Source organism: Cydia strobilella, chromosome 17 (assembly GCF_947568885.1).
Source record: "Cydia strobilella chromosome 17, ilCydStro3.1, whole genome shotgun sequence".
Taxonomy (NCBI): domain Eukaryota; kingdom Metazoa; phylum Arthropoda; class Insecta; order Lepidoptera; family Tortricidae; genus Cydia; species Cydia strobilella.
The window spans coordinates 6,876,324-6,948,412 of record NC_086057.1 but is presented as its reverse complement, the minus strand read 5'-3'; the positions used below and the strand labels follow the sequence as shown (position 1 = coordinate 6,948,412).

General features: G+C 36.5%; 1 protein-coding gene and 3 non-coding genes across 6 annotated transcripts; 3 read left to right on the top strand and 1 right to left on the bottom strand.

Annotated features, from left to right (window-relative positions):
• Positions 1–4,667: 4,667 nt before the first annotated feature.
• LOC134748702 (bifunctional methylenetetrahydrofolate dehydrogenase/cyclohydrolase 2, mitochondrial) lies at positions 4,668–9,784 on the bottom strand. 3 transcript variants are annotated; one of them, XM_063683470.1, is made up of 6 exons: positions 9,441–9,597; positions 9,005–9,102; positions 8,289–8,744; positions 7,724–7,932; positions 7,141–7,263; positions 4,668–4,810 (listed from the first exon to the last, which is right to left on the bottom strand). In XM_063683470.1, exons 2-6 carry the CDS (start codon positions 9,094–9,096, stop codon positions 4,683–4,685), a joined length of 1,008 nt encoding a protein of 335 aa, XP_063539540.1. In that variant the 5' UTR covers positions 9,097–9,102; positions 9,441–9,597; the 3' UTR covers positions 4,668–4,682. The 3 variants fall into 3 exon arrangements, with proteins under 3 accessions (XP_063539540.1, XP_063539542.1, XP_063539541.1); XM_063683472.1 differs by lacking the exons at positions 9,005–9,102; positions 9,441–9,597 and adding an exon at positions 9,680–9,784; XM_063683471.1 differs by lacking the exon at positions 9,005–9,102 and having other exon boundaries at positions 9,441–9,599.
• A 26,807-nt stretch (positions 9,785–36,591) lies between these two features.
• Positions 36,592–36,663, top strand: Trnat-ggu (transfer RNA threonine (anticodon GGU)). Its single transcript has one exon. It is a non-coding gene; the product is annotated as a tRNA-Thr (tRNA).
• Positions 36,664–45,273: 8,610 nt separating this feature from the next.
• On the top strand, positions 45,274–45,346 carry Trnaf-gaa (transfer RNA phenylalanine (anticodon GAA)). Its single transcript has one exon. It is a non-coding gene; the product is annotated as a tRNA-Phe (tRNA).
• Positions 45,347–54,412: 9,066 nt separating this feature from the next.
• Trnaf-gaa (transfer RNA phenylalanine (anticodon GAA)) lies at positions 54,413–54,485 on the top strand. Its single transcript has one exon. It is a non-coding gene; the product is annotated as a tRNA-Phe (tRNA).
• Positions 54,486–72,089: the final 17,604 nt, after the last annotated feature.

The window sequence follows — 72,089 nt, the reverse complement described above, 5'->3', positions numbered from 1 at the left end:
TGCACACAGAAAATGTGGTGAATCTAATGGAAAATGTATTTCTTACTCCAGATAACCTTAAATTGTAATATGAGGTAGAACAATGCGTATTATTTGACATTCTTGTGAATATAGACAAAGAGCTTACGAACATTATTTATTTTGTGAGATTGATATCGTTATCGCCTTTGCCTAGAAACTGACTCTAACTTAACTAGGTAGGGAATTCTTCTTCCCACCAACAATGGTTGCTAGGGCGCAACCTAGTCGTTCAGTGGTGGTTCAGTGGTGGTGGTAAGTACCAAGTAAGTACTAGGTACCTACATAAATATCGATGTTTAATCTAAGTCTTACTATGTTATTAAGTACTAAAAACGAGATAGATACATCGTAAGTTAGGTTGCGTGATCTGAGAATTGTATATGAAAAACTCGACGATTATACGCGTTTACTCTTTGACTAGATCTTTGAAATAGCGAATTAATTATGTAGTTACGCGTCGATGTACTGTCAACCAATATCTTCGGTGATTAATTATGTAAGTACAATCAAATAAATGAAACACCTGTTCATAAAATGTTAATTAAGATTCTTGGAGATGCGGGAAAATAAAAATAATTAACGGTTTTAGGCATAGGTAGGTATATTATGACGAAGTAAATTCAGTTAAGAGTCCCCACTAGTCCCCAGCAAGCTAAGTTCTCCATACAAACGTAGTTACGCTCTCCTTTTAAAACGACTAGCTAGATTGCTCTGAAACTTAGTACTTACAATAGGATAAGGTATATCTATCGATTCTCGATTAGTTAGAGAGTCCCCACTAGTCCCCAGCAAGCTAGGTTCTCCATACAAACGTAGTTACGCTCTCCTTTTAAAACGACTAGCTAGATTGCTCTGAAACTTATACTTACAATAGGATAAGGTATATCTATCGATTCTCGATTAGTTAGAGAGAGTCCCCACTAGTCCCCAGCAAGCTCTGTTCTCCATACAAACATAGTAACGCTCTCATTTTAAAACGACTAGGTAGATTTCTCTGAAACTTTGTATTTACAATAGAATAAGGTATACCTATCATCATCATCTTCCTCGCGTTGTCCCGGCATTTTGTCACGGCTCCATGGGAGCCTGGGGTCCGCTTGGCAACTAATCCCAAGAATTGGCGTAGGCACTAGTTTTTACGAAAGCGACTGCCATCTGACCGTCCAACCCAGGGGGGAAACTAGGCCTTGTCGGGATTAGTCCGGTGTCCTCACGATGTTTTCCTTCACCGAAAAGCGACTGGTAAATATCAAATGATATTTCGTACATAAGTTCCGAAAAACTCAATGGTACGAGCCGGGGTTTGAACCCGCGACCTCCGGATTGCAAGTCGCACGCTCTTACCGCTAGGCCACCAGCGCTCTGGGTATATAAGGTATACCTATATAGTCCTGTAATATGTAGCTTCAGATACCATAGTTTAAAAAATACAGCGAATATAAGTTCTTCATACAAAACTTGTTTTTGCTCTATTTCGTTTGTTTTATAAACTAAAGCTATATAAACTAATTACAGGACTAGATATACCCAGAGATGGGCAAAATGTAATCGACTAACGATTAAGATTACAAGAATTAATTGCGACTGACGATTGAAAACGACGATTGATCAATCTTAGTTGTATAGAGTGCAACTAATTTAGTTGCAACTAAATTAGTTGCCGATTGATTTCGGACAACTAAATTTTGTAATCGACTAATTAGTTAGACTATTTTCTCGCGACTAATGTTAGAAGCAAATTGAATAGAATACCTCGGTATGACTATGTTGACAGACTGATTAGGACATCTTAACGGATGTTTAAAAATAAAATAGTCATGTATTATGAAATAAAACTCTGAAAACGGATTATATCGCGTATATTGAATTTATACTACATCCCGACGTTTCGAACCCTTTACAGCGTTCGTGGTACCCACATACTAAAATAATGAACAATCATAGACTATAAACTTTAAGGCTGGTTGTACATGCAAAACCAGCCTTAAAGTTTATAGTCTATGATTGTTCATTATTTTAGTATGTGGGTATTTTTGCACTTTGTAATTTTTCCTCAGTCACCCGTTGACCACGAACGCTGTAAAGGGTTCGAAACGTCGGGATGTATTATAAATTCAATATACGCGATATAATCCGTTTTCATAGTTTTATTTCATGAGTAACTATCGCGGTAACCGAAGACAATATTAGTCATGTATTACTTACGATATTTTGACCGTTTCTAAGGAGTGATATCTGTTCTCACTATTATTTTGCTACTAAAGTAAGTAAGTTTAATGACCACACGTTGAAAACAAAATAGACCGCGTAGATAATAAACAACATGCAGATGATTCAATAGAACGTGTTATTTTTAGAAGATGCGTCGGCACTTGCACCAAAATGCAACAAACAACTTCCAGTTCCAGGTAAGTAGGATTATCCCATTGTTTTGTCACCGCGAGACACTAAAAAGAGTTTTACTATTGGCAGAGACAGCAAAATATTGATAGTTTCTATGTCTAATATTTACTCAGTATCGTATAATTCAAAGTATTAATAATTCACCAACCTACTTTATTGTTTGCGATTTGTAAACAATGCAGTTTTTCGCTATTTGTCGTTATTACCAATATATCGTTATAATAATATTATGGCATTATTTGCATTGTCATTCAAGCATTTCAAATTAAACGTGTATACATAATTTTAGCTCAATCGGATGAAGATATCTGCTTCAAAATAAGTCGCAAAATTCTACCCAAACTAACATAGTTACAACATACGAGTACCTCCGTATGTTACATACATACGTACTTGTAGTTACATATTGCAAGATAAAAAATGCAAAAACGGGCGACTACGTAGTTTTAATATAGATTTAATCGTGAAATTTAGTCGATTGAAACTAAAACTAATTTAGTTGTTAGTCGAACATTCTCACAACTAATTTAATCGCAACTAAATTAATCGCGATTAAAAAATGACGATTGATATTTTTAATCGATTGATTAGTTAACTAAAAGATTAATCGATTAATGCCCATCTCTGGATATACCTCATGTCATTGTATGTGCAAAGTTTCATTACAATCCAATACGTAGATATATCGGCAGCGTAGGTTCAACGCAAAGGACCGATTAATCCGTCACAGACCACAGACTAACATAGACCTACGTGCATTCGCATAAAGGTCAATTTTAGTTTTGACACTTCGGTGGCGTGGCGTCCGAGTGGACAGCTTTTGTGTTTGACACGGCGTCGAGTAGGTTAACCTTCGTGCGATGAAGATTACGATGACGCGCCGCACATAATAGACGTTCAAAGGGTTAAAAAGAGCCAAAATTAAGCTATATTTTATGAAAAAGGGAGTTAGTTAGCCAATAAGACAAGAATTTATTATAATAATGTATTTATCATTAACTTGATATATAATTTATAGTCAATAACATTATGTATTAATACCGTGATGGAACAAACGATAAAATTGATTTAACACAGCCATTATGGAATAGGTAAATTAAATATGGAAGTCGTTACGGCATGAGTTATCAGACTTATGGTCAATGACGCACGTAGCGGGTTAAACAAATGATTTAGTAAGCCCTATGAGGCGCAGATGCGTCAATAAATTATTGTATTGGCTTTCTTGAAGGGCTTTAACAAGTACATGGTAAAGGAGTCCACTGACTAACAGTCCGCCGGATATCGGCCTGTCAGTTGTTCGGAACTGTCAAATGTTTCTTCTAACTGACAGGCCGATATCGTCCGGCGGACTGATATAGTAGTAGTAGTAGTAAACACTTTATTGCACAAAACAAGTACATAACACAGAGAGAATACAGTAAATGTGTACAAAGGCGAACTTATCCCCTTAAGGGATAGTCAGTGGGCCCCTTAGCAGTGAGTTTATTGAAGATAACTATTTGAGATATTACAACGGTTCTGCTTAAGATTAACCAATAATATAACAAGGAATGTGTTGATTTTATTTGATTACAAATAAAAAACCAATCAGCTGATTACATCTTAATAACTAAAATAATAAAATAAAGCATTAACCTAATTATATAGCGATACCATCAAGGTATTTAAATTGTAATAATAACCTATATAATACTTTTCAAAATTGCATCATAACTAAGTAAGGCACTGTGGTACGAACAAAGTACGAAATAGAAGAGACGGGCGACATATTCGTTCACTCGAAAAAGCCCTTTAATAAAGAATTAAAAAAAGTAGAAGAGACATCCATTCAATTTAGAGATTCTTATAATAATATATCCAATAAACATAACCTAATTACAAAATATAGGGTACATATTTTGTAATTTAAAGTTAACACTGTTAAAAGTTCTAACAAATTAACATTTTTTTTAGTTTAAAATAGCTCAATCTTGAAATCCTAAAAAAAAATTTTTATACAGTACCTACACGTACCAGCCAATAATAAAATTATCTGTATCTGAAAGATAATTAAAAAGATATGAAGAAACCACTATTAAACTGTAGGATATTGAAAGGTCTAGCTCATCACATGGCTTACAAAAAAAAAATGGGAATTAAAAGTTTCTCAACAATAACGCAAAATACAATATTGGCTGGCCCTGTAACTTACAAATGAAAAATGTCCACACGATGTCTATTAAAATTCACTAGTAAGATAGTATTTTACTTGCAACTTATTGCATCATCTCAGCATCTCGCAGTCTCTGGGCAGCTTGGAAGGTGTTATGCATGAGCATAGCAACGGTCATGGGGCCCACGCCGCCGGGCACGGGCGTTATGGCGCCGGCCACTTTGCTCACCTCTGCGGACAAAATACTACGTTAGTACATGAAGTGAAGGAGTGAGGGTTGACGACCGAGAGCTAGCGAGTTCAGTTCTATGAGAAAGGCAAATTGTAAAAACAACAAAATATATACTTTTGAACAAAAGTAATATTCTTAAAAATCTGACTTGATGAAGAATTACTACTTTTTATGTAAATCACGCTTAAATAAACAACAAAATATACTTTACTGAAGCTCATTAAAAAACCTCTATAATATAAAGTTAGGTCTCGCAATAAAAATGCTAATGTATTTTTTCTAACAAAGTCTGTTGCTAGACTTAACTAATCAAGTAACTGCACTAAGAGTACTCTACATATTTATAATACCGCTACCTATTGTTATAGATTTAAAAGTAAACGATCAATCAATAATTAATATTGTTAAGTGCTATAATTATAAGTGTTCGAGTACGTACAGCAGTAAAAAATTCATAAAAGGTACCTAATGGGACTCTACTTTAATGGTCTTAATTTTTAACAGCCCAACCTACGTCAATGTATTTAATTGATGTAATTGTAAAGCCAGGTTCGATAACCTGAATTGATATTAGAATATTTTAGCCATTTTCACATTTAAAATTCATTAAGCTAGAAAGTTACAATTTTTTCTATTCATTATGTACTTTAGTAACTACTTATATTGCGTTTATTTCACGTTTATTTGCACGCGAGTAACTGGTTATGATATATCAAAGTTGATAATTTCATAAAATGTTAACTGTTAAATAATTAACTCTGTTAAATAATTTTTAGTTCTGCTAAAAATGTATTTAGTACACAAACATTTATTACTCATGTTCTTTGAAACATTTGGCAAGTCGTCAGTTTTTCCAACACTGGTAAACAAAACTTTAAACTAACACGGGACTTGATCGCGTAAAAACTTACGTTTATTTATGGCCTGACGTTTGGAACGTGACGTTACATTCGTGGTCACAGGCAGACTGGTGAGGAATTATATAATATCCAGTAATTAGTAAATGTAAGGGGGAAAAACATCCCATCACATACCATCGGATGTCGTGAGTGTTGTGTGTAGGCAAAGTGACAACCCTAGCGTACAAGTGAATAATCAAGATCAAGTGCGGGTAGTTAGCAATACCCGCGCAGCAAGAAGATGTTGATACAATTCCTCGCCAGTCTGCCTGTGCCTGTGTATATGTAATATGGGCCTTGTTGCCCGAATTAAATTTTAAAATAAAAATCACAGAACTATATCAAGATAGAAGGAAAGAGTTCACCAATTTGTAGAGAGACCGAGCGTGTAACATTTTGCGTAGGAAACAATTTTTTACGACCAGTTGCTTCAATCCATTTCTTTTTAATATTAGGATCATTCGGAAAACTAAAACAAAATTGCAATATAGAAGTAACCATAACCTGTTTGTTAATAATATTTGCTTTGCACTACGTACATTATATAATCATCTTCCTCGCGTTATCCCGGCATTTTGCCACGGCTCATGGGAGCCTGGGGTCCGCTTGACAACTAATCCTAAGAATTGACGTAGGCACTAGTTTTTACGAAAGCGATTGCCATCTGACCTTCCAACCCAGAGGGGGAAACTAGGCCTTGTTAGGATTAGTCCGGTTTCCTCACGATGTTTTCCTTCACCGAAAAGCGACTGGTATAAATATCAAATGATATTTCGTACATAAGTTCCGAAAAACTCATTGGTACGAGCCGGGGGTTTGAACCCGCGACCTCCGGTTTGAAAGTCGCACGCTCTTACCGCTAGGCCACCAGCGCTTCACTACGTACATTATATAACTGCATAATAATATAAGAACGTAATTATCATTTCGTCTGTTTTCAAAATCGATTTTAATAATCGAGTAAGAAAATCGCAGTGTACAGCACTATTCTTACTTTTGACAGAAAAAATGAGAAATCGACCTTGAACGTGACTCCGACAGTGCTCGACAGTTTGAATAGCTTATTTTTACATCGCTGGTTTTGAACGCACGCCACACAATCGCCCGCTACTGTTTTGATGAAAATAATAAAATAAATAGTTTTTTAATCAATAACAGATATTTAAGGACAAATTGTACTTACCAATGAAAGGAAATACCTCCATTAACAGCTCCAACTTTATTGGTAGTGTTTGAACAGTTAATTATTGCGCAAGAAACCATTTTGTTTTTAAAACCTGACGTCGCAAGCAGACATCTATCGGGAGCAGACTGAAGTTCGCGGCGAGCAATTGAGCCACCGAGTCGTAGTTTCGCCACGCGAGGTACGTACACTTTTTTCTTCTATCTTAATATAGTTCTGTGGTAAATAGGAATATTGTAAAACTCACCTTCATAATCGACATCGCCGACAAGTCTGGTCTTCCCTTCATCGTCAGTGACTCTAACGATGCCAACATCAATGACTGTAGCTCCAGGCTTCACCATGTCAGCTTTGATTAATTTTGGGACACCTAAATGAAAATAATTAAAATTAGTCATGTTAATTAACTGTTATATATTTAGGAGTTAAGGGCATAGGTTGCTACTAGGTTGTATATGGAAAAAAACTAAGCTAAAACCCCTTTTGTATTGGGCAGTGAAGTGTTTGATTAATTTGTAAAATCTTGTAAGGTTTGCAGGCTCATTATTTACATTGCTAAGTGCCACTTAAAAAAAAATATATATTTTATTTCCACATACAATTATTTGCTCCATCCCACTAACCCGGGGTAAAGCGGTTAAACCGTTAACCCAGTGTCAAATTGTACTGGTAACCATAACTTCAGGTTTAACCAGATAACTCCGGGTTAGTGAATGGTGCAAGTGGCCCTTAATTACTTTTATCTGTAAAATGAAAAAAGGTTTTGGCAATGAATACAAAATAGCAGGCATGGGGAAGATTAAAACTAATGATTAAAAAAAATTACCTACCTGTTGCTGTAATAATAATGTCAGCATTTCGGCAGTAGAACTCCAGCTTCTCTTTAGGCGTGTACCGGTGGCAGATGGTGACCGTGGCATCCATGCCTAGGCCACTGTCATGACTCATGTCACTGTGCAACATCATGGCAATTGGCATGCCGACATTCTTTGAACGGCCGACTACAACTGCGTTACGGCCAAAGGTGTCGATTTTGAATCTAAAAAAATATTTTAATTTGAAGTTAAATCTCTCTAGTTCAATTACATTTTGCCAAATGAATAATTTCAATTTTGAAACAAGTAAACATAAATTTTGTACAGAAAAGTGGAAGAATGTTAAACAAGCTGTGTCAAGATTAGTACAAGTTCAAAAGTTAACATTTTACTAGTCAAATAAACAATGAAAACGACTTGAAAATCATGAAAAATCAAAAACACTAAATATCAAAGTAATTTCTGCCTTGATACAATTTGAAACCAAGCATCCAAATTGTTTGGTAAGCCAATGCTTGGAAAAATGATCTTGATTATTATTTGGATTACTACATTCACAAGTCTAGGTTTAAAAAAATACCTTTTCAACATTTCCACAACAGCCAAAGCAGTGGCAGGAACAATAGTTGGCATGTCCAGGCACAGCTGCCCCACATTGACAATATGGAAGCCGTCCACATCCTTCTCCGGAGCCACAGCATTGCACACCTTCCTCTCATCAATGCCGCCGGGCAAAGGCAGTTGGACTAAAATGCCGTCAACTTCAGAGCTTGCATTCAATACATCAATAGCCAGGAGAAGGTCCTCCTCGGTCAAATTAGCTTCATATCTTATAGTTTCTGCCTGAATGCCTACATCTGTTGCAGCCTGGATCTTATTTTTGACATAAGTATGGCTGGCCGGGTCATCTCCAACTATTATGCATCTCAAGGTTGGCGCCCGGTGACCTTGTTGCATCCAATTATGGATCTTGATTTTTAATTCATTGCGGATGTCTTTGGCAAGCCCCTTGCCATCAAGGATTCGGGCCATGATGCTAAACAAAAACGAAAAATTTAAAACATAATTTTAAAACTCATAAAACAAACACATTAAGCTATTAACACAATGATAAAATGGCCATAAAGAAGATTTGATATAAAAGGAGGTTGTCTAATTTTGAGACAGAATGTAAATAAAACCCAAGCTATGAAGAATAATAACAAATTAATAAAACCACACAACATAAAAAAATACTATGGTTAAAAATAAACTAATAGCGGAGAAAATGCAGAGGTCATTAATCTAATATATTACCTGGCCGAGCCCAAGGAATCAAAGAACGTATGACTTCTCATTGTGGATTTCAGAACTGTACTGACAACTCGGAGGCAAATGATTTGCCTCATCGCCTACTGTTGACGGTAACAGGTCAGTCAGGTCACATTAACCGAACAATAAAATTATTATTTATCATGTTTACTTCAATTTCTATAATTAGTAATGTTGGTATAGGAACAAATAATTGGCCCGATACAAACACGTGAAACGAGTGTTAACTGGATTTAAATAGTTTAAACAGTACACTATTTGTTTATGGGGTTGAAGAGATCAAAAATAATCGCAGTAACTGGTTCATTATGAACATAAACTGCTTAAAACTGCTTTAAGGACGTCTTACTGTGTTATACCGGATATTTCGAGACCAATGTAACTGAGGTTATCATTACCCATAGGTTATCAAATTATTTACCTCAGTTTTTCGTGTACAACGGCAAGTAAGGAGGCGTGTTGTGTTGCTTATGAATCAACCTGATTGAAGCGAAGTCCAAGACGAAAACAATTTCATCAATTTACACAATACAGTTTGATAACTTCCTGGTGTTAACACCACGTTAACACCAACACGGAAAGGAATTCAGTTTGGTAACAAACATGAGGGGAAAATGCTTGTAAAGACATATTATTTTGCTATAATTCTATGTTACATACCTAAGTTAAACTAGTCACTGACAGAAACTTCTTAACAAATTTTCCACTCCTGATAACGCGTTTTATAAAAATGTTATAATTTATAATGTTATTTTTATTGCACTACGTTTTAATAGAAGCGAGTTACACCTTATAACTAACGTGGATTTTGACAACTGATTCTTTTGACATAAACGAAACAATGGCATATAAGAAGCAACCTTATTTTTATTCACATAAAGCACAATATTTATTATCTGTGTCATTTGGTTTAGGTAGACGCCAGTTTTTCTAATGTCTATTCATAAAAATGAGGCTCAAAACAGTTTTGCCATTGATATAGTTTGCCGAGGGAATGTCTCATTTCAAACATAGACAGAGAGAATCATACTATCTTTGTCTTACACTAGTACTAGCACCCAAAAGAAAAGGATGAGTATAGTTTTTTGTGTTCCACTGTTTACTGACAAGATTTACTTGACCAACATAGAAATAGGGCAAATTAAAAAAAATATGTCGCGAAGGGTCGATCCGGTCGATCTTCCATACAAAATTTGAATTTCAGGCCTTTTTTAACAGACTTCTAACCCAGAAGGAGGTTCTGTATTCGGTTGAGGCTATTTTTAGGGTTCCGTACCTCAAAAGGAAAAAACAGAACCCTCATAGGATGACTCGTGCGTCTGTCTGTCTGTCTGTCTGTCCGTCTGTCAGTCTTTTTTCTCCAAAACTACTGGACCAATTAAGATGAAATTTGCCCGACTCGCACTTGGCCGGTTTTTTTATGTACCTTATGTATGTTCACCAATTACTCCGAGACCCGTGGTCCGATTTGAGTAAATCTTTTTTTGTTCGAAAGGAGGTACCTCCAAGGTGGTCCCATATTAATCTGGTTCTGATATAATGATGGAATCCAGAGAAATTGAGGGAACTACTCAATTTTTAAAGGCGTGTATGGTGATTTGGGTAATTTCTTAAGCAACTCGGGCGTTTTCTCTTGAAAACTACCAATTTGATGAAGTGGACTTGATAATGATGACTCCGTTGATGGCAATGATGATGAGTATTTAAATGTAGTATGTCCGCGACCCATGGTCCGATTTGAGTAATTCTTCTTTTGTTTGGAGGAAGTTTTCTCCAAGGTGTTCTCATAATATTTTTGGTCCTGATCTGAGGATGGAATCCATGAGGAATTGAGGGAACTCCTCAATTTTTAAAGGCACCTGTATGGTGATTTCGGTGGTTTCTAATGTAACCTCAAGCATTTCCTCCCGAAAACCACTAATTTGATGGAGTACAACCTGTAGCCTTACCACAAGTGTGACACTGACATATTCGCTAACACTAATATAATATAATACGGGCCAAATGGATAGAAAGTTAGTTACGACCACGCTAGCAAATATGTTGAACTCGTGGTATGGCTACTGATGATGAAGACCACGGACGATATGTTGAATTTCCTCTTATAATTGGTTGAAATATTTTTTATGTATCTATATAGGTAGTGTTGGAAATGACTGAAGAGACGGAGAGGTGAGTGGTGTTTGGGGGGTCTGAGGTTGGGGGTTGAGGGGTTGGAGTTTGACAAGTCAGGGTTTGAGAGGTTAGGGGGCAAAGGGGGCGGTGAGTTGATGGGTCGGGGACTGAGTTGAGAGTTAAGGGATGGGGGGTTAGGGTTAGGAGGCTCTGGGAAAGGCGGGTGAAGGGTTGGTGGTTCAGGGTCGAGAGTTTTCTGTCTGCCTCTTTGTCACCTTTTTACGGGTAAACATTTGAACCGATTTGGTGAAATTTGGCATGAAGGTAAAAAGCTTAAGGTGATGGTCCTTGAATTGTTTAATATTTTGAAATGAAGTCCTCTGGATAAGGAACAGGAAATAAGCCAGTCCCAATCCTCCTACTCCGTGGGATATCCCACACTTGCGTGCTATGGATTCTAAAATTAGGATATATTGCTCTCTAAAATATATGACGGCAAATAAACGCATTAGATTTATAGTAATGTACCGCCAAACATGGTACGAATTGCACCAAGAAGGTTCGACCGTGTGTGCTTAGGTACCTAAGTATGTTTATTATCGTCAAAGATAGATATAACTATCGTCGTGTAAGGCAATCCAACGTACATACTTAAATCCTTATCGAATCGCACCAAAATCATGGTATGCTTCAAAATTTGGCTTGGCACCGACTTCAAACATATCAGTTGGTAACGCACATACTAAAAAAAGGATAATATTTTATTTTATCATTTTTGAAGTCGGTTTTCTTATTTTTTTGTAAAAAGACTAAAAACTTTTTTCACCACCAGCTGGTACCTAAAGGCTCTCTTGATTGTTCAAATTACAGTTTCGTCATGTCCGTCTGTCTGTCTGTCCTGTTCGTCTGTTCGTACGGCCGAGGCTTTGGTCCCTGATCGTTACGAGTTGAGAATCCTAAATATCCTAGCCCAGTCGTACTTGTTATTGAGTTAGAACATGACAAACATCGCCAAAAAAACACTTCAATCGCGCGTTGTTTCGTGCGTCATTCGTCTGTAGTCTGTTCGGAACATAGACGTAGTATCTAGTTTATATATAAGTAGTTATAGACGCGCCACCGAGTGACCGGTGGTAAGAGAAACAATATTTTTATGTTTATCCGGTTTAAAACTATTCCTTTACCACAATGACCAAAAACGCTGTAAAGGGTTCGAAAAGTCGCGATGTATTATAAATTCAATATACGCGATATACCTAATCCGTTTTCATAGTTTTATTTCATGAGTAACTATCGCGGTAACCAAAGACAATATTATTCCTTTACCCTCATGCTTTTCTGTAACTACCTCAAAGAGTAAATAATACAGGAACGGCCTGTATTATCAACAATCTTATTTTACAGTTTTAGATCAAAGTTTTTGTTTTTAATTAGTCAAGTCATGACCTTCCTTGATAGAATAATCGCCCCCATGCGTTGCTTGTTATTCAGCAAGCATGACGATGACGCATAAAAATTTGCGCGTTGGGAACTTACTATAAACTAATTGTTATCTCATGTTTTTCTCTCTCCAGCTCCGACGAGCGAAATGTGGGCGCGGTTCTGACGTAAGTAATCTTGAGGTGGTTGAGGTCACTTTATCGACGTGTCCCTATGTTGATAAGCTGTAGTGGACTTAACGCAATAATAACATGTCGTTTCCAAGTTGTCTCGGGCAAGGCTATTTTAAGACGATCTTGGAAGTATTTTGGCCAAGACTGAATTTTCCACAGATATAATATTGTAGGTTCTACGAGTATATAGTCTTTCGATTTGTAGTTCGGGGCCAGCTACAAATCGAACAACTATACCAATGGCGTCGACTAGGTGTTTCACAACAGTAAAATAAGCGTAAGCATTTGGGATACCCTCCTACAAGTTAGGAGAGAATTAAATCTTCTGGGGTCAGAGGTGTAGGGTTAGAGCCGGCGTAGCTTTATCGCGTATATCTTTACTTGAAAATAGTTGTAATGTATAACCAGCCTTATGAACCGATTTTGCATGTATAACCAGCCTTAAAGTTTATAGTTTATTATGGTTCATTATTTTCGTATGAGGGTAGGTACTTTTGCACATTGTAGTTTTTCCTCAGTCACCCGTTGACCACGAACGTTGTAAAGGGTTCGAAACGTCGAATATATTATACATTCAATATACGCGATATAATCCGATTTCATAGTTTTATTACAAAAAAGAAACTGATTTAGCTAAATCAGTACCACACGCACAATCAGTACAGCACAATAGGGTATTTACCCTATTGTCATTGTTGTGTTCAATCTTACAGATCTTGGCCTGTTTTTCTAACGCCACAATGTTGCGCTGTAGCAACCAGCTTGACTGTTCACGTGCTTAGTGTGTGCGGTGTGCCGCGATAATTTAATGTAGGAGTAGTTCTTTTCTTTATCTATCTTTTAGCAATTACCGGGAACGGACTCATGGACTCACTCTTGTAGGCTTACAAGTTGCATAAGAAATCAACTTTGCATATTTATGTCGTATTCAAACCCCGAAACTCCGGTTATGGCAAACCTTAACTTTGAAAAGTAGTCTTGCACAGGGAGGGGCAATGCTTGTTATCCTATAAGTCTCCTATGGACAATGTGCCCCTGGGCATCTTTAGCGTAGGTCGACGTCGAAATTTTATTAGTGCGTTATAAATGTATAGATCCTAGTTAAGCTGTAGGTCTGTCTCTCTCTCTCTCTCTCTCTCTCTCTCTCTCTCTCTCTCTCTCTCTCTCTCTCTCTCTCTCTCTCTCTCTCTCTGTGTGTGTGTGTGTGTGTGTGTGTGTGTGTGTGTGTGTGTGTGTGTGTGTGTGTGTGTGTGTGTGTGTGTGTGTGTGTGTGTGTGTGTGTGTGTGTGTGTGTGTGTGTGTGTGTGTGTGTCTTCTCACCTTGCCTTTTAATAATGAGGTCGCGAGCGTGCGTCACCAGTAATACATAACGAGAAGGGGCAGTTTTTAAAAATTCATCAATAAACTATGGTGGTAAGAATTAGACAAAATGATGTATAAGAACAGTTTCAGCAAATGTTTTAGATTGTTTAAGTATCAAAGTTATGTTTAAATTAAGTCGATTTCCAGAGAAATTGTCACTTGTCTAGAAGTATTTTCTGGAGAAAATTGATTTCGTCTAACTTTCATTTACACTACTACAAAGTCATACTTAATAACAAAAATGTAGTCTATTAAAGATGGAGTACAGAATATGTGTAATACAAAATTACCATTTTAGCAGTCCAAACTTTACGAAATTTACAAATAAGACCTGCAAAATCATGCTTTACGCGCGTTTACCTAAACGTCCATCAGAAAAAACATTACTAATTTAGTAAGTCTGTTTTCAAAAAATTTATCTATTAAGCGGCAAGATACTAATAGAAACCAGAACTTGTTATTTCTATTACGTATCAAAAGGTGTACAATTTCACCGACAAAATCTATTAATTTTACATTTTTGCGACTAAAATCGATACCGGGCTCTTAAACTATACACCAAATATATATATACATATATAATATAATTCAATTCTGTTTATAAAGCCAAAATCTGTCCCTTGAAATTACTTAGGTACATTGAAAATTATTTTAAGGGAAATTAGATAGGTTGAAATTACATTAAATAACCTGACCAAACCATTAGTAGGTACCATATAATAGTACCTATTTAAGTAGTTAGGTACCTAAAGCTACCGCTACGCTAGCGTTAGGTATTAATGCTAATGTACCTACGAAATGCTTAATAGGTACTACCCAGCGCTAATATTAATTCCGTCTGCTATTTTCTACAGAATTACCATTAGATTCTCTCATTGTTGTGGTTGTGGCTTTTGGATTTTCCTTAGAACATCCTCCCGTTAGTAGAAGTGTTAGTATTATGAATTTTACGATTATGTTTATTGCGCAGTCGAGTGTATTCTGAAATTACGGTGACGTCGCATACCTCCCTTTACGGTCCGTCCACGGATACCATCATGATTATTAGATACGCTAGTATCGAAAAAATATTTCCCTGATAAAGAACTCAATCCCAATCTCCCACTCTCTCTACTCTCTTCCAATCCCTGTGCGCTGTCTTTAAACGCGGTTCTTATTTTAGTATTATAAGAGCAAGAGGCATCTATTTGCTTGAATGAAAAAAGTAATATCTAAAGGGAGTTGCCAGGGAGGAGGTTGGTTAGGATTATACTGAGCAACTTTTACTATGAGACCAACCACGAAATCGCGTAAAAAATATATATTTTCAAACTACCTTTTTACACGTGTCTTGCGTCCACTGATCCCCGTCCTGTGCTGTTTCTCGCCAGTCTTCAACCTGGAGCTCGCGCAGATCAGCGTCCACCACATCCGCCCAAGTTAAACGTCGAAGTTGAACAACTATAGGTAGTTGCTGTACCAAACTTCATAGGTGTGAGTTGTGACAAAGGCGCAAAGGCTTCGGTGGTTCGGCCATCTTGAGCGAATGGGAGGCGACCGGGCGGTGAAAAGAGCGTTTGAGGGAAAACCAACAGCACGCCGCCCGGTCGGTCGACCTATTAGGTATCGTATCTGATTATAACTTAATTATTGGTTAATCTCAGGTCTGACTTAAAATAATTTACATGATCCTGGGTCATTAGTAGGGGCTGACCGTAAGAGTAGAAATGATTTTTATGACCTCGTTTGCTGAAAGGTCACACTAAGTGTTGGTCAGGACGCACATGGGCTCTGATCTCATTATAATAATGTAGTTAGTAAGGTTTGGGTATTTTAATTATATAATTATTAAACATTAGTTTAGTATTACGTATTTAGGGTTATAATCCGTTTAATATTGTGACATATTTTGGAAGAACCTACGAAAATATCATATTATTTAAATACACCGCCGCTAAAAATAACCTTGCTAAATATCAAGCGTGTAATGTAAACTTGACGTGGAATTAAACGAACAGACAGACGAACATAGCGAAAAGTCTACAGGGGTTTCTAATTGACTATAAAACTAAAAAAATTCAGACAGACAATATGGCCTCAGATTCCTACCGGTATCAACTTTTCTTATTACACTTATTACTCAATTTTAAAGGGGTTTTCAATAATCTATTCACGCCCCCAGCCGACGAGCGCCTTATAAATATAAAATCCAAACTTTCTTTAATAAAAACCTAATTCCTTCTCATCGGAAAATTCCTTAAATTGACATTCAAAGGCTATTCTCCTCCCGTGTAACTACGAGATAACTTTCATCGCCTTCGGAATTCCGATGTAAACTCCATTAAAAGTAGAGATGGGCCGAATATGGAGTTTGCCGAATACGAATGTTCGGTTCAGATCTTAGCGAAACGAATATCCGGCCGAATTATTCGGTCACAAACAAACAGGTCAAGATGGCAACAAATTTCAGCACTCTCCAAATAATCAAAACATCATATCAAATTCATATGGATTCACCATAATTCATCATGTGTTTTAATGACAACGGCAAAACGTAACCTGATGGAAGGTACCTACTTGAAGTTCTGGAGGAGTTTACATTTTAGTGTTGCAACAAGACAAACATATTTAAAGAAAATGCCGAATATTTGGCGCTTTACCGAATACAAACATTGGAAATCTTGCCGAGTATGCCGAATACCGAATAATTACCGAATATTCGGGCCATCTCTAAACTTAAAACACTTGTGATAAATATTGTAAATCTCCAAATTGTTTATTTTGCCAAGACGGGCGTAAACAGAAAATATTGCTAAGGGTTTCGCTGAAATTAAAAACTTTTAATTGAATATTAGGCATCCGCGCGGCGCCAAGGAAGCGAGACCCGCCGCTAGAAATATGTATCTTTTATGTAGACCACGCAACCCTGTCTTTCTTGCATCTTCATTCATTTTTGTTTGCCTATTTTTCTACCCAACTTTTCAGAAAATATACCTTTATGATATATTTCCAACCCAAAACATCTTAGGGCCATTTATAGGAAAAAAAGTAAAGCGAGCTATTTTAAACAACAAAAAAAGCAGTGGCGCTCCAGGAGTGCCGACAGAAGTGTACAGAAACTACAGAAGTAAAAACTTGTACAATTACGTTTGTATTTATTGAATCGTCAGGAATAATTATATTGTGCAGGAAATACTTTTAAATGAAGTCTACTACCTGTCCTACTAGCCTACTACTATGTACAGAGCTGTTGGTTACGGTAACAGAGTAACAGTGTCGCGAGTTCAATGGTTTTTTCCCATCTCAAAAACCCGAGAACCCGCGAACACGAGAACCCGAAAACATAAGAACACGAGAACCCGAGAACACGAGAACAGAAGAACACGAGAACCCGAGAACACAAGAACACAAGAGTGAGTTGCGAGTAGCCCACCGTTGGGAATTGGACGGAATCGTGACGGCCGTGATGTTCGAAAACAAAAAGTCGTATGTGACTGTAAACTTCCTATTATGATATGACTATTTGCCATATTCACAGTAGAATTCTATTTGAGTAGCGAATGTTCTTTGACATTAAGAATATCGAATATTCTAGATAAACATAAATAATAATGACAAAAGACTATGAATATACTCAGAATAATTCTAAATTCACGTAAGTAAGTACGTACGTACGTGTGTACGTAAGTATTATTCAGTATTATTCTTTCTTTATGTATTATGACAGAATTTATTTGAATTTGACAGCAGGCTTCCCGTATTTATGGTTAAATAAGGTCTACTGTCTTTAAAATTTTGTATGAAATTACGAGCAAATATCAGCCTTCGTGAATTCGGTGAATGGACAATGTGCCCCTGGGCAACTTTAGGGTAGGTCGACGTCGAAAATTTATTAGTGCATTATAAATGCAGATCCTAGTTTTCTTTTTGAAATAAAATGAAATATATTGATGTATGTTGAGAATGGGTTACATATTAAGCTTAAATTGCTACTCTAGTAGTCTCACCAAACTCTACCTTTTCAGGTGTACAATACATTTCAGGACGACACACACAATCACATAATTTAATATCGATTTAAAATAATTATAAATAACTTAAATAAATAAAATAAAATAAACCACCATATTTCCATAGAATACGTAGATTCAGAGTAAAATGCCATTTTTCCAGGAAGACACACATTTTCCGAGATGGCTGCGGTTCCTCGAGGTCCCAAATGTCAAATGGTGTGGACATAATTTTTAAGAAAAAAAAACCGACTTCAATGGGGGATGCCGCTGAAAGCATTCTTAGATTCGAGACAATGAAATGAAAAAGACAGGATCTTTTGCCTAATTATGTAGAAAAGGAGGTAAACCGACCCACTTTTCTAGTAGCATTTCGTTTTTGTAAGGGTCGCAGTTCTAACCTAACATAACCTACTTTTCTGGTAGCATTTCGTTTCTGTAAGGGTCACAGCTCTAACCTAACCTAACCTACTTTTCTGATAGCAGTTCTGTTCTGTGAGAATCGCAGTTCAAAAGCTACCCACCCACCTAACCCACTTTTCTAGTAGCATTTCCGGGTCCGGGTCTGGGTCCGGATCTGAGTCCGGATCCGTGTCCGGCTGTCCAGGTCCAGGTTTGGGTCAGAGTTCGGTCCGTGTCCGGGTCCGAGTTGGGGTCCATGTTTAGACCCGGGTCCGGGTCCGAGTCCGGGTCCAAGTTTGGGTTTGGGTCCATAAGGAAGAGAACAAATCGCCAAACGTGAACTATGTGTCATTGAAGAGTTCCATTCTGATAATCATCAGCAGTTCCACTTCATCAAATGTCACTTTTTTAAATGTAAATGCTGGATTTGTTGATAAAAATACAAAAATCGCTATATGTATGCCTTTCACATTTGAGGAGTTCCCTCGATTCCTCATGAATCCCATCATCAGAACTCGAGCTTGACAAAAATGTTTCTTGAAAACCTAACTTGCTTAACAAACATAACGAAGAGGACAAATCGCGAAACGTGAACTATGCGTCATTGAAGAGTTCCGTTCTGATCATCATCAGCAGTTCCACTTCATCAAATGTCACTTTTTAAAATGGAAGTGCTGGATTTGTTTATAAAAATACAAAAATCACTATATGTATGCCTTTCACATTTGAGGAGTTCCCTCGATTCCTCATGGATTCCATCATCAGAACTCGAGCTTGACAAAAATGTTTCTTGAAAACCTAACTTGCTTAACAAACATAACGAAGAGGACAAATCGCCAAACGTGAACTATACGTCATTGAAGAGTTCCGTTCTGATCATCATCAGCAGTTCCACTTCATCAAATGTCACTTTTTAAAATGGAAGTGCTGGATTTGTTTATAAAAATACAAAAATCACTATATGTATGCCTTTCACATTTGAGGAGTTCTTTCGATTCCTCATGGATTCCATCATCAGAACTCGAGCTTGACAAAAATGTTTCTTGAAAACCTAACTTGCTTAACAAACATAACGAAGAGGACAAATCGCCAAACGTGAACTATACGTCATTGAAGAGTTCCGTTCTGATCATCATCAGCAGTTCCACTTCATCAAATGTCACTTTTTTAAATGTAAGTGCTTGATTTGTTGATGAAAATACTAAAATCACTATATGTATGCCTTTAACATTTAAGGAGTTCCCTCGATTCCTCATGGATCCCATCACCAGAACTGCTTTTTGACAAAAACGGGACGGGACGGGAATCAAAAAAAGAATTTTCAAAATCGGTCCAGAAATGACGGAGTTATGGAGTAACAAACATTAAAAAAAAAAAACAACCGAATTGAGAACCTCCTCCTTTGAAATCTTGAAGTCGGTTAATAAAAATGGGACTTTTTGAAATGGGACTAACATTATCTACCAAATTCAATAACTGCCCAAGACATTTCTAAGTTGTCCTATTCCGATTGTGCTATAAGTAGGCTTATTATCGGTATCACACGCTAAGACAGTCCACAGCTGACAATAAAAACTTCTTACCGACCGCCTCGGTTAAACGGTAGACATATTATATATGTCTGTGTCCGCTGCCGACGTCTGCTCACTTAAAACTTAACAGATTCAAGTTCTCGTCCTAAACCACCAGCTTTTAGAAAAAAATCTGAAGGTAATTAAATTGGAAGGCTGAAACTTGGGAAGTTTCTTTCTTAACTGCCATGTTTTTTACCGCAAAAGCCTTTGTTAAAAATGTTTCTTATAAACGTCTGTCTTCGACTGAAGTCTGCTGTCCTTAGTCACCAAGGACAGGAAGGCTTGCTGATAATATTAGATTTTATTTGTCTTTTTAAAAAGCTGTTAATGTAGCCAATGGCAACGGCCATATCGCGAAATAAATTTGATTTACCTAATTAATTTTTATGATTTATTGTTAGAAATAAACAGTCTTTAAAATAGTCTGTGACAGATAGACAGACGCACGAGTTATCCTATAAGCATAGTATCTAAGGGTTCCGTTTCTTCCTTTAAACCCTAAAAACCACGCGACGGGCATTTATTTTGTTTCCTTCTAATTACCCAACTCTTTAGGTCAGTTAACTGTGTTGACGATGATACCTACTTACCAACTTTCCCTTTACCTTTTTTTTTTAAATGATGACACTTTGTTGGAATTTAGTTGGAATGGAATTCGTTAAACATTTAAATTTGATCAATATACCTAGTAGGAATGAATATGAAAAAAAAAAGATAATAATAACTGAATATGACATCGCATTGTGCTTAATTTAATTAATAAGTTTTTACGTACCTTTGCTTTTGAACTAGCTTAATCATTTTCTCTAGAATTGTAAGTACCTAATATACCTATCTGTTAACATTTTGTGCCCTATCAGGGTACGATGTACCAACCAACTACCTGTAACTAACATCTTTTGTAATGCACATTGTAATGGACATGTACTGTTGAATAAATAATAAAATAATATAACAAAACTGCTTACCTACCTTCTGTTAAATGCCATCATTATTTTCTCATCAAAATGTTATTTTCAAATATATGCTCTAAACGTTTTAGCGATCACAATACGGCAGTAACTAGAGTGGCAGTGCTTGCTTGTACATAATGTTTTTTAACCAATTTTTGAAATCCGATGCCTCATACTTGCAAATAATATTCCAACTTATATTTGTTTCTTATATGTTAGCGTATTGTGTAGACGGGGTAAGGAAAATATTAAGTATTTCTTTAAAAATCTGACTGTCAATTTCAAGAGTGATTTTGGAGGTAGCTAGATTTAAATACCTATATAATACATATACTTATATCTTATTATTCAGGTCATTGGCGGACAATATTATTCTATGGCAAATAAGTCAAATAACTTGAAAAAAGTTAAACAGATTTTGTTTAAAAAAATCATCAATAGGATTAATCTTGTAATCTCTCTAAATTTGATCCCGTCTCTACTTTTTGGTATTTACAGTGATTTTTTTCCAATAATATTTTCAAATTCAGGCTTATTGATTGATGTGACATACGATACGATACGGACGGAAATACAAACGGACTGACAATACTCTAAAGTTCCGTCTTTACTAATTTATCTACGGAACCCTAAAATACAATCATATATTTACAGGAACCTGCAAGCAAAGAAAAATCCATCCTAAAATATAGTAATCCGAAATACCTGAAAAACATCCACCTGGCCACATATAGACGGAAGAGAAGCGACCCCCTGTGCACCAATTTTACTGCTACCACTCTCCATGCGTGGGGAAACAATGTCACAGTTAGTTGTTTTACATTTTGTGGTTTTACATTTTTTATCACACTTGCTCGCTAAGGCCTTGGCTGAACTGTAAAACCCATGAATAATCCAGGAGAAAATCCTTGACATTATTTAATTTACAGTAAGAGGATTGAATATGATTGAAGTGATATTTAAGCTTAAAGAACGTTTAAGTCAATATTGAAGTTGGCAATTGAACCTGTTATCAGTACGAAAAGAACTGATATCACAATAAGTATATGTTTAATGTTTCATTTTAAATAATTTTCGTTATACTTACATTTTAGCTGATTCTTTCATACCCTCTAGAAGACGGAACAACATTTAAAATGAGTGCCAGGATTTGCGATTTAACTAACAAAATATGGGTGGTGGAGAATCTCAGGCTCCACTCCAACATCACAGATTGTCCACAACCCCCTGTAAGTTCACTTTATTATAGTTTATTAAAATTATTATATTTTGGAATTATTACTTTGGAAGAGTGTTGGGTTACTTTGAGTTTTCGGGTGACATTAAACTACGATTTACAACATTTTACTGCCCACCATACGAGAAAACTTGCCAGACAAAGAATCAATGGTATTAGAAAATACAATTAAATTTCTTTCGAACGTGACAAAACAAAATCAATTCTTTTCGAATTAATAATGAATTAAATTTCTTTGGAGTTAATCTGTAGGTACATGTTGGGTAAACTTGCATTATTTGGTGCACGCCTAATTCGGTGATACAAGTTTTGAAGCATGACACCGAGGACAGCTAGTGAATTATGGCCTTAGGGCAAAGCCGCCGAAGCCGTGAAGCATCACTGGTCCCATTTAAAAGGCCCTAATTCACTAGCTTTCCTGGGTGTCATGCTTCAAAACTTGTATCACCGAATTAGGCGTGACACCAAATAATGCGAGTTTACCCTATATGTTTTGTGATAGTCATGAATAGATGTTTCTCTTTTTTATCTTTATAATTATTTATTAATATTTTATGATTTTAGGCAACATATATAGTGTACAACATCGCGGTTCTTCCAAAAGTTCTACCAAGTCCAGTTCCAACCACTAAGAGGAGTTCTTCGGGTTTCGTTAATATATTATACTATATAACTGCCACGAAGGAAAATATAACAGAAGTCCAATTACTTGTAAAAATCAAGTAATATTGATAAAAGTAGCACCATCTTATAATACTTCATAAATTTAATATAAGTAAATAAAAAAATGGTTAAATTTCATTTTTGTCTAATTTCACCGGCACACACATAACAACAGCTATTGGAAAACTCATTGGATTGTTTACCGTACTTTTCCAACATTGATTTTCACCAGATTTTCAGATTTTCTAATGGTAGTTCCGGCTTTTATACGTGGTGGTGGTTTTTTGCAATTAACATGTCGGTGGTAAATAAGCATAATTTTGGCATATTATATTGAAATTAAACTGACCGTCCGCCTTTTTTTGTTTTTATTAGACCTTTTTATAAAGTGGTTTTAATGAGACTAAATATGTTACCAGTTACCCTATCCTCCTAAGTCCTGCAGTACCAAATTTTGTACATAATAAAGGTCACCCTTCAGTCCCAGCATTAAGTAAATTACTATAGTAATAAACACCGATAGTAGGTACATATTTCGGTACAGATCATTTAGATGCCCCCGCTTTCAAATTTGAATGCTCGCGCGGAGTATTCTGACAGTCCATAGAGTTGTAAATAGTCTGTTCAGGACTGACAGCAAATATTTATTTTGTGCAAAATAATGAACAAGAGGCCTCTAGGACTATGACGTTTAAAAAAGCTGGTACTTAGGAGGCTATATTGAGTTGCTGTTTACCTGTAAATAAAGAACTATTATTATTATAAGTAACCGAACCTTACAGTTAGGCTGTAGGCTGTGTGTTTTTTACACGGTGGCTTAAAAATAAGTGCATTCCTGTTACCAGGGAGGTTTTGGGATTATACTGAGCAACTTTTACTATCCCGAAATCGCGAAAAAAATTTTGGCTGTTTCATACATTTTGGCTGGTCCATTTTCTATGGGAGGGTAATTTTTTTTGCGATTTCGTGGTTGGTCCCATTGTAAAAGTTGCTCTTATTTTTTAGCCATCCTGTAATAAAGCACGACGAGTGGACAACTTAATGTATGTGTATCATATCAATAGGTATATACTTTAGTCTTTAAAAAACTAAGCTGCAATTCAATCATAATGTTTTTAAAATGATATTTGTAAATCTAGATGGACTACATAGTATAATGTAAAGCCTTCAAAACAACACTGCAATGTTAACTGTAAGTAATACCTACAGTTATTCATATAATGGTGTTTATTGCGCTTGCTCGAACGACATTAAAAACCGCTTAGCGTCGGCATCGGCTGAGCGCGAAAACGCCTGAAGCGGTGTTCGAATACGGACGTTTTTATTTTTCGTTGTACGTAAGTTCATGAGTTGCTAGGGATCCGTGAAATTTTAGGATTTTCCTACTCAGAATCACGAGCCCTTTCGAGTCTACTGGGTGAAAAAAAGTGTCCTGTTTTTTTTGTTCCAATAACGCTACTTTTCTATAGGCTCTTGTATGGCAGTAGCGTTTTGGAAGTAAAAAAGTTATAGCTAAAAATTGGGACTCTTTTTTTTCATTTTTCACCTAGTAGATTCGATAGGGCTCGTGATCCTGAGTAGCACAAAACCTAAAATTTCACAAATCCCTTAGCAACTCATGAACTTACAACGAAAAAAAAACGCCCATACCTACCGCCAACATCAAAAAGTCGAAAAACGTTATGCACCTCTCTTTTGCTCTTGCATATTCGAGTGATAGAGAGGCAAATAAAGAAATTTAGAATTTCGTTTTTCGCGGTAGGACCTATGGTCTTGATTTGGTATTAATAGCAGTACATCCCGCGCGCATCAAATAAAATAAGAATGAGATGTGCTGTTAGTAATATCGAATAGATATCAGATTTTTAAATTTTGAATGCTGTTTCTGAACTGTATTATGATTGGTAGCGAAAGCACGAGCGTATGAATGTCTCTAGCGCAAGTAAAATGTGATGTGACCTCAGACCCGTTATATGCGTAATTTGAGAGCGCGCTTGTATTGTTTAGTTCCTGTCCTGGACTCGCTGAGGAGCAAGGAATATATAACAATTAAAACTTTCGCGCTTGGAAAACATATTATAATATGTGTTGTCTACCCCAAACTTTTTCATACACTTTTCGTCGGGTAGTCACACAAATCTCTGTTTTGACATTTTGCTGGGACGTCAATTAGCCGCGACCACGACCAGTCAAGTGAAACCTGTGTCGAAACTTCGTTAAATAAAGGTAACAAAAATAAATTCGCGATAGACCCGATTGTAAATGTATTTAATTAGCAAGGATAATGTTAGTTATTGCAAAAGCTTGCTGATTGCTATGCAAAATGTCGGGAATACACTGGACGGCGTATCGCACCAAGGTATGGATTCTACAAAGCAAAACTCTCCTATCTACAATTTGCCGTGAGGTAATTCTGCTTATTTGTGCATTTGGCCTGGCGTGAGCCTGACAACCTTGCAGTGCAGAATCACCGAAAGAGTCGCAAGATACAATTAAAAAAAAACATAACATTTGCTCTAAATACTTTAAACCGGTACACCTGAGAGAGCTTGGTAGGCGATGGGAATGTTGTTCCTGCAATTTCGGCGTCGACGGAAAAATACTGCCTAGGAGTATAATACCGTAACCACATGAAATTCACTCGCTAAATGCCTTTTGAGCACTAGTACCTTAGTACCTTAGTAGTTGAGTAGTAGTTAGTATATTTAAGTGGGGTTCCCGTACAACAAATGTAATTTTTTGCCGTGATATAACTGCTGCAAAAAATGCTATTATTTATTTGTAATTTTTGCATAATATAAGAGGTAATGTTGTTAGTACCTACAATAAATAATATTTAGGTACTTATTATGGGGCACATATCACCTTCACACTGGTACCTACATATAAACGCTTAAATAAGAATATGCTTCGTTACCCTACAATTACATTGTACACGAAATATGAAAGCTATAATTTATTTGAACACTAAAAACGAACCTCGGATGAACGTTATTTATAATACCACGGACTGAAGTTACATTTAGGTACTGGTTGTATGTACTACGTCTGATGTATAAAACTGATATTAAAATAGCGAAACGTATCTATTCATATTATTCGAACGTTACAAAATACTGATAAGTATGTAGGTAAGGTAATGGTTTTGTTATTTTGCGTGCTATGTTAGCTTGCGTGATTTCGCGAGTGCCGTTACGTATTGTTTGAACAGATAATTTTATTTTAATATGTTAATGATTTGAACGTAAAAGTACTTTTCACTACACTAGCTGGTAAAGGCTCTCTTGATTGTTCAAAAACTGATGAGAAAGTTGCATTTTATCCATATCTGGGGCAAAGTAACCAAATGAAAACATTGAGTAGTTTCCTTATGTTGGCCGGTAGAATTGACTTTTAAATGATGATTTTGATTGATAAATAATTAAATATTTAATAACGTTCATTTTGAATTGGTTGACAACCGGTCTGGTCTTACGTAGGCGAACACTCGCCAACGCGAAGCGAAGCGGCGCGGCGCGGCGCGGCGCGGCGGGCCCAAGGCGTTGGCGTTTGCAACGAGATCGTCCACGTAGGACACTTTTGTGGGTATCAAAGGATTGATTCACCCCGCTCCACGCCGCGCCGCTTTGCGTTCGCGTGTTGTTCGCCTACGTAGTACGCTGCGTAAGGGGTAGCAACCCTGGTGGTGGAAGGGTATTTATTTGGGTGTTTTCTATATGTGTAAGTATTAGGGGTAAATAGGGTGACAGAAAAATGTAAATAAAGTTCACTTTTTCTCCATAGTAAATGTATGAAAACAGTTTTCTTTAATTTCTGGCTTTTTTGTACATTACCGAAAGTTGACCCCAAGGAAACTATTGATACTGGATAGAAATGAAATCGATTGACATAAAAAAATACATGTTAAAAAACTTTTTTCATTTACATAAAAATTGTATGGGGAAAGTTTTTCTCGATTTATGGCTTTTCTAGCCGGAAATTTCTTTCTGGTCCTATACAAGCTTTTGATCCTGGACAGGAATGGGATCGATTAGTATAAAAAAAAAAAGTTTGTCAAAAATGACCATTTTCTCGCACCCTGTATGTTTTTTCCAAAATCTGTAAACGCCAATCTTCATTAATTTGAAATCGAAGGAAGGTCTCCTAAGACCATTTTCGCCTAGCAACACGGGATCTGGTAGCTGCCCTCACTGACCCAAAATATATTTCCACCCTGTATATCGTTGTCTGAGTACCCACAACACAAGTCATCTTGATCTTACTGTGGGACTTAAGTAGTCAATCTGTGTAAGAATGGCCTATAATATAAATATTTTTTATTTGCTTGGATTTTGTTTGATATTTTACAGTTAGAATTTTCCGTGTGTACGTGTAGTGAAAATTTTTGTGTTTCAGTCGAACCCTCGTGCCTTGAAACCCTCGTAACGCTGAAGATTCCATTTTTCGTACCACTCGCTACGCTCGTGGTTCTATTTTGGAATCTTTCTCTTGCTCGGGTATCAATATTAGCACGAGAGGTTAAACAACAAAACTTTGCCCCCTTGTAAAACAAATAACTATTAGCAGTTCCATAAATCCTACCTGTTTATATGCAAAATACAAAGAAAACAACGGCAACTACATTTGAAAGAAGGTTGCTTTGAAAGCTACTTATTGTTTAAACACAATCCGTGCCAAAGGCGAGACTTGTTATTAAGGCCTAGAGTAAAGTATACTTAGGTTTCAAAACCGGGCTTCGTTACTTGGAACAGGCAGTTTGTTTAGTTATAATAACAGTACGAAACGATACAATGGAAAGTGTTATTTAAGTTTAAAGCCGTAAAAATATCAGTAACTCGATATCTAGTACTTAGTAGGCACCTAGTAGAATTTCGAAAGTCATACTTTGATAACGATTATAAGTTATCGACGACGATCTTAAAATAATAATAAACAAATATTTTGCTGATAATAATTTAATAATTATATAATTACTAGTTACACATACAATGTTTTGTAGCAAAACTAATAAAAAATAAAATTGCACCCTTATATTTTATTAAGGAAACTGTAGGTGTAATTTTTAAATGCAATGTTTCAAAAAGCTAAAATCAAAATTAATAACGCTTTGACTGAAGAAGTTCAAATAGAGAAAGGCGTAAGGCAGGGCTGTATCTTGTCACCCTGCTTATTCAATTTGGACGAGGTGATTTTTAGAAATGCTTTTGACGAACTTGATCTTGGGATCCGTGTCAATGGCAAACTGATACAGAACATTCGCTACGCTGATGATACCGTCTTATTAGCTACTAACCCTGAAGACCTTCAAATAATGCTGCAAAGTCTGAATAACACACTTTTGGAATATGGACTTAAGATAAACACAAATAAAACAAAGCACATGATTGTTACTAAAAAGCCAATTTCAGAAACACTAGGGCCACTATCCTTAAATAACAAAATAATAGACAGAGTAAAAAGTTATAAACGGCCAAGTGCGAGTCGGACTCGCGCACCGAGGATTCCGTACTTTTTAGTATTTGTTGTTATAGCGGCAACAGAAATACATCATCTGTGAAAATTTCAACTGTCTAGCTATCACGGTTCGTGAGATACAGCCTGGTGACAGACAGACAGACGGACAGACGGACGGCGGAGTCTTAGTAATAGGGTCCCGTTTTTACCCTTTGGGTACGGAACCCTAATAAGTATCTGGGTTGTGGGTTAAATGAAGACTGGGGATCAGAGAAGGAAATACGGACGAGAATTGAAATAGCCAGAAACACCTTTCAGAAAATGAGGAAACTTTTAACTAACAGAAAAATAAAGTTAAAACTGAGGTGGCGAATGGTTAAATGTTACATCATCCCAATTCTTATGCATGGTTCCGAAAGCTGGACCCTGAAAAAGAAGTTGGTCAACAAACTAAGGGCTTTTGAAATGTGGATTTATCGAAGGATGCTCAAAATTAAATGGACGGATAGAATAACAAATGTCAGAGTTTTGGAAATCATGAAAAAAGGTTTAGAAGTAGTATCAACAATTAAGAAAAGGAAAGCAGCATATTTTGGACATATATATATATAGAAACAATAAATACAACTTACTGAAATTAATAATTGAAGGAAAAATTTAAGGGAAGCGTGGTAGCGGTAGAAGGCGCACATCATGGACTGGAAATATAAGAGACTGGTTGGAAGTGAAGAACATAGATACACTAATTCGCATGACTGAACATAGAGAGACATATAGACATATGGTCGCCGACCTCCTGGACGGAGATGGCACGTGAAGAAGAAGAAGAAGAATGTTTCATTATTACGCACAATGTAAACGACCATTTGTTTTTAATAAAATAAAATAAAAGAATAAACAAAAAATCTACTTGACTCGGTCGTCGATCATTAATATAAACTTAATGAAGATTTTTGTCTTAACAACGCCTGGTTAAGCAATAACGGATGTCGTATGTTGCACGTGTCCGGCTTTCTGCATAGTATTCGTTAAAGTAGAAACTACTTACCTGTTCAATACAAACGATGTGTTGCAAGAAAGCAGCCGGAACCGTGCTTCATTAACGCATACGCATGTGAGTACCTAATATGACACAGTAAATACAGTTCATCATTTCATGAAAAACTTTAATAAACTAAAAAATAAAAAAAAAAATTTTTTTTTCTAAAACAAACCCACTGAAAAGCACAAAATACTTTTTATATACTATACCCCACCCCTATCCTTGTCTAGTCCCTATCCCGCCGTAAAGGAAATTTCTGCCAAAAAGCCATCAATACGTAATAATAAGCAAATTAATAACCATCCGGGTAATTATTTAGTTTTTGAAGGCGGTGCCAAACCAAAATGTTAGAGGACCAAAATTTTTGAGAGAGAGAGAGAGAAAGAAAATGTATTTAACATCACAAAACATTATTAAACATCGTGAAAAATGTACTTAACAGTTTACATACTAATATATTAAATATTAACAGTTTACATACTAATATATTTAATATTAAATTTACTGCAACGCTAGTTTTCAGTCGGATCCTATAAAAAAAGAAACATTAAGTACCTATTATAATTTTAACACATATATATTATCAGTGAAAGAACTTGGGTCGAAATCATATAAAAATAATAAATACAAATAAAAAAATCATTTATCCATATATACCTACATACATTATTTGATATTTTTATTTTTAGTTTTAATGATGTGTCGATAGATGGCAGTAAATTTACTGTGACTACACAAATTTACTATGGCAGTACCCGCCTCTATCCTATATATTCTCTTTGGTCCACGCTAAGCCCATTTGTGCGGCCAAGTCTGACCCCGGTCTGGGCAAGCTTTGTGGCTTAGGATAATACAACGGCCGCCATGTTGCCACCATTGTTGGCGACACAATCGCCTCCAAGGCGACATGTCGCTGACAGGTCTTTGGACTGAATGAGATTTTGTTCGAAGAAAAGGGTGGACCTAGGTGTAACAATTTAACTATTAGGCTGTGAGTATTTTAACTAAGGTAACCTACTATTATATCTTAACGGATAGCTTAGTAAGTAAGAAACCATCCATATATATTTACGTCATATATGTACCTACTAGTTAACTGCTATAACTATTTTCGGGTCGAAAAGAAAGAACGTCAAGATGGCGACCGTTTTGTTCAATATCGACTTCAGATTCATATTAGGGGCCTCTCGGGTCCTCAGATATCGTTTTTAATTAAGATCGGGTCACAAAAAAATTAAGATGGCGACCGTTCCGTTCAATTCCGAGATTCTTGTCGGATCCTCAGATATCGATTTTCATCAAAATCGGGTCGAAAATAAAGAAAATCAAGATGGCGACCATTACGTTCAATTTTGACTTCAAATTCGTGTTAAGGGCGTCTCGAATCCTCAGATATCGATTTTCATCAAGATCGGGTCGAAAATAAAGATGGCGTCCCTTCCTATCAATTTTGACTTTAGATTCGACGTGTTAAATGGTCTCTCGGATCCTCAGATATCGATTTTCATCAAGATCGGGTAGAAACTAAAGAAAACGAAGATGACGACCGTTTAGTCCAATTTTCACATCAGATTCGTATTAAGGGGCCTGTCGGGTCCACAGATCTGATATAGATTTTCATCAAGAGCGGGTCAAAAATAAAGAAGTTAAAAATGGCGACCGTTTCGTTCAATTTTCACTTCAGCCGGCCTAGCCAAGGTGACAATCGCTATCGCTTCGACAACGAAACGCTTTGTGTCTCTCTATCACTCTTACATAATAGTGCGACAGTGACAGTTGCGTTTCGATCGCTACGGAGCGTTAGCGATTGGCGTGTTGGCTACGCGGCCAGATCCGCGTTAAGGGGCCTCTCGGGTCCTCGCTCAGGTATCGTTTTTCTGAAAAAATAATAATAATAGCCATTTTCAATTGATCACTTCTATCCGATATGGTCTTGTCCAATATGTTACGGACTATGGTCATAGAAGCTGAAAACTTATCTAAATGGATCAAAAAAAATTTTTCTCAGTATAAATGGAAAAAGCTCTTAGTTCTGAGTAGAAATAATATAAAAAATTCAAAATTCTAACACAACAAATTTAAATAGGGATGCCTGTTGGGTAAATTTCTGAAGTGACAATTTGATCAAACATCCCTTTGGAATCTAATAGATTCATTTGGGAAATGAAACTACCGCGATATGTTTGTCGGGAAGTGAAGTATAGCGAAAGGTATTTGGCCCAAACGGAAGTACACCAAAAAACCCACGTGTAAATACGTGGAGTCCGACACTGAAGAACTTTTATTTCGTATTGTGTCCATATCTCTAGTGTTCAAGAGTCCACAAGTTACAGGGGATTTACGGAGATGTAGTCCAGGGCAGAGACAGGTAATCCGGGATTGCACTCGGCGTAGTGTTGAGTCGTTTCGGAAAATATTGCCACTCACAGATCAGAAAAACTGCTTATGTAATATGTGTTTCATCATTGTAACATTAAGTCGGACCAAGATAACTGCGTGTCATTTTCAATGTCAAAATGTGGTAATGTCACCATTAATGACAAACTTTATATGAAAATTTGACGTTTGACAATCATTATGAGTCATAATTTATGACACACCTTCAATTTGTTTTGTTCATAGCAGTGCAAAGTTGGCTTAGACGGATTCTAAATGTGATTCATCATGCTCGATCGATATTTGATATTAAATTGATCTAATGAAATATTTATTTAATTATAGGGGAGACCAAGGTGAGTTGTGACAGAGGAGAGTTGTGACATTTTTGGAACCTCTATTAACTGTTAGCGAGCTTGCAACAGTGCGCGTTTGTTAGCTAGTAACTTGAACTAGTTAATAAATTCCAAAAAACCACAACTCTCCTCTGTCACAACTCAACTCGGTCTCCCCTACGAACGGGTCTACCGCGATTTAATTTCATTGTTTAATGAATTTTCACGACAGTATAGTAGAGACAATCACTTATGACGATTTTAACAATGTTGTCAATGTACACCTACCTATTAAAAGACCAGGAAATATTAATGTACTAAGTTAAATACTAAGGTATAAAATTTGTTTTACTTTCAAAATACTAACGTATATAATTCAATTGTCTTGTTTATGTTTAAAAAAAGTAATTTGATTAATTTAATAGCCGTTTAAAATATATTTACACAATTTTCAATCATGGCTGTCTAACCTGTCAACAAATGACAACATGGCGGACGAATGTTTGAAATGTCACCGTATTTAAGAACCAATTATTTCGCTTAAAATTTAGTTTTTTTTTTCGCAACTTTCGCAAGTGTGATAAAAACATTGTGTGTAACTCCGGGGGTAAGAAACTTGCAAACTCGAGTCTTTAATGACCTCGTTTGCAAAATTTCACTTACCTCCCTCGTTACACAATGTACTATTGCAACATCGATAATAATGTTTCGCGGTAATATTTTAAAGAACGACCCATCACTAACACGGCGAGTCTGTTTTCTTGAGAAACGTATTTATATCCTGATTCGTGGGCTTCAAGACATAAGACTTTTATACGAGGTGGTCCCGATGTTCTTAGTGGCTTAGTGGTGGTGTTCCTGGGTACACAAAATCACCAACAATTAAACGGCGGCAAAACAAAATAAGTCTTTGTCAAGGTTTGTGTTAGTTATCTGTGTTGTGTTCTGACTTCTGCCGCACCAAAGCCATAACAACCATTTTGGAAAGCTCATTCAACTTTTTTCCGTATTAACAAATTCTAAATTCAAACTGTTTTCCCAACAGTCGTTACGTTGTTTTACGTAGTTGGGAAGTGACGCTTGCATTTAGTTACTGATGACTGGATTTCATGGAAATGGAAATAAAATTCTAAATCCAGTCCTGATTGGAATTGCCACGTGTTTTGTTTTGAATGGCTCCACACACATTTTTACTAGGTGAGTGTAACATATTTTCGAAAAACGTCACTTCTGTGGACAATAGGTACCTACTCGTACATACAATCAAAATTAACGACTCGGGTACATATATGTCTTTTTCTTAGTTGAGTCTAAAGTATTGAAAAATCAGCAAAAAAATCGCCCAATTATATATATACATTAGTGTAGTGATTATAATTATGCATTTTAGTCACTAGCGCTCCATGATACATGACACATGACTCGTGTCCACTGTCGCTCAAAAAAAAAACATTTATATTTTATTCTTTACTAATTGAACTCGTTTTAATAAATACTGAGTTAGCAAAGGGCTATATCCTGTTACATAAATACCTACCTATAAATATCTAAACAACCTTCGGGAAAAAATCTAATTAAAAACAGTGACAAAAAAGAGTTCGACTTGATGAAATTAATTTATCGACTTCGAAAGACCGAGTTTTTTGCTCCCCAAGTTTTCTTAATTAGGTAGCTTGAAGTCTTACTTTATGAAGAGGTCCGGTGCTGTTAAACTGTTTTTCTATTAATTGGACTTTCTTTGACAACGAGTATCGATCTTTAATCTAACCTTTTTGCGCTAGGAAATTACTTTCAGTGTAATTGCATTTTAAATTTCGACGAACGGGTATATAATTGAGTTTTTAGGGCTCCGCAGTAAAGCACGGGGGTAACATACCAACGTTCTTTGTTCTCCAATTTAAGTGAATTTAAAAATATTACTAAATTACCCTTTTCGACATCTATCAGAAAATCTTAAATTACCTATTAATTGTTTGTCTTATATTGTTATTTTGATTTATGTATTTGTAAAGTAAGGGATAAACATAAAAATAACTATTTGAATTACTAACTATTATATAGTAACGTACAGCCAGCCCTATCTCCTTCTAGTGTAGTTCGAGAACTTTGAGACTAAAATCTATATCTCTTCAATTACGCCATAATCCACCGTACATAATATTAATTTTTACTTTAGTATTATTTTTAATCTGAATTTTATCAATGTTATTATGATCAATCAATTAAATTTTAATGTCTAGATTTATTTATTATTAATTTTATCAAACTTTATCATAATTTTAATTTTAGTTTATTTCTTATTATAATTGTTTTATGTATATGGACCAATGTTGTCTGCAATAAAAGATTAATAATAATAACTTTTGATCGATGCGACCTTTAATCACAAGAAGATTACGTGTACCTGATTTTCGGCGTAAGTAGTTTTTAGGGTTCCGTACCCAGAGGGTAAAAACGGGACCCTTTTACTCCACTGTCCGTCTGTTTGTCACCAGGCTGTATCTCATGAACCTTGATAGCTAGACAGTTGAAATTTTCATGTATTTCTGTTGCCGCTATAGCAACAAATACTAAAACGTACGGAACCCTAAGTGGGTGAGTCCGACTCGCACTTGTCCGTTTTTTTTTTTGTATTCTTGGCACTATATTGATTGCTTCATAGAACAACGCCTGTTCTAAGTAAATATGGAATCGTACGTCGTACGTTTTTGTACGTCAAAAATTTAAAATAAGAGCCGACAGGTGTAGACCTACCTATAATTTAGGTACTTTACCTAAGTAAGTAGTATAGTATGGTAGGTATAGAACTTGATGAATACGAGTACATTAATACTACATATATTATATGCGTTCTTGCACACATGACATGCATAACCGGAATTTGGTTATGAATAATGAATCTAGGTCATTGCCATTGCAATGACTTCATCTTAGCATTACGTAATGACGTCATCTAGATAGATCCAGCTTATTATGATATAATGCAATAGTTTCCGTGGGCGCTAGTACAGGCATCAAATTTAAAGAAACAGGCTATTAAGAAAGTATCTATTCTCCTCTATTAATTATTAGTTCAACAAAAAGAGACTTCGAAATTAAACTACTGTGAGACATTTCAAAATATATAGATCACCACGCTTTCACTCACTGGTATTGGCTGGTGCACGGAGTACAGCCGCCGCGGATACTCGTGCCTGAGGCAGGACTCCCGACGAGTCCGAAACATGTCGCCAAAAGCGATTAACAATACCAGTGAGTGAAACCGTACTAATCCCTAATACTAATATTATAAATGCGAGTCTTCACGCTGAACCGATTTAGAGGTATTAAGATAGTTTGAGGCCCGGGAAAGGACATAGGATAGTTGTATCAATCATCATCATCATCATCGTTCCACGCAGACGAAGTCGCGAGTAGGTAAGAGTATAAAAGTAAAATTTAAAAGCAATACAAAAACGTGACCTAGGGTGTCGCCAGCAGCGAAGCTGGACCCAAGCTGCCCGTGGTCAGGGCAGAGAAGTACCGACGGACTATCCGCGCCGTGTCCAAAACTACCGCCTTCTGCATCAGGCTCTTGAGCCAGCCACCTAGCGATAGTCTACAGGGTGTAGTTCGAGACTCTTCTTAAATTGAATTATTATTATTATTGACAAGAGGAATGTTCCAAGCAGTTCAACAGACTAGGTAGCACCAAAGGTAACCAACTACCTCACACTCTACATATTTTATATCGCTGCTTTGCTCGAAGCTACATATAGTTACAAGCCTTGCTATGATTCAAGTGTGTTCATGTTAATCCATCAGAGAGTTGCTTACAAACGCTACTCCTTTGACATTTTTATAATTTCACGCTTTTCCTCACGAAGTTAGTCTTCACGCGCGACGGCGCCCAAATTATAGTTTCAAAGTAAAACTCAGCTGGCAACCCGAATTTTTCTTTGGCACTATAATATTTGAAAAATCAAAAGAACAGTGTTCGTAAGCGGCGCTTTGGTGGAACGTGCTACAAGTAACTACTCTATCTAATACATTCGGACAGTGTTGTTTTACGTGGCTAAAGTAAACGTAATTAACTATATTGACTTGTTTGCGCAACTCAGGAAAGTTAGCGTTGCACTTTGCTTTAAACTATGCTTAAATTAAAGGCGGTAAACTTTGTTCTTTTAACTTTATTTTTACAGTCACAAGGTACATCTAGTTCGATTTTTAGAGTTGTATATTTTGAAAGGCAAAATACAACCTAATTTAAATCAAACTTCACTAAGTAAGCAGTTAACTACTTAATTTCTAATGTAAGGAAACTGAAAACATTGTTCAACCATCAAAAACTAAATAATTAGTTAAATTCACGTATTTATTGCTCGTTTCTCGTGCTCGTACGTTCGTTTATGCTAACTTTGCGCCACAGGCCTTCAGGATATTGTCATATACTTGGAAATTTCGACCCATGCCACCGTGGCCGGATAGCCGAGTGGTTCAGGCACCTGTCCGGTAAACGGGGGACGCTGGTTCAATTCCAGCTCTGGACACTGGAGGCTTTGGTAATTTTTTCCTTCGTATATGATATTTATTTCGGTTTCTTAGACATGTCTACAATCCATAAGAGTCAAACACATTGTATATAGAAGACACATTACAGAAGTGATTTTGTACATATGTATATGTATATCCCGTTTTTTAACCCCTGTAGGCCTAGCACATGATTGGCGGGACTGTATCTCGCCGAGAGATAGACTACCCGTCTTTTTCTAACTGTATTAATTAAAGTGGGACGGGTAGTCTATCTCGCGGCGAGATACTGTCGCGCCAAAACGCAAAAAGAGGGGTGTTTGACGCCAATGTCTGTCTGTTTGTCTGTGGCATCGTAGCTCTCCAGCGGATGGACCGATTCGATGCGGTTTTTTTTACGTGAAAGGCTGCTGGTATTGTACAGCCGTCTATACCAGCAGCCTGTGGTGTGATTATACGTGAGTGACCCGTTTTTAATATATTTAATATTATGAGTCTTATATGACCAATAATCAGGCATCGTAAACTGCAAACGAAATCCATTGAAGTACTAGGGTTGTTACTTAGTCAAGTCAAAGTACGTCATTTCAATGGATTTCGCTCGCAGTTTACGATGCCTGCCCATAATATTTGTTAATATGTTTTTGTTTAATCCATAGTTGTCTAATAAAATGCTTACTCAACTGCGAAAATACGATTGCTAGAAGATTAGTCTCCCTCGTATAAAGTGCAATGAACCGTTGAACCGTATCTGATGTAACTTTGAACCGATCGGGTAGCGCCGTATACGTTCAAATGGTTCCAATTTAATACGGTTCTTCTGTTTTTAGTTATGATTTGTGAAAAACATTCGTTCGTAAATATACATGTATGAAGCGTGTTTAAAAATACACACGCTTTATAAAAATGCGGTAAGGTCAACCGGGATAAGTAGAGCGCGTTCCGACCAATCATATAAATAGACTCAATAATCCCATAGTAACCTCATAATTGCATTTACTCCGGTTGCGATTCTATCTATTTCAATTCAACGTAGATATCTTTTGGTGTTTAACGCTGCGTCTTTAGGCGAACACTCGCGAACGCGAAGCGAAGCAGCGCGGCGCGGCGAGGCGGGCCCAAGGCGTTCGAGTTCGCAACGAGATCGCCCACGTAGGACACTTCTATAGGTATCAAAGGATTGAGTCACCCCGCTCCGCGCCGCGCCGCTTTGCGTTAGCGTGTTGTTCGCCTACATAGTACGCTGCGTAAGACTGAGGACCTACCGCGAACCACGTTCGACGTGTTGCCTCCCTATCAGACTTACATACGAATTTACAAGTGCGTCAGAGAGGCAACACGTCGAACGTGGTTCGCGGTAAGTCCTCTGGGACTATACTGGTTGCGATCTAATGTTACCCAACTAACATCAGGCACTAAATATAAGGGGTAAAACAGGTATGCGTTTGTTTACTCTCCAAATTGTATTGACGTTCCAAAAATAGGAGTCATAGCCGGCTATAATCCCGTAATACGGATTGGGTTGCAAAACGGCGCTACAATAGGGTTACAGGTTGAAATAAGAGGTAAAAGAGCTCTATAGTAGCGCTATAATAGCGTTAATTAAGTACTTAGGAGTTAAAGGGTTGCCAATAACAGTTTTTCCGCAATGGAATGTTATTAATTTGCTTTTATTATGTTTATATATATTATTAGAATAAATTTTTATTACGCACTAAGGCATTTTTCGTTTTTATATTTTTTTTATTAATCTTCGATATTTGTGTGGCATCTCGTCAGTAGTCGGAGACGTCGCAATGAAGTGCCGGCACTTTTCTTCGAGATGCCGACTTTAGTACCTCAATGATTGACATTGTCTGTTTCGTGTTGCCACAACGCTCGCTGCAATTGCTGCGAAGCGATCTACGTCGCACCCACCGTCTACAGATTGGAAACTACCGGTATCCTGCATCGATCTATGTAGGCACCAATGTATTCTCGACAACGCACTTGAATATTCTAGATCCGACCAGCTAGTAACACCGCAGCTAGAAGAAAACGGTCTTAACTATGTGTTAAATCCATACACTGTTAACATCAATTTCAATTGCATCGCCTGTCAGTAACCTTTGCGTGTGGCGTCCGCGACAGCAGAATGATTCTTCGTGGCATTAATAATTCTTTGCTCGCAACAAACCTTTCCTCGGTAGTTCTTGATTCCTATCAATTCCTATTCATACTTTTTATTGATATTGGTATTGATCTGCGAATCAGCTTAGTCTTACGATGAAAATTGATGACAGTTCTGCATTTCTTTATTTTTGGTTTTGGGCCTTTTAAAGACCCTTTACAGTATTCGGTTTTCTGAATAAGTAAGATTTAAGATACTTTTGGAGCCCAAACTTTAAAACTTTAAAACTAATTTAAGCTTGGCAAGAAAATTGACATTGACATTGTCCGCGCCAGCGCCGCAGCACAGGTGACATTCGGATGGCAACTTTAACTGTAGGTATAAGTAGGTTCACACGGCATACATTTTTACGGCGTCTTTCCGGGACAGCTGTCTAGCCGTGTGAACGATTTTCAACGTGGCCATATAAATTTTGCTGTCACTACGGTATTCGATAAAATCCCGTATACGGTATACGGAAAAAAATTACACCGTAACCTAGCCTCACTGTTTAGGCATTACTGCTGCTGATTGATGTGCGAGGGCTATCACCGTGCATTATTTTGATTAAATTAGTTACATTGTTGTTGCTGCGCCATTGTCGCAGGCGCTGTCACTGTCAATGTCCTGAATAAAAATGCGTGAAGTTTGTTGCCACATTACTGCCGCCATTAGTACCTACATCCGATCGGTCACTTATTTTATCAAGGAAATTGATAGTGACATCGCCCGCGTCAAGCGTCAGCAGTAACGCCGCAATAGCAGCAGCAACAGTCGTCATTCGAATGTCACCTTTATTGTGTGTATGAAATTCCTTCACCATACATTACATATCGCTATTGTATGTTGCAGGAATTAAGGACACAAAAGTTTTGTTTTGTGGCGTCCAATAACTATTAACTTGACCAGTAATCCGTGGAGTCAATAAGTTTGTTCTACTTGTATAAAAGATTTACCCTGGATGCAGTTCAATAAAAACCAACATAGGCACGAAATTGAATGAAGGTTTTAATTAAATTATTGGTACGCAGCGCCGAAGTAAAATCGCACATGCAAAAGCCGCAGCGCATCGTGGTTTATTGAACCGCGATAAAAAAATATCGGTTGCCGGAGCTTAGTCTGTTCCTGGTCAATTTTAATATGAGTTGCGCGGCATTTAACTATTTTGAAACCATTCATGTAACTGGTTAAAAATATAGAGCGAAAATAGATTTCATATACCTACTAAAGAAAAAGTAACCAAGTTCTCCGGTGGCCGAGGCCGGAATCGAACCGGCGTCTAACGTTTTGACCACAAAACCTACATGGTTACACTTTTATCGTCTGACATATGATGCAATAATCGGCATTTTAAACTTTCCGTTATTGTGCATCGTGTTGCTAAATCCTAATCGAACTCAGATTCTGTGATAGACAATTCCATTTGGTTGGCTGGTTGTAGCGTGTCCGTTCTGTATGAATATGCTACGTATTACTTATCCTGTGCATTTGATGAATAAAATGGGTAGGTAAAATAAAAGCTTGTCCCTTAAATCGATAACGTACACTATATTGGACATCGCAAGCAAAAAAATCTACACCAAATATTAAAGCATAGCGATATACTTTCCTGGTAGCGTAAGTGAATAATATGTTTTTTTAAGTAAATAAAAAAATATTGGGAACAAGTATGAACATAATAAGTCCTACAGAAAGCAGAACTTGCAAGGAAGCATCCGACAGACTGATATTTTTCCCATTTTTCAATGGCAGTATAATGTAGCGTTAAAACTTGATATTACCTACATGTTTACTTTTTCTTACGTGGCAATATGATTTACTTAAAAATGTGTTGTATTTATGGGTAAAACAGACTTAAAATGTGTAACGTCCAGTATTTTGCCCGGTGTCGATTACAAGGCACTTTTGCTAAGTTCAGTATGTTGGACGTTGCCATGTTTGCGAAAAGTAAGATAAATAAATTAAACAGAGGGATGTTAGGTATTTCAAAACGTTTATTAAAATGTATTACAACTTAATGAACCAAATCGATATAAAAATATTTTTACAGCCTTTTTTTCCCTTTTTTTTCATGGAGAGAAAAACCCGATTTCTACTGAGAAATTTCTTATGAAAAATTTGAAAAAAGCGCACGCATTATTGTAAAAAACATTGCTCTGATGTTACTGCATCCTACGACGGCCCACTAAGTTTGATTTGATATTAAATAATGACGTCAATGACTGGTAAATTTTTACCACCTATGAGCTATTAAGTTATTGTTGAATAAACAAAAATATAAAAATTCATTACGTAGGTTGACATTTTTAGTAAGTTTATTTCTCATTAAAAAAGCAATTATACCATAATCATTAAAAAAAAAACATGAATTTGAGTAATAAAATATTATGCACATAAAGTAGGTACTGTATGCTCTGCAACGTCCAGAATACTGGACGTGTTTTCATTACGTACATACCATACTTGACATACCTATATTTTTTCTAAACTATTATAAATAGATTGTTTTCATGATTTTTCTACAATAAACAACCATGTAATAACACCAAAAAAAAGATACAAAACAGTTATTTTGAGATTTTTTCCCTTATCGATTTAAGGGTTAATAATAAATGAAATAATATGAGACGTGGAGTTCACTCGCCCTTTTATTTTACAAGCTACTAACCTCTGGTGTAACGTTGGATATAATATAAGCCATCCATATTGGTCAACCAAGCGAGTTCTAGTCGTAAATTCAACCGCAACGGTATGCACGGACAAATAACTTCTGATTGGATATTCATTTGGCACTAATTTGCAGTCGAAGGCAATTAGTTCCAACCTTTGCTGTAAAAGGTGACTACTTTGCTCCCCACTGAATAATTGTGCTCCAATCCAACAGTTTTTATATAGGTTAATTAATTCATACATCGAGGTTTTCGGTGCGGGAATGATTTGAGTAAAGAGGCCCGCTGATTATCAGTCCGACGGACGATATCGGCCTGTGAGTTAGAACAAAAACTTGACAGTTCCCAGCAACTGACCGTAAAAATACGTTTTTAATAAAAACGAGTTTTCCCTATTCAAAACTAGTTTTCCGTATCGCCTCAGTTGAAACGCGTTTTCACTGGTTAAAACTAGTTTTCGAAAAGTGTCGCGGTTAAAATGTTCAATTTTATAACTTTTTTCGCACACAACAACAATATTTTAAAAGTCGTAGTAAAAATTTTGGTAAACGGGTATAACAAGATTAAGGTACAATGAAGCCAAAGCTTACAAACGCGCGCGACGACTGGTATCGATGATTCGTCAATATCGGTAGCGGACTGCCGGAACGATCAATCACTTTTGATTTAATTAATTGACAAATGAACGTAGCGATACGGCTAAGTTCCGGCACAGCCGGCCTAGCCAAGGTGACAATCGCTATCGCTTTGACAACGAAACGCTTTGTGCCTCTCTATCACTCTTCTATATTAGTGCGACAGTGACAGTTGCGTTTCGATCGCTACGGAGCGTTAGCGATTGGCGTGTTGGCTACGCAGCATGGTCTTCATCTTCCTCGCGTTGTACCGGCATTTTGCCACGACTCATGGGAGCCTGGGGTCCGCTTGGCAACTAATACCAAGAACTGGCGTAGGCACTAGTTTTTACGAAAGCGACTGCCATCTGACCTTTCAACCCAGAGGATATACTAGGCCTTATCGGGATTAGTCCGGTTTCATCACGATGTTTTCCTTCACCGAAAAGCGACTGGTAAATATAAAAATGAGGTTTCGTACATAAGTTTCGAAAAACTCAGTGGTACATGCCGGGGTTTGAACTCGTGTCCTCCGGATTGAAGGTCGCACGCCCTTACCACTAGACCTCCAGCGCTAAACTAAAATTAACAAACCATCTACTGCTTACTACAGCCAGTATCATAACAAGAAACGGATCAGATATAATAACATCTCACACTACAAGGGTTAAGTTTAAAAAGGCAACATAAAAATTTGAAATGTAATTAAACCGAAGGCCAGTTTAGTTAAGAAATAAAATTTAATCAAATTTTTCAAGGCAGACATAATGTTAATTACAAATTTACAAAGCTGAAACGAACTTTTCAATGTATTCGAAAAGGTTTTTTTTTCAGTTCAAACTGTTTCTTTTCACGGGCTTATCGCGCGTATATGGAAAAGGATCCAAAGTGAGTTAATGAATGAATGAACGAATGAATGGGTGTTCGTTCACGTATCGCGTTCATTTCCGTGAATGAGTTGAAAATTAGAGTATGCTAAACCAGAGACGCTAAATATTAAAGACTGATAGTACTTTACTTAAGGTTTTTGTACTTGTAATTAAATAACATTTATATTTTTGGCTTGTCATTGTCACCCAGCTTGGATGATGTTGATGACTTCTGTTTAGTTAAAGATTGTCTTGACAGTCTTTATTAGTTACTTATGATTGGTGAACTCTATTCAATGTATTTTTTTTGTACTATCTTCGAGCGTCACTTGAATCAATGCAGTTAATTAATACGTATAAGTTTCATCAACTTCTATAGGTACTGAGTGCGCTTGCTAACCTGTATTCTGTGGTCAGACGTATAGTCATAAAATAAGTTAGTAAGTAGATATTTTGCAGTAAGTAAAAAGGCGGTTGGTGCAAAAATGCGGTCGTAAGCTAGAGAATGTCGTTGGCAAAGACTAGATAACGGGGCGTCATAACACATTGTAGCGCACTGACTCCGGCTCGCTCACAGTGGCACCTTCAATGGATAGGAAAGTGTCACAGGGCGGATACAGATACACCATAGTACGAACGGAAACGCTTTACTGTCTATGTGTGCATAACATGTGCGTATATGCGTTGATGTGCGTTGTGCGTCACTTACGTCTTAGGGGGCAGTCATTTAAAGAACACATGTTGGCTTAATCATGGCACTGGGGGACACAACATTGTACGGAAATGTTTTTTTTTATATAAATTAATAAAAACCTTATTCAAGTATAAACCTTACCTGTACCCTCTGGGTTGGAAGGTCAGATGGCAGTCGCTTTCGTAAAACCTACTGCCTTGAAATATCTTAGTAGTAGGTAGTAACCATCGTCCAACCAAGCTCGTAACTGACCATTCGTCAACCTTATTGCAAGCACATAAGGTTCACCAATAGTTAAGTGCTACTTTAGTACAGCAGTCTAGCGATTTAAGGTACCGTTCGGATTCAGATTACACCAGCATTACTGCAGCAGTATTGCAGGGCGACATTACAGCCGACTGCATTACCAAAGCAAATGTCAAAATCGATGTTACTTTTCGGCAGTAATATCGCGCTACATTACTGCAGCAGTAATGATACTTTTAGAGACAGAGGAGTATCGCGGAATGAATAGGGAATGTCTACTTTGAATTAAATACAAGAAAAATATATAGAAGGAAAGCAGTGGGCTTGTATTTATTTGGCGTCATTTTTACGCGTGATTTCATGATTAATTTATCCGATATTTCGTTAAATTTTGAATAAGGCATAAGGTCAAAGTCTCATTTGGCTTTTCGGAAATAATCTTAATTGAAGGTAGAGAAGAGTATGTATGTTTAAGGAACTCACATTATTGAAGTCGGTTAAAGTACCACTGTAGCAGCCCCAGGATCGCTTTCAAGAAGCCGTGTCTCAAACGCCCGAATGCTTTTACTAAAGTTTCAAGTAACGTCCCGGGAGAGCTTAAGAGACTTGCTACCTAATACACATACCTATTGCCGCTAGCTTGATCTCCTGGTTCACTTGAAGAACTTGAACTACAACATCCCAGGTGTTGTGTCTTGTCATATACTCGTATCGTGTCTTGCGTAATTATCGCTGTGGCGTAAAGCCGGGGTGGACTGTATGAGAAATAAAATAGTGCGCTATGCTAATTATCGCTGTGGCGTAAAGACAGGGTGGACTGTATGAGAAATAAAATAGTGCGCTATGCTAATTATCGCTGTGGCGTAAAGCCGGGGTGGACTGTATGAGAAATAAAATAGTGCGCTATGCTAATTATCGCTGTGGCGTAAAGACAGGGTGGACTGTATGGGAAATAAAAATGTACGCTATGCTAATTCAAGCCAACCTTACCAGTACTACCGACTTACTGACTGTCCTGTTGTTTGCAGAGGCCTGCTGGTGGCGCGCTCCTCGCTATTTATTTGTAACTTTGTTTACTGGTTTTTACTGAATATTAAAAATCGTGCTGCTTCTTGTGAGACTTGAACTGACACTGATGTTTACGCAGTTTTTATATGGACACCTTTTGTGTCTCCGCGCGCATTTCAAATGAGTTAGCATAGTTTTACAAAGGTTGAATATGAAACAGTCGCACTGATTATCAGGTTATCACGACCCATATAATATATTATTGTTAACACATCAAAGTGTATCACTTTGCAAGTTCAATCAATATTGACCTTGTAATCAAGTTTGTATGGCATTATTTCGAGTCACTTAGGTAACGTAAATTAAGTGTAATTATGCACAGCCGAAATAGCTCAGTCGGGAGAGCGTTGGACTGAAGATCTAAAGGTCTCCGGTTCAATCACGGGTTTCGGAATTATAATTTTTAATTTCTTTACGTTCCACTTTATACATATACCTACGCAATTTAATAAACCTACAAAAATAAGATAATCTTACTTCTTACTGTCTAATTACAATGACTTAGGTACACGCTACATACAGTTAGCTCCTTTTTCAGAGCAAATTTATTTTAATGTGTATTAAGGTGTGTAAACCGGCATCGCTGACGTAGGCGAGAAAACCGCTAGGCTCAAATGGGACTGGGCCGGTCACGTCTACCGCATGCATCCGGAGAGGTGGGCTAGCTTAGCAACCAAGTGGATGCCGGTAGAGGGGCGTGGACGGGGCAGGCCCAAACGGAGATGGCGGGATGACCTGGACAGCTTCCTGAACAACTGGCTGGAGGAAACACCAAATCGGGAGTCGTGGAAATCAAGGGGAGAGGCCTTTGCCCATTTAGTAGGCTTAAAAATAAATAAATAAGGTGCGTTGGGGTAAGATTGAAAGGGTTTTTTCATCAGGGGTAAGACAAAAAATTGTTCGTATGCCGAAGCATTACGGGCGACTTTTCATCTTACCTCGCATGAAAAACCCTTTCAATCTTACCCCAACGCACTGTATGTACCTGTAGCAATGTGATTTAATTCATTACCTAAAGGGTCCTTTACCGTGCTTGTACTTTCCTGTACGGTCAAGGAGTTTGATCTTTTTAAATGATGTAAGAGGCAAACGAGCAGATAAAGGCCTGATGGTAAGTAGCCGACTTTTGAGATGGTAGTACGTACGATCTTTACTTGGAGGGCTATTGATTATGTGCCACTTCGTACTTTGTCTCAGTAATAATAAGATGAGGCCCCTAGAGGCTTTTGCAGTAATTGCCACTATTCAAGGTACGAAAGTCACACAGATATCTAATTGTTTGACTGTAGGTACATATGAAATGTAATAAATAAATAAAATATAATAAAATACTTTAATTGAAAGTAGTTTTTGGCCCATCTATATTATACAAGACATTTTATTTCCTTGAAATTCGAAAAGATGTTGAAACAAATAATATTCCTTGGTTCAAGAACTTTTTCTTCTGTGTAACAGATGACTCATACTAGACCGGGCCGGGGTCGGGCCGGAGCTTCCGGCGCTTCGTTTTCTATGGAAAGCACCACATGATCACCGATCAGCCGTCATAGAAAATGACGTGTCGGACGCCTCGGCCCGATCTAGCGTGACTCGACGACACGACTCACGCTGCATGAGTCATCCTTAAAACTTACGTTACATCGACCTTAACGATGCAGAGAACAACAGAAAGATGCTTAACTATATTCAAAGCCAACACGCAGATGTCCCGCAAAATGGACATTTTATTCAAATTGGCCCTTGAAGTAAAGTACGGCACGACTGGCACGAGAACTGTCGCATTAAGAGGCCAGTCTAATTGCGGGTAGAGTAATGTTTTTTCCAAACTGTATTTACCTGAACATGCAAAACTAGCGGCTGCCTGGAGAAAAGCCGTGCAAGTCACGAGCAACGAGTTTATACTAATTTCCGAGAAGGAATTTAATACTAATTTTACTAAGTAGCAATATACATTTGGCAAATTCATGGAAGGGAAACTAAAAGCGGGGATTACATTAAGCGCACATAAATACGAGTATAAAGGTGATATTAGGATGGCAACAGCAACAGAATTACTGTTTCAACCAAGTTTCAACTGCTGGTTGGTTGGCTGATGGTTGGTGGCTGGCTGATTGACGCGGGGATGTCCTTTCTTTATATGTTAGGTGACAAATAGGTAATGTAACCCATATGTCGAATTTCTGGTTGAACTTCAAAATGACGGAGTCATCTTGAGAATATTTTTTTTGTTTTTTGCTCATTAATGATGTTTAAAGTAAGTAAAAGAAAATATTAATTGATAGCTGTAGGGGGAATACATGCCTTCGTTGCCTATATTAACATTTAAGTAGGAGCTCATTCAAGATTTTTTTTCTTATTTATGACTTGCGCCAACCTCCCAGTAATTGGATAGAGCCCCCACCGGCCACAGTTAAGCCCGTTTTAATTGCAGGAACCAAGCCAAGATTTCCCCCGAATCACCAGCCATCCGTAATTAAACTATGTACTAATTACTCGTTATACAGATAAACTGTTTTTATCGCTTTGCCGTGCCACTGTCGAGGGCGGGGGAGTTCAAACTTGAGTAGTGATGTGCCTATCCCGGATTAATAATAAATAAAAATCCAGTACAATCAGCATCAAAGGTGGCGGATCAGACTACTCGTAAAAAGTCTTCTTCTTCCTGCCCTTATCCCACGTTATGTGGGGTCGACACATTTTTTTTATTTTTATAAATACGTTTACACGACTTTACAGTAAACCAATACGTCATGAAACTAACACATAACAACATAGAATCATTACACTAAGTATTACATTACATTTCACACACGGATAACAAACATTACGTTACACTCGAGGGCCTAGCATCCATCACCTCACAGAACCTCAAGCATTCGTTTCTCACAGCCACCCATCGCCATGCAATCAGATCGCATTCCGGTGCTGACGCCAAGAGCGCATTAAGTAGAGAGAGAGCGCGCGGCAGTGGCGAGTTCCTTCGCGACACAGTTCGCGCAGCCGGCACAGCTAAAAGAACGCGTCTCCGCGGCCTTAGATCTATTCTGGAGACATCTGGAACAAACAGTTGCACAAGGCACATGTTTTCCGCTTCCGTTCTCCTCTATCTTTCGTCACCTCAGCACACTCCTTTCTTTCTCATATCTTCTTTCACACAATCCATCCATCGTTTTTTGGGTCTACCATTCGCTCTCCGTCCATCAACATTCATCCCTAATATCGTCAAAAGTATTATCTAATAACTTATGATTCGGTCTAGTTATGGGGAAGACAACAAATTATTGCCAGCATGAAATGAATGTATTAGTATGATAACTTTGGGTATGGTGCTTTACGCACACTAGCGTCCCCTTCCCTCCCCCTGACGCAACCCCCCCCCCCCCCCGCCCCTTTTAGCATAAATATGTCCCAGTTTACGGTTTTTTAATTTTTTGAGAAAAGTATTAAGAAAAAAATTGAGTCGGTTACTTATGTTTTATTAACTCTATATATATTTAATATTGTCTTCGGTTACCGCGATAGTTACTCATGAAATAAAACTATGAAAACGGATTATATCGCGTATATTCAATATTCTCGATATAATCAGTTTTCATAGTTTTATTCTATTTATATTTGTTAACCTATAAAGGTTAACACGCGTAATGAACCTTATTTATAACAGCCACGTCTTTAACATTTCCAAAGCCTGCGGATATTTCACAAATCATAAAGTTCAAGTGGGCCATACGGCGATTGGAGACGGTTCAGTGACCCGCGTACTGATAACAATACAAATTTAGGAGGTCAATTCCATTTTAATAATTTCGATACGACCTTAGAGTGATGTCATCAGGCATCTCACGCGCACTGCGCACCAATAAGTGCAAGCGAGATGCCTTATGAGACGACTCCTGAGGGCCTAGCCAAAATAACAAACATACAACGACAAACGCCACGAAGAGAAAAAAACCGGCCATGTGCGAGTTGGACTCGCGCACGAAGAGTTCCGTACCATTACGCAAAAAACGGCAAAAAAATCACGTTTGTTGTATTCCCATACACCATGCACTTAAATATTTATTTTATTCTGTTTTTAGTACTTATTGTTATAGCGCCAATAGAAATACATCATCTGTGAAAATTTCAACTGTCTAGCTATCACGGTTCATGAGATACAGCCCGGTGACAGACAGACGGACAGTCTGTGGAGTCTTAGTAATAGGGTCCCGTTTTTAACCTTTGGGTACGGAACCCTAAAAATGTATCGGGATGACAGATGCCACGAAAAGTCACGTGACTATTTCCATACATTATTTGAGTCTCGATTGGCATTTTCTATCAACGATTGTCACCTTGGCTAGACGCCTCGATAGCATTTCGTGAGGACCAATCAGCGTTATCGGCTCACGCTGATTAATGCAGAGTCGCACGCTGACTCAAGGACGTGTCAAAATAAGATGAAAATCATATTTACATTTTTAAACAGAATAGGCCTAATGAATGTGGAGGGAGGTACGAGGAGAGGAAAACCGAGGAAAAGGTGGATGGACTGTGTGAAAGATGATATGAAACTAACGCAAGTGAATGATGAGATGACGGGTGACAGAGAGGTATGGAAGAAAAAGACTTGCTGCGCCGACCCCAAGTGAATGGGACAAGGGCAAGCTAATGATGATGAAACAGAATAGGCCTCCTAAACGGAGTCATAAAAACGCCTCAGGTGACTAACGATATTTGGACAGCACTATGGAATAAGCGATCAAGCGACAATCAGTTGAAACCGAGAAAATGAGCTGGAAAGATTTGAAATTTGAAATGGTTGTATGTGAATTTCTAAAGTAAAAAGTTCAATTTTTAAAAATATATTATTAAAAAATATATTAGTTAAAAAATAACACTATACCTTTTAAAATTTTGAAAATTATGTGTTTTTCTGCTTAATTCTTGTTTGCACTAAATCTACGATGAGGGTAATTTATTTAGTAGTAACGTACTATGCGACATATTGTCGCTTGATACTTTAAGGCCGTTCCATCGGTTTGCCGCTGTCACTGTCACATTTCGCAAGAAAGAACGGGAAAGAGCATGCGCGCCAAGTGTCAATTGTGATCGAATATTGTCGATTTTTATTTATTTTAAAAACGTTACCTTACAATATCGAAATTCGAAAGCTATGAAATTACTATTTAAGTTAAAATTGTTTTTTCTTCTTTTAATGTTTATTGTGTCACATAATAAATAACCGAATAAAGTTTGATTAAAAATCCAAGTTAGAGGTTACTTTGAGAATTAATTGTATCGAGCGAAGTGTCATAATTCGCGTATCGGACGCTATGTTATAAATATTTTTTCCACGTCTACGAATATCAACGCCTCTTAGAAAAACATGATCATATAAGGAGATTTTTCGCCTTCTGGCTCAGGGAACCGCCTTAATGCGATTTGTTTGAGGGGTGGACGCGAAAGATAGACCAATTTGAGATAATGTTATAACGAATTAAATGACACATGTGGATGCGGTTAAGTCGATATTGCGTTTATAAATCATTGAAACTTTGAAATTAAAAGAATTAACGACAGATTTTAGGCGTTTAATTCGTTTTTGTAATTTTAAATGCATGGTTATTATAATTAATAAAAATAACTTTGGCGCTTAATTCTTTTTTACGTAACGAGTTAGTGTATAGGCTCTAACATATTTTGATGTGTCGCTTGATCCTACTCCTTATAATAAGGCTAGACATGATTTTTGATCACAGAAATAGTCGAGTACATAGGTTTTCATACCCAAATTCGGCCTGCATTAATGTTTTTTTAGTTTTTGTTTTAGCCTTAAGTAATAATAACTTTATCCTTGTTTTGTTTTTGTTTTGTTATTTGTTACTAACCAATGTTTATGGATACCAATATACAATGTGTCTGAAATAAAGTTTTTCAATTCAATTCAATTATTAACTTTTTTTCAATTTTGTCGCTTAGTTCGTTATTCCATAACGCTGTCCATTTGAGCTTGGCACGGTATTGATTTTCCTTTGTCTTCGATTGAAGGTAAATTTTAATTAGAAAACAGAAATTAGCTGAAATAATGAGAGACTTACGTTTTATTATACGCGTCGGTATACTTTATTTATTTCGTATTTAATTTGTGACTAACATTAACACAGGAATACTCGTAATTGTTAATACCACATTATGGGACCACTGCCTGAAATAAAAAATAATTTAACTTTATTTAGTAGGTATGGAACAACATAATAATAAAAGCCACTCCCATACAATTGAAGTTACGTTCTCATACAACGACATGTTTAAATTACTTGGAATTTGGCATGAACATTAACGTAATATATAGGGTGGAAAAACTTAATGGGCCTTAGAGGGAAAGTGCCTTGAAACCTTAAGTTAGCTCATTTTACTAAAAGGTAACATTCTTTTATTTTTAAAAAGGAACAAAACTGCATTGCAGCATCTATTCAATTTTGCTTGTCTAAAAATATTCTTGAGTATTCGAATTGGTGGTTGGTGGTGGTTGGTTGGTTGAATATTCGATTTTATGGATATTTTGTACGACAGAAGAGTGTCTAATATTTCTTGGAGAAATGTTATCATTAACATTAACTGTATCGACACTATCGACTGGTAGAATAAAATAGAGAGTGTTTATTTTTTGGAATTTTTATTCGGTTTGATTCCCGGGCGAGACAACCGAATTAAAAAAAAATCTTTGAGTGCAGTTTTATTTCTTTCCAAATATAAAAGAATGTTTCCTACATTCTTCTCGCCCAGGAATCGAACCGAATAAAAATATTATTAGTTATTAAGTAAAATGAGCTACCTTAAGGTTTTAAGGTACTTTCCCTCCAGGGCCCATAGTTTTTTTCCACACTGTACTACATATATCTTTGTTCGGTACTAGGTTTCGTTGCCGAAAATGGTTATACAAAGAAAATAGAGCGAGTATATGTTTTGTATGTAAAACATCTATCGATCTAATTTCTTTGTATGGCGGCGGATAGGTTTGTGTGACTCTTAAATGCATGCTTGTAGTGCATAGTAAATGCATGCAAGCGTAAGCACCTAATGGGTATGCCACCGTTACCATTCATTATTAAGCTAGTCGCACGTTTGCTACCGAAGTAGGTATTTAATATTTACAAAAACTCATTTCGTTAAGAATGGATCATTTATTTATGAACATTAATGTATGGGGAGGGTGGGGATATAGCGACCGCTTTTTTTGGCCGCCGCCGAACCGAAATTCGATTTAAATAGTTGCTCGTGTTACAACCATTCGAAAGGGTTTATACCGCAGTGGAAACGATACAGCAGGTACGCCGTTTATTATTTGTCTTTTTTTTCGATTTGAATCTGATTATTAGGTTATATAAGCACAAATGGGAGTATAATATTTACAGGCAGCATCATGCGGACAAGCAATTTTTTTATATATATACATACGAGCAGACGAATCGCCTAATAGTAGCCATAAAAGTTGCAGCTGGGATGTTACAATCAGGCTATTTAAAACCCAATTTCATTTTGGGGATCTATATGTGCCATTGGGAGCCATATGTGCCATATTATTCAGTTAAAATCTCTCATATGCGGAAGCTATATTTTCAGACCAAGTAAATATGTATTACTGAAATTAAAATGTGAATTGATACTTTTTTGGGGATTATGTTATAGAGTTTTTGTAATGTTCCGGCTCCATCACTTTCACGCAACTTATATGGTTTGATTACAAACATAATTTTAGTATGACAGACAACATGAGAGGTATGCGGATTTTAAAATCTGTTAAGACGGGGCAAAATTAGAGTTTTTATATTAAATTTTTACACGCTTTTATTGAAACGCAAATGTCACTAAAATAATCAGATGGAAACTACACTATATTTGCAAAAGCAGATTTGGTTAGACGAAACCTTAAAAAGTTAGTTGCCTCGATAGAAAAGAAACGTAGATAGAATAATAAAAAAATGTTTATTTCCGAAAAATATTCAGATACAGTTTTTACTGACCTACTAGGCAATCCCTGCTCTGTCCCGTGAAGGAGAGATTTATAATTACATTCTGTTGTACATACGTATAACGCGGCTTTGCACACCATAATTAGTGTAATGCCTGTGTGGACGCTCAAGGCGGAGCGTTCGGCGGGGCGTGCAACGTGGCGTCGGGCTCACAAGTGATGTGAGCAGCGTGCACTAAAGCCGCTCCTCGCCGCACGCCCCGCCCCGCTACACGCCCAACTCGAGCGTTCACTCAGACCTTACACTTATAGTGTTTTTCAAACTTGAAGGGTACGATGATAGATGTCGATTCAATACAATTTTATGACATTTGGCATTTTTAGGTTATAAATTGTTTGGAGATGACATCTTTAGATATCATCGTAGCCATCGTACCCTTCCAGTTTGAAGAATACTAGCAGTACATGATACTTGATTTAAGTAAGTATAAAATAAAAGTAAGTAGCTAGTGATATTGATAAGCAAAATTTTCAACCAAAGTATATTTTCAGACTAATTGAGTTAAAAGTTAAAACCGCGCAATGGCCAGCGTTAAAACTTTCACAAATTGTAAAAAAAAGAATAAAACAGGGCATGTCACATGTGGCAAACTGATGTACTGTATTCGTACTGCTGTGTGCGGGTATATAGACAATCAGAATCCTGCATTATGCATGAAATGTACATACGATACATGCCTTCGGGCACACAACTTATGCTGGACTCAATCGTTCCCGAGTTACATTTTGTTCGAGACTTATAAAGATCTCGGTACATCGGTGTACAGTCGCCTGCAATAATATATTACACAACGTAGGCGCAAGAATATCTGACACGATCTTATTATTAGCGTGTCAGATATTTTTGCGGCCTTCGAAGATTAGCATATTATTGCAGCTAACCGTACGTTTCTCTGTGCTGTCCTCTTTCACTTTGAAGGTATAATTTGTATAGGTGTATAAGTAAACCTTTATGTATATTTCAATACCCTAGTTCACACTCGTACTAATTACGCGGAAAATTTGGTTGTAATAAAGACCTTATATTTGTGCACTATGGTGCTAATTGCAATAACATTTTCGCCGTAATTAGAACGATTGTAAATTAGGGTAACGATTTATAGTTTCTGTTTATTTATTTATTATTGTTTATTTATTACTCAGTTATTCTTACATGCCAATTCGATGTCAGTGTACGTTCCCTCTTTATTCCCAGTAAATTGGGTCATATTGTGTTTATTTCTCATTCCTGTCAAACATGTTTGTTGCTTGTACGAGTATTACTGTGAACACTTTGCTTTAAATAATAAACGCGAATTTAAATGTGGAGATAGGTAGGTAATGAATTTTGTGAGTTTATCGAGCACTGACCTTATTATCAACATAATTATTTACTTTTGGCACAATTATTGAGTTACTCCAACGCTAAATACATAAGTATAAATTAAGTTCAATGCTATATGTATAGCCGAAATAGCTCAGTTGGGAGAGCGTTAGACTGAAGATCTAAAGGTCCCCGGTTCAATCCCGGGTTTCGGCATTTTTATTTTTACTTTTCTCATTAACAGGTTAAGGCCACTAATGACTATTTTGCTATTAGTGTTCACATACCTTGTACCTACATTAATATGTGTCCTACCCTAAGACATAGAGCACCCCATTAGGTATACGTGGTAAATAGTTCAACTTACAAATACGAGTAGGTATTTAAGCGGTGCTTACTGCCAGCATCGATATACAGAAGCTGTGGTACCCGTTTATCATTATTAGGCGGGTAGTGCGCTTGTTTGTTACAAGCACTGTACTGGGGTAAAAATACGATTTCCATTTATTTTGTCAAGACAGAGAGTCGACGACCTTAACGGTACTTAAGAGTTCAAACGTCTGGATATATTTTACATTGTGGCGCAAATACAAGTCAACACATATATACCTCTAAATATACCTAAAGTTGTTTCATTTTCTGATACGATGGTCTTTTTGATACCTCGATGGTGGCAAACGTGCTTACCACTCGAATTTATTTATTTAATCGTATGGCATAAGTAGTATGATAAACAGAAAACAGTTATAAATACAAATTGAGTCCAATCAGACACTCGAATGACAAGAGGACACGTAGCCAATGCACTTTTTAATTCCCATATGTTAAATAATGCTTTTATTAGACACATACATTGAAATAAGAATAAAAAAACAGTAATTTATAAATTAACATTAAATACACCTACTTAAATTTTTTTATACAAAATAAAACTATGTCAAGACTAAACTTTAATTTAACTAACTTAGCGGTTTCGGTGTGGTGGTAGTTAATATGTCTCACGATAGTTTAAATTCGATTAAACTTTAATTAGTTCAATCTTTGGGTATTGCACGAACATATCGTACAAAGGCGATCTTTGTGTTGTAAGGCATTCTCTACCAGTCAACTTAGTATATCTAAGTTTCATTCTATGTAATAAAACATGCTGCAGGGGGATATTTTATAGTAATTTTTTAATTTAAGATTAATATGATTTAAAGATTTAGCTTTTAAGTTTTATAGTTTAGTTATGTATTGGAGTTGTTTTTATCATAAAACATATTATTAGTTATAAATAACATGTATTAGTTATAAACATAAGCATAGGTTGTGAATCTTAATCAAGAAGTAACTGTGTAAATATATTAAAAATTGTTCTAATCCATGCAAAATACTAACAGAATAATAATGTTTCACAAGACGGAACAATACACATTCAGTTCGCAAGTATAAATCTATTTTAATAACACGAAATCTAAGTTTCATGCTTAGCCGTCTATTATCATCTGACACAGTGATAAAGTGTGATATATTCACACTGAAATATTTCGCCCGGGACACTGCGCATCCGCCAAACGATTTATGAAGGGAACTTTATATGAAAAATGCATAAAATTGTCCGGCGCTATTTCGTAGCGGTAAAACGTTTATTGCTTCCTTCAGATGTCGCTGTAAAACCGGGAAGCAGAGTATAAAGACTAAAAAACCGGCCAAGTGCGAGTCGGACTCGCGCACGAAGGGTTCCGTAATGGTACGGAACCCTTCGTGCGCGCGCAAAAAACAGCAAAAAAATCACGTTTGTTGTATGGGAGCCCCATTTAAATATTTATATTATTCTGTTTTTAGTATTTGTTATAGCGGCAACAGAAATACATCATCTGTGAAAATTTCAACTGTCTAGCTATCACGGTTCATGAGATACAGCCTGGTGACAGACAGACAGACGGACAGACGGACGGACAGACGGACAGCGGAGTCTTAGTAATAGGGTCCCGTTTTTACCCTTTGGGTACGGAACTCTAAAAACAAGCTTCCTGTGTAAATTTGTTTAAAATTCGCATTCGATGTTACCAGCAGTTTTTGAAAAATCGTATTGCTTTTTTAGATCATAATAAGGTTGCCTTAACCTATGAATAACCAATCTGGAAACCTTACACAAATTACATAAACCCCACACCTACCTTACATAAATTATTAATTCAAAATTTGATTAAATAACTTTCGGACGACCGTAACAAATCACGAACGCTCAAAGATCTCAAGATTCCACTTTTTGATCCCTCGCTACGCTCTTGGTCCAATCTCGAGGCAACAATTTTTTGCCTCTACCTAATAATATTTATTTTCTTTTTTTACTACTATAGAACGTTCGAGGCAAGTAACTCGTATCGTGCAAATGCTCCTCATCCGTACTTATCCAGGTTAATCTAGACTAATAGCTAGTATCGTCACCTGTTTTTTAACCGTTTTTTTTTTTGCTTTAAGATAGAATACTCTTTACCTACTCTACTTCGTGAAGGTTCGTTGGCAGAAAACATAATAGCTCCGGCTTTCGTATGTTATACATTTGTGTCAAGGCGTTTTTATTTGTCTTTTATTTCAAAGTTACATCTACTCATGTTTTCGGATGAACAAAACGCCAAACATAGAAAATCTACGGTTTAGCATTTTTAGATCCGATTTCATCTTAAACAAGCCTTAATTTAATTTAAGTAGTATCAAAGAAGATATAATAGGATAGAGCGGTACTGTCATAGTAAATTTCGGAGCCACAGTAAATTCACTGCCATCTATCGACACACGATTAAAACTAAAAATAAAAATATCAAAAAAAATATTTATACCTATACATATATGGATAAATGATTTTATTTCACTGCATTAATTATTTTTATATGATTTTGACCCATGTTCTTTCACTGATATGCGTTAAAATTGTTAAATAACAAACGAAACTGTCAACGACATCTATAAGAGAGTAGGCCAACGGTAGTGGCGCCATCTGATCGAGAATCAAATTTTCTTGATTTTCAAGGCACATTTTTTCCTTAGACTGTATCCATCTATTACGGAGTTATATTATATCTATCTTTGGTAGTATCAATAGTTAAGGTTAACTAGCGACATTACTAAGTGGTTCAAGTAAAGACTACATAAAAATCGTCATGTTAAGACACGAGAAGGCTTTTACACAATCATTTGTGTGTATCAGATAAAATAAGATAGTTCTTCTATCCTTCCGTAAACGGCTTTATATTTTCCTCTTTTTAATCTCTTTGTACCTCGAGCAAAGGTAAATAAAATTGAATATCATCGTAAGTAGATTAAAGCACTAAAATCTTTATTGTTCTATAAAACTTTAAGAACTCATATCTCTAGACTTTGCAAGAATATTAAAACAATAATAAAACTGTCTTATAACGAATGGGTACCGCCAAGATTTACTCATATATAAGTAGTAATAAAACACAGCATATACAACATAATATATGGGACACTATATTACCTATATGTTATTTTGATAACGATTTATAGTCTTGTAGAATACAGCTCTTTACGGATATGTCTTCAAATTTTTATCATCCCAGGCGAAAACTCGTAAAGTTTTTAAGAGCGATGTGTAATGAACCCTCGTGGATGTCAGCTGCCGCTCCGTTAGTAGGTTAAGGAGCTGCAGACGCAGCCACTCAAGCACATAAAAATAGACAATCATCCACGGAGCCCAACAACGGAGTGACAGGTGATTTCTACGAGGGTTCATTACACATCGTCCTTAACCAATTTACGAGTTATCGCCCGGGATGCGATGATTGTCGGTCGGATCTCGGTCTATGACATATCAATATTTTATAGAGAATAAAACTGCAAAAAAGAGGGATTAACTCGATGTATTTCCTATGTCACAACAGTTCTTTATTTCCCTATTTAAAGTTTAATAAAATGTAATTAAAATTAGACTTATATTGACCGGGATATAGACCGTGATTACCTTTTGTATTAATTATTTATGAGCTCCCGATATTTCGACGCAGTTACATGCATCTTGTTCACGGGTGACTGGTAATAATATAATATAATATCTATATCCCGGTCAATATAAGTCTAGTGAAACTAACCGAGAATGATAAGAGTAATTGTAATTAAAATTGTTAGACAACCCGATCATTAAAAACTAACCAGTAATTAAAATTTGAGGGAATACAAAATAACACATTGACAGATTTGTCAAAAACTTTGCTCCTATGCTGCGCGCAGTCGATTTAAAATGGGCCATTTTTTTGCATGAAGAAAAGAGCGTATAAAACTACTTTTAAAAAGAAGTAGTAAAGAACGGGTGGGTAAATGTAAACATAATAAACATTAATTTTAAGATAAAATAAATAAATAAATTTTATATTAACTCCTTCACTTTTCGGGCTGTTTGATTGTGGAATGCTTTGCCGTTGGATATGAAATGCACCAAATCCCTTCCCGTATTTAAAAATCTTTTAAAATCTCATTACCTCTGACTGCCTTAACTTGTCTTTATTTATTTATGTATGTATATATTATATGTATATATATATATATATATATATATATATATATATATATATATATATATATATATATATATATATATATATATATATATGTTTGTAGTTATTTTATATATTTATTGTCATACAACAACATCTCATAGGAGCCTGGGGTCCGCTTGACGACTAATCCTGAGAATTAGCGTAGGCACTAGTTTTTTATATATATTTATTGTATCTAGTATAATTCTTCATCATAACTATCTCTTATATTCATGCTTAATCATGTGATGCTGTTCTATTAGTACCTATTCTAACACTACCCGTAACAGCACTACCCGTAAATTGTTGTAAGTTTTTGATTGTCTGGAAGAGATCGCTTTTGAGCGATAAGACCACCTGTTGTTACCTAATGTAATGTGTATTCTTTTTCTGTATTCGTTTTTCATTATGTGGTGCACAATAAAGAATATATTATTATTATTACATATTATTTTTATAAAAGTATAAAATACTCATTTCTCACATTTCACAGAACATTTAAATTTTAAAGTACGTAATAAACACATATCAGCCGTATATAAATATGAGTAAAGAGAGCGTTCATGGATCTACTTAAATTAAAAGGTCCTTTTTAGTCCCTTGTAAATATACTCTAAAAAGCGGGCTAATCAAATAACATACGGTTAAACACGTAAATGTGGTAGGTACGAGTAAGTTTGCGTAAATTACGTATACTAGACTACGGAATCCAAAAAAATACGTTATTACTTACGTTAAACACAAGTCTGTTTTGATTTGAGAAGCGAATGCGTGATGAATACGAAACGCAATCGTTCTGGCGCTACAAATAGCCCCGAACTCGGAATAAATCATCGGATAAAGCAAAAACTACGAAACCAGGGAACGTGACTAATTCTCTGACACGAGAAGGCTTTTACCAAACGGTGGTGTAAGCTTCGTCTAATGATATCTTTAGGTATTTGCGTGTCAGTGCCCAGTTTTCTAAATTGCTTTTAAATTCATAATCATTATGACCGTTATGTAAGTAGCGTACATGTAGGTAAGATTCATTAGGCTTTTTACTTGTGCGCAGGCTGTATACACTTATACACGCTCTGCCTTTTATAGGCAACACTACTATTTAGTACCTAGCACTTAACAGTGAGACAGCTGATTTTTAATCACATAAAAGTCATATTCTAGTATGAAAATTTAACTATTGGAGTTGGCTTTAATAAAAGATCTATAGATTAGTGATACATAGGTAAGTGACACGCTTAAAAATATCCATTACTATAAATCTAATAATATATTATCAGTTAGACAATTTTTTATGTGTCACTGTATTTTTTATTTTAAACCTGCAGTCTAGAGCGATAGATATATGTAGGTATGGTTTAATAAAACAGGATCAAACAAAACACCTCCATTGGGAAATACTGCTGTTTAGAATATCTTTACAAAATTCAAACGGCGAAAGATGGGAAATATTCTTCAATATGTCGCCAGGAACTTACCGCGTACAGTATAAAACATCCAGCAAATACACGATGGATGTTTTCGCAAAGAACTCCTGGGTCCTATGGTGGCACAATCAGCTGTATGCATTATGCATGAAACCATCCCGAGGCGCCAGATGCCAGGGAAACTTCCAGAAGGCTTGATATTAATATTTGTTTGTTAGTATTAAGTCGTTTCTTTATTGTTGACCTGCGGAACCCATTATTGACTTACAAACCCGACCACATTAATAGAGAAGGCCGCCTTTTCTTTGCACATCCTAATCAAATATTAAAGTTGTATTGCGTGACACGTAATTTTCTTCGCCGTTATTCAATTTGCGTCTGCGTTATATGGACCTGATTAAATTACCTATATTATTTGGTTTTGTTTCGATTTCAATACTTTTAGGGTTCCGTACCTGAAAAGGAAAAAAAAACGGAACCCTTATAGGATCACTCGTGCGTCTGTCTGTCCGTCTGTCACACCTTTTATAATAATAAATAAATAGTAAACACGTAGCAGTATACGATTTTGATAGTGTAATAACTGAATGTTACATTTAATTAGGTACCTTAAAATACTTTGTAAAACTGCTTGCTGTATTAGATAAGTCTGCCTCTTTATATTGTGTACTTATGTTTGTGTATATTGTGTCATAAAGTTTCATCAGAAACTGTTAAATTTCACTAATAATATAAATAATTCACTAATAATATGTATAATTTGTACTTACATTAGTTCCAAAAAAGTTATTGGTGTATGTATGAGTCAACGTTTAACCCCATGACTTTTGTTTTGGAAGCCGCGCCTTATCCAATAAAGCCAATCTCGGGGAGAATAGGTAAAATGAAAGGGTTAAATGAAAAAAGAAAAGGAGACTATGTCACTTCATCGGTTTGACATTGTCGCGATGATCGATCCGATCGAGTCAAGTCGGATCGGATCGTGTCGCGAAATAAATATATCATTTAATACCTTTATTAACCACAGATGGTGTATGAGAGGCAGAAAGAGCGAAGCAGATAGAGAAGACTACGACAGGACTGTAAGGTAGGGTAGGACTCACCACTCCTATACACCCACATACAATAACATTATTCCTAATTGTCGCGGCGTTCTAGACTATTGTCTAGTACATTTACATGTCTATAGTATTCATTATGAGAACGCGGCGCTGTCACGCTTTTGAGGAAAGGTCTGTACCTTTCCTCAAAAAACCAAACCATATTCGATTTTGCCTTGTTCGTCTACTGAAAGGTTACAGTAAATAGCAGCGTCGACAATAGCGCGGTTCAATGACCCCGCTGATTGCACTAAGCCGGTGCACGGCGTTGCAGTCTCCACACCTCCGATCATACGCCATACGCCAACCAATCAATTATCGAACACGCGAACGCTTTTAGCTAATGCACTGCGGACGGACATATTTCTTGGAAAACGTCAGCTTAAAGTTTTAGTGTCTTGGGTATTATTTTAGAGAACATTTGGCAAATTGCTGCTGCTGTCTAAATCCAATAGTGTATTTATACTGAACGTTACATTACTCTTAGGTTATATTTAATTAGAATGTCAAATGTTATACTTACTAAACAGTAGTTCATTTTCAGGAAAAGTGAATTGATCTATTTGTGATGTGTCGGGTCAAATTCACCCGATTTTGAAGTGATCAACCATGTATTGCATTAACATAACGACCGTAACCATTCGTGCTTAGTTTTCGGAAGTAATTAGGCCGAAACGCATCCGGAATATTGAAATAGGCAGAAATTCGAATGGCTGATGAATACTCGCGTCATCAGCGCTCGCATAAATCACGCAACCAAATTAATTGACTAATAATCGTGAATGCGATAGCTTTTCCATTATTATGCTATAAGGAAGGATATATGGAGATTTATTCTAATAATCATGAGATTAACTATTATTACGTAAAAATGGAAGATGAAGCTTAATAGACTGGCGTGGGGCCCTAGCCAAGCCAAGTCACGTGACTTTTCGGAGCATCTGTCATCCCGGTACATTTTTTCTTTTTGTTTTGCTTTTGTCGATATTGGCTAGGCCCCTTGGTCACTAATGTAGATGATGAGTTGTTGTATCAAGATGTTGAGTAATTTGTGGGCAAAAAATTCCACTAAATTCCCGAACAATTCCAGATATGGCAGACCTCATTAGCTTTAGCGCGACGTTGTTAAAAGGACTACTGTTATGGGGTAAAATGAAACGAAGTGAGAAATACTTAGCTTTGCCAAGCTTTGGGTTCATAAAGTGGAACTAATGTAAGACTGTAGGAAAGTAGTATTTTAAAGCTCGTACTAATTCGTTAAATACAGTGTCCATAGTGTACAATAAGTTCCTCTTTGTACGTGGCAATTTTTTTATAGGTAAGTATACTTAGATAGTCATTTTATGCATTGTCTTGAGTCATATTTAATATTTTAAACAAGTAGCTAGCATGAAAGATTTTCAAGTCTATTTTATTTAGCCTTCAAACAGACGAATGGTGCCAATCTATCAAAGAAGTGCGAACCACGACGCGGTTCCTTGGCTGTACCATTCAACTTTAAGATCTAGTAATAGAGGCTAAAATGGCTTGATTACCGTCTCATGTGGCAGGTCTGGTCGGCCTAAGTCATTAATAACCACCGGAAGTAAGTAATGGGTCGAGAACTTTCTACGCACGTTTTTCATTAAACCATCCGGCTAGAACGGTGAATTTATAAAATCAATGGCCCTGGATTGAGCAGTGAAATATGGTAGGATGGGAACGCATTTTGTTCTGGGTGCCTCATTAGCGCAGCAATTGAATTTGTTTTGGGTTTGGATTCATCTCATTTGAGTACTGTGAAGCGACCCAACTTTGCCCTAGACTAGAAGGCTAATGTGGTGACGTATCCAATATATAGGTAGATCAAAAGTAAATGGATCTTTGTCAAACCACGAATTCTAAAACGGTTTTATAGATAACATATTGGAAATAGGCTACTTCGTTAATGCCAGGAGTGACAAGTCAACGTAACTAGTCGGAGTAACGAGGTACAGTTAGCAAAGTTATTAGCTTAGTATCTCTGCATACAGATATGTACATACGATCAAGCTCAACGACTTTTTGGTATTTTTTACCCAGTAGCGATCAGTTGCTGGTTAATCTTCCAGCATTGTACATACGTCTTTGGTTGGCTATGGTAATAATTGATGACATATCTATTCCTGCTAATAATTTTATATCAGGTTTTAGTTAAAACGATAAACAAACTTAACAATGTCAAAAAGATCAGAATCTACGAGTAGTCGAATTGTAATCGAATGAACGCAAATAGCCAATAAACAACAATGCTATTAGAAGTGGGTGTATCTGGCGCCGATACATTCCTCTCGATGTGACAATGATCGATGCGACACTAGACTAATTTCATTCACAGCCGTAGATCACCCAGTAGATTCGACAACTGTACTTACAGAACACGGTCGGAAGATCGGGAATACTTACTGGGAAACGGAAGTACCTGCAAGAATTTGGACCGACAAATTGGCTATAAGACTAATGCTTATGGCCTGCACCCTTTGAACTTATGATTGGTGAGCGTGTGTGTATGCCCAGGCGGAGCTCGGAGGCGGCATAGCCAGACATTTGTTACCCATATAGCTTGCCGGTTTTCGGTAGACGTGGCCGTATCAAACATAGCGCTACTCTAGTTCATCTGCTATATATGTCACGGACATGCGGGCTGCCGCAAATGCGGGAGTTCCATATGCGGTTCCTTATTATATTTCGCATAAGTCCACTCATTTAGCGCCGCGTGTTTATTTCCGTGACTCGCACCTACTGCTTGTGCTCAAGCACCAGCCACGCTTTGCAGTCATATATAAGAACAATGGATTTAAAAGCTCTATCTAGAAGTTTTATCTATGTCCACAGGGCTGCCAGCAACCGTGAAATGTTAGTTTTAATTAATGGGGGACAAAATCGCGTCGCAAAGGGCAACGGTTGGGTTAAGATGGGACTAACAGAGATCACAATTACAGTTTTCTTAGTACCTATACTTACTCATAGTATTAAATACGAGTACGTAGGTAGTCAAAACAAGTTCATAGTCTTTAAAATAAGCATACGACTCTTTGTTATTGAACATCACGGATAGGTACAATACTTAACTCATTATGGCTGATATTTGCTTATAATTTCATACAAAATTTTAAGCACAGTAGACCTTATTAAGCTTAAATACGGTAATAATACGTCAAACTCTATCTGCCAAATTCTACGGTGAATGGCAAATAGACGAGAGCTTGCTTATACCGGTTTTTTAGTCCTAAGATTAATAGGCAAGCGCAAATTAATAACAGCGTCATTCCGTGTTGAGTAGCTCTGCATTACATTGGCGTTGGGCGAGCTCTTGTAAGATAATTTTAAAGAAGATATGTATTAAGTTAAGATTAAAAACGCGATTTTAATACCGTAAATCTAATTATTTTCCGATTTTTTTAGCTAAATGCGAAAAAAAGTTTCACTTGCAGCGTGGTTTCATAAAACCGCACAATTACTTTTTAAAGCTTAGTAGTTAGTAGGTATAGTCTGGCAAGCCATTACGGTCAGTAGAAAAAGGCGGCAGAAAAATGTATAATAGGCGCGAAGGTTCGATCTCTCATTCAAAACTTAAATTTTGCGTCTTTACTACTGACAAACTCGGTTTGCCGGACTATGTACATACATAATTTGTATTTTAGTATTTCAGCTAAATTAATCTTTATAAACTTTGTAGAAGCGATTATAAACTGATGATGGGTGGGTCAAATGAGATTTAATAATTGGCGATTTGTGTGTATATTAATTTATAGGTAATTATCGACACAATACATTTATACATTTGCTAACAAATCACAATATTTACGTGCGTTTCCTATTTGGCTATAGGAATATTCATTTGGTAATATAATAATCAATCGACATTATTAATTTTTTATTGATAGATTAATTCATATTTCGTGTCAAATTAAGTCCAGTTGATAATATCTAAAGACAATTTGCCTGCCGCCGGTATGCCATCCGTGTTCTATTTCAATTTGCAAAGGTGGTGCTAAAAAAATATAAGTCAATCAAACACATTAGTACTATTTACTTGAATAATTGTTTCTTTATTATTAAACTATCAGTGAAGAAGACTAATTAGAGGATGTTTTTAGGGTTCCGTACCCAAAGGGTAAAAACGGGACCCTATTACTAAGACCAAAGTCCGTCCGGCTGTCCGTCTGTCCGTCTGTCTGTCACCAGGCTGTATCTCATGAACTGTGATAGCTAGACAGTTGAAATTTTCACAGATGATGTATTTCTGTTGCCGATATAACAACAAATACTAAAAACAGAATAATATAAACATTTAAATGGGGCTCCCATACAACAAACGTGATTTTTTTGCTGTTTTTTTTTCCGTAATGGTACGGAACCCTTTGTGCGCGAGTCCGACTCGCACTTGGCCGGTTTTTTTGTTTTGTGCAATATATAAACATAAACATAATTTATTCAAAAAACACGTGGCATGCTTACATTCATACAAAACAAAGACTTACAAAATAGTGACGTTTTACATTTGCCTGAACTAGGAAATATGGCAAATATTGTATTGTTAATGGAAATTAATTTTCACTTACAAAATACACAGCAATAATACTATAATTATAACGTATGATTACAAAGTTGGAGTAACTTTTTGTAAATTAACTAAAAATATTAATTTTTTACAATAAAATTAGACCTAGTTGCCGTGTTTTCTTATACGTAGCTATTCTAGCTGTAAAAGATACTCGTGATTTTTGAAAAGCGAAACGAGAAAAAACAAGGCATTCTCTTTATTTTAATTATTTCATTACCAGTACCTACAGACTACAGAATTTTACTCCACAGACACGCGATAGCAGGACAACAATTTATTTATACCTATTGGAACATCAAACGGCAAAAGAATTTTTACACAAAAACTCGCCAAACCAAATATTACAATAGCGATTGTTATTGAACCAGGGATTCTCTTCGATTCGAAGTATTATAATAAAATAGCGGTTTTTTTGTAAACAATTTTATTTTTCATAACTTTTATCGTTGACTGTGTTCTTCTTTCAACAGTCATCTATACCTATATAATATATAGATGTCTTCTGTCTGTCTATGTAATATTATTATCAAGACGATTCTAACAAAAACTCAAATTCAATAATGTTGCATTGTTGTACCACCTAGTATAGTCGCTCGATTTGTAGCTGGCCCCGAACGGCTAATCCTTTGTCTATTGGAAAGTAAAAAAGGGTCGTATTATTCTCATTGGCACCTGAGCGCGGGCTTGTCTAACGCTCAAAGAACCAATGTAAGTGCGCTCTCAGATATCGCACCTTTGTTACGCATCTCGTTGACACATTTAACCTGATTCTGTAGCGTTCGACTCGCTGGCACACGGTAACCGTAGAGGGACCACACACAGCCTCGCAAAATATTTTACCATTAGTTCAGTTTGAATCTTATTCCAATTACCATAGAGTCGTAATTCAATAACCGGTTAAAGCGACCCAAACTTTTTTTATGCAGATAAGTAGCACGAGCAGTTTTACCAAGGATTAGCCATTCGGGGCCAGCTACATATTGAACGACTATACCTATGGCCACCATTGGTCTATATTATCAGTTCAGCTCGATTACATCAGAATACTCGTATTGGCATTGTTACAGGTATTTCATAATATTTATACCAACCAATCGAACGTCAGAAAATGTTTCTAGTTAAGCTTCCGAGATTTCATCCGTATGTACGGTTACTAGGTAGGTATGTACCTACTAACATATTCGAATTAGCTATCCTTACTCATATTCATATTCATATTTATTTATTGCATCCATGGTACACAGGTGTTACATATATAATAGTTTCACATGGGCCCTGGTAGGGCAAGGCAATTATCTTAAATCTAAAGATTAATTTATATATGTACAATATATTTGACAGTGTCTTATTTAACTTTTAATAATTTCGTAGTTGTATTATATAATATATAGTTATTTCTAAAGTCCATAACTGATTTTATTTTACCAAAATTTATAAAATTAAAATTAAATATACAATAATAATATACATGCTTAAAACGATTGTAAGTTTATGTCAAAAATATCGATACCTATATAATGTCAATTTCAAGCTTAAATTAAAAATTGTAAAATGAGACATGTCCAATAAATACACTAAATTACAAAAGAATTACATTTCATCTTCCAAAAAATCTTTAAGCCTATAATAACACTTATTAATTAAAAAGTCCTTTAACTACTTATTGAATAGCGTTTCTGATGTCTGCAATTTAATGTCGTCGCTGATTTTATTATAAATTTTGATGGCCATCATGTTTGGGCTTGATTTAGTACAGAACTTGTCGGTGGCGCCAGGTTATTCTTAAATCTACTTTCAAAACGTCGAGGACGGTCGGCAATTTTTGGAAAGAATTCCGGGTGTTTCCTGACAAATTTGCAGATTTCTAAAATGTACATTGATGTTAATGTCAAAATTTTGTATTTAATAAAGTAGGGTCTACATTCGTCGGAGTCTGTAGTGTTGGCGAGTATTCGTATGCATTTTTTTTGAAGGACAAATAGATCATTTATGTCAGTACTGTTTCCCCATAGAATTATCCCGTAGCTGAGCCATGAGGAAGCATAGGCGTAGTAGGCAGTCAAAGCGCATTGAAAGTTGGTAGATTTTTTTAATTCTCTAATTACATATATAAAGCTGGACATTTTGTTTTTTATTTTATTTAGATGTGATTTCCAGTTGATGTGAGAATCTATGTCTATTCCAAGGAGGGTAAAAGCGTCTACACATTCTAGGGTTTGTCCGTTAAATGATAGATTTATATCTAATGCTTGTTTTTGGTAAGGCCTAAATTGTATGATTTTAGTTTTTGCAAAATTTATCTCTAAATTGTGGTCAGTGAGCCAGTCTGTAAGTTTGGTCAATATGTTATATATGTCGCTTTGAATATTTTGATCATTTTTGCATGACATTAAAACAGAGATATCATCCGCAAAAACTTCAATCAGTAAGCCCTTACGGCTACCCTACACTAGCGTTGGCGTCTAGTCAACTCTATTAGCTAGGTTCACACGGCGTAAATTTTTCTCGTATACCGTATACGGGATTTTATTGTGTTGACATACAAATTTTGACATAAAAATTTGGAAGGCAACTTTCAAAATCGTACACTGCTAGACGGCTTTCCCGCATAGACGCCGTGTGACAGATTTTGTAGCTGTTCGACGTAGCGTAACGTTGGCGCAAGTGCGCAGCGATGCCATTTTCCATAGCGCTGACTACACGCCGGCGCTCAAAAGACGCTAGTGTAGGGTGGCCCTAATGGCGGCAGGAATATAAATACTATAATTATATTCTCATGTTGTATTATGTAAAATCATCATCATCATGTCAGCCGATAGACGTCCACTGCTGGACATAGGCCTTCCCCAAGGCTCGCCACTCCGACCGATCCTGTGCCGCTCGCATCCACCGAATGCAAAATAGGTATTTAATATTTGTAAGCATCATACTCTCCAAACATGTAGAATAGCCCTTGCAACACTTAAGATTCCACTTTTTTGGAATATTGCACGTGCTCGGGTATCGATATTAACACGAGTGGTTAAACAACAACGTTGCCTCATTGTAAAACAAATAAGTACCTATTAGAGTCAAGTTCAGAAAGAAAAGAGAGAGAAATAAACAATAGAGTAAGAAAGGATAGGAAATGAACACAAATCAAAGCTGATGGATGGAAACTTTGTAAGATCTATATCATCATCATCTTCCTCGCGTTATCTCGGCATTTTGCCACGGCTCATGGGAGCCTTGGGTCCGCTTGACAGAAATAGAACACAAATCAAAGCTGATGGATGGAAACTTTATAATATCTATGATATAACAGAATTAAATATTTTTGATGTTATTCTTAAATGCGATTCAAGCCACAATTAGGTATTCATCGTTTGTTGTAATCTGTCATTTTGATAAATATTTGTAAGAAAGGGATAAAACATAAATTAACTAATTGAGGCTTGTAAAGTTCTATGAATAAGGGGGTTGGTATTCAGCAGATATTCAGCGAAGTATGCTTTCAGCGATTTCAAACGAAATTATCGAACTTAGTTCTCTAAAATATCAGTTTCTATATAGTTCAGAGCACACCAGAACTTCCGTGCTCATCCCGGGTAGTGATGTGATCTGGAAATATTTCTGACCTAGAAACCATTTAACATCTCAACTGGTGTTTGCGGGAAATATAAAAGTTCACGTGACTTATACATGATAGGTAAGTAGGGCTGATGGTATCGTAAAATCCGAAATAATGACGCGGCGTAGCGGTCATTCCAACCCTTAAAGCGTAAGTGCGTAAAGCGTGGCGTAAGTAGACGTATAATGTACAAAGATAAGTCACACCATTTAAATATATGTCAGATGATCAGGCATCGGATTTTGGCAAAATAAAATGACAAGGAGTTCCTTTATCGATGCTTTTCCCATATATTAAATTGGATAAAATCAATTAATTATACGCACAAGAGCATTTATATAATTACTTTATATACTATACACGGTGGCTAAAAAATAAGTGCATTCCTGTTGCCAGGGAGGTTTTGGAATTATACTGAGCAACTTTTACTATGGGACCAACCCCGAAATCGCGAAAAATTTTTTGGCTGTTTCATACATTTTGGCTGGTCCATTTTCTATGGGAGGGTACATTTTTTTTCGCGGTGTCGTGATTAGTCCCATTGTAAAACTTGCTTAATATAATCCCAAAACCTCCCTGGCAACGGGAATGCACGGCGATGCCTGAGATGGATATAATTCTCTAGAAGTAAAGTAAGGCGCAACAACAAATTGGTGATCACTGATCACCGCTTGTCGCATACTGCGCGGTGAGTCCGAATATCCGGAGCGACTCTTGCGACTACATGTTCCGGATGTGCCAAGAGTCCGTTTGAGTCTCAAACGTTTGAGACCACGAGCGCGGCCTCTGATGGTAGTGCTGGCGGCGCGCATGGTAATTCATACGAATTCGCCGCTCCCTCGCGCGTTGACGCTACTCAATGCGCTCCTAAGATATGTATTATGGGCTATAACCGCGAAAATCGAAGTTCGCAAACTGCGGGCATCTTTCTCTGTCTAAATACGCCTTCATTGGAGTAAAAGAGAATGATCCTCGCAGTTAGCGAATTTCGGTTTTCGCCTAGCGGTACGCCAAAAACGCTGCAAATTGTGTTAAAAAAGCATGAAAATCGGTACCACCAAAAAAAAAGAACCAAAAAAAGATAAAAAATGGAGATAAGTTATGATGTCATCTTTTTACTGTATGGGAAAATAAATAAAAAAATTCGGAACCTATCGTGTATGGTATTAAATGAAAGGGCTTTTTGATCCGATTCCAAAAATATATCACATCATTACATTTCAGTCATTTTTTATTAATTAGAATAAAAATAATTTCCTAAACATACCTAATATCCTCGTATCTAACCCTAAGAAAGCAATTTTGAAAATATTTACATTTAGTTTTTTTTTTTCATTATTACAAAGTGTGATCGATCAATCTATCAATTCAATACCTATTTAAAAAGGAAGCATAAAATTAATATTAACTTTTTTTTTCAGAAAGTCGCTTATATCTCGGAGTCTAATCTAGTTGTAGTAAAAAAAATATATGTATGAAATAACTGAAAGTTTGATATATCGTTATTTTGAATAACGTAATAAATGGCTTACTAGGTACCGTAATACCTAATTAACGGGATAAATAATGTTATTCTTGGTATAATGGTCATAAGGTATATTTGCACGTCGTCTAATATACATTGCCATAATTATTACATACTCTGAAGCATATTATTTGTTCTAACAAGTGACATCACACACCGTTTACCGTTTAACACCGTTTGCATCATTTTACTGAATTTCGGGGTGTACCGCTAGGACTACCAGCATTTATGTTTGATGTTAACTATCTACATATATATTGTCTTGTTACATTTTTCATATGTGTATACACCATGTGTTTATTTTGCAATGTTTAATTTCTAGTCGGCTTGTCTATAATGCCGTGTAGATATATTTGTTATAAAATAAATATGTAGATATTATACCTATATACCACCAGGAGAGATTTTAAATCGTTGTTTGTTCTAACAGCCCACAGAAATAATCAAATAATACCGAAATCAGTTTTATAAGATTAGTAGATACTTAGATAGTATTAATAAGTAAACAAAATCAAGAAATAAACCTAATAATAGCATTTTACATTCCCATATTGTTATCGTAGGTTCAATTTCCCGGAAGTTTGGAAACGTTAGCACAGTACATCACTAATCCCTGTTTATTCAGAAACAGCAAGATATTCGTAGAATTAGGTCACGAGATAATACTCAAAGCCATGTTTCCGCACTTTGCTAATTAAGTTTTATATACAACAACTGTCTGTAATTTCATGCGAGGCCGGATGGAAGCTGGGGTTCCATTTGGACGTCTTACCAAACAACGTCCGTTTAGCGAGGAATGTATTCATGGCGTTTTAATGACAGCTCACGATGACACTTTCGTGACTTCTCGGTTAAGTGTGTCGCGTAGTCTTGCAGTTTTGTATTTTTCTAATTATATGTTAAATATCTTTGTCACAGAAGGAGGAACTTTAAATTGTTTCGAACATATAATTTAAAGGAGCTGATAGACTATTCCGTGCTACTATGAAAAACGTTAGCTGCAAAGGGGCTGCTATGGTGCGACTGCAGAGC

What these genes read in the sequence shown, in the direction of transcription:
- LOC134748702 (XM_063683470.1), bottom strand. Translation starts at nt 9,096, where the DNA reads ATGAGGCAAATCATTTGCCTCCGAGTTGTCAGTACAGTTCTGAAATCC. An exon ending in GATTCCTTGGGCTCGGCCAG is followed by an intron (nt 8,745 to 9,004) that starts GTAATATATTAG and finishes GTTTTTGTTTAG; the next exon opens with CATCATGGCCCGAATCCTTG. An exon ending in CGGCGATGTCGATTATGAAG is followed by an intron (nt 4,811 to 7,140) that starts GTGAGTTTTACA and finishes TTTTGTCCGCAG; the next exon opens with AGGTGAGCAAAGTGGCCGGC.